At 43.6% G+C, this 72,089-nt stretch overlaps 1 protein-coding gene across 5 annotated transcripts; it reads left to right on the top strand.

Moving 5' to 3' along the window:
- The first annotated feature begins 29,065 nt into the window (after window positions 1-29,065).
- On the top strand, window positions 29,066-60,190 carry N4BP2L2 (NEDD4 binding protein 2 like 2). 5 transcript variants are annotated; one of them, XM_081083570.1, is made up of 6 exons: window positions 29,076-29,265; window positions 30,223-31,472; window positions 46,467-46,591; window positions 55,194-55,282; window positions 55,673-55,749; window positions 58,350-60,190. In XM_081083570.1, exons 2-6 carry the CDS (start codon window positions 30,223-30,225, stop codon window positions 58,549-58,551), a joined length of 1,743 nt encoding a protein of 580 aa, XP_080939696.1. In that variant the 5' UTR covers window positions 29,076-29,265; the 3' UTR covers window positions 58,552-60,190. The 5 variants fall into 5 exon arrangements, with proteins under 5 accessions (XP_080939698.1, XP_080939696.1, XP_080939697.1 ...); XM_081083571.1 differs by lacking the exon at window positions 29,076-29,265 and adding an exon at window positions 29,461-29,664; XM_081083569.1 differs by lacking the exon at window positions 29,076-29,265 and adding an exon at window positions 29,577-29,824.
- The last annotated feature ends 11,899 nt before the right edge of the window (window positions 60,191-72,089 follow it).

Genomic DNA, 72,089 nt, shown 5'->3' with positions numbered 1-72,089 from the left:
GGGGACAACGGCAGGGTCAGACTGATCTGGCGATGGGAGCCCTACCTGAGCATTTAGGCTCTGAACCTTCCCTGGGTCAGCCCTCAGGTGCTTTATTCTTCATCTAATTTCTAGGCATGTTGCCAGGGAGGGGACCTCCGTGGCTGACCACCTGCCATTGCAGTAGAAGGTACAATGTCCAGGAAACCTCTGTGGCCCTCCAGGGGCCCTGGCTATTGAGCATAAAGCTCCCTTCTCTAGGATGTGGCACTTGTTCACGCTGGTCACACTGGGGCCACCACCCCTGGGTTCACCTGTGGCCTATAGACCCGCCTGCTCAGGCCTCTCTGCTGGGACAGTGGAGATAGCTAAAGCCATCACACCTACAGCATATACCTTGGGGAAACTGAGTGGGGCCACAGCTAACTACATCCCAGGGCCCTAGGGCCACCACCCTGGGCACTGGTATCCTGATGAGTCACGTGCAGCCCCTTCCTGGCTGAATCCCGACATGCCTTTCCTTTGTACCTGGCCTGTTTCAGAGTCCCCACCCTCCACTCTGCTCAGTTGTCAAGGGCTACATGTGGATCATGACACTGATCATGACAACCATGCTTCTGGCTTAAGAATTCCTAAGATTGCCCTAACTGGTTTGGCTCAGTGGATAGAGCATCAGCCTGCGGACTCAAGGGTCCCAGGTTCGATTCTGGTCAAGGGCGTGTACCTTGGTTGCGGGCACATCCCCAGTGGGGAGTGTGCAGGAGACAGCTGATTGATGTTTCTCTCTCATCAATGTTTCTGGCTCTCTATCCTCTCCCTTCCTCTCTGTAAAAAATCAATAAAATATATTTAAAAAAACAAAGAACTCCTAAGATACACTCTGAAACCAAATCCAAATAAGTGCATATGGGAACACCAGGGTTCTTGTGTCACCCTCAGGAACCACCTCCTCAGGGTGGTTCCTCCCCTCTCTCTCTGAAAAGGTGGCACTGTTTCTGCAGAGGACCCAGCACCCCATGGGGGCCTTGTGCTCAGCCCCAGGGAGCTCACCTGTGCTGGAGGTTTCACAGTAGAATTCGGCAGGGCTGAGTTCACAGAACCCCTTTGCCTCCTGAGGCTAGAATGTTTCACTCTCACAGGCCCTTGGCTGCGAAGATCCTTCAGGACAGTAGAAGCCACAGGGGCACTGGAAAGATGTGGGGGTGGCTGAGGTCTAGCCAGGAAGACAGTAATAACCTGCTGTGCATGGCCCATCTGGGAAGCTTTTCCCAGCCCCTGTGCAGTGGGGTGGAGACAGTGAGCCTGGCTTTAAATGAGAAGGAACGGAGAAAGGGAGTGTGAAAGTGTCTCACACTGTGCCCAAGCTTGAAGGCACAGTGTGACATGGAGCTCAGGGCACAGGACTCTGGAGCCAGACTGGGTGTCCCCTCCTGACTCTCCAGCTCACTACCTATGCAGCTGTGTAGAAGGCCTTTCTGAACTCAAACTTTTCATCTATAAAAGAGTAGCCCTGTGGTGAGGATAAATGAATTAAAAGGCCTGTCTGGCCCTGGCTGGTTTGGCTCACGGACTGAAGGGTCATGGGTTTGATTCCAGCCCAGGGCACGCACCTCAGTTGCAGGTTTGTCCCGGCCCCTGCGGGAGGCAACCAATCGATGTGTCTCTCTCACAATTATGTTTCTCTCTGTTTCTATCCCTCCTCTCCTTCCTTCCCCCTCTGGCCCTGCTGGTGTGGCTCAGTGGTTGAGCGTTGACCCATGAACCAGGAGGTTGTGGTTTGATTCCCCGTTAGGGCACATGCCCAGGTTGTGAGCTTGATCCCCAGTAGGGGGCGTACAGGGGACAGCCAATGGATGTTTCTCTCTCATCAATGTTTCTATTTCTCTATCCCTCTCCTTTCCTCACTCTCTCTAAAATAATCAATAAAAACATTTATCCAAAGGCTTGTCTAGCACAACCCATGGATCATGCAGAGCCGAAGCAAAGCAGCATTGGTTTAAGAATCTAGAAATACAGGCCACACTGTGATAGTTGAGTCATGGGAGGCTCTGCTACCCTGGCTAGTGACTCACACCCCAAACTTATTCTGGTGTAATACACTGTGTTCCTTGGGGGCCTGGAGACCATTGGGGGAGTTCACACCTTCTTTCTTCTGCTCCCCAGCATCATGCACTGTCCACTTCCCGCCCAGGTGTATCTTGTTCTAGGTGATTTCTATAGATATGGACTAGACAACTAAAGCTGGCAAATGCACATCACACTCCCTCCCCTTCCTCACTCTGCATGGTCACTGCTGTGTTTACCCTCTTATCCTTCGGCTCTTTCCTGACAGGGTCCTCTGCAGTCCTGCCCTGGAAGCTCTAGACCAGCGGTTCTCAACCTGTGGGTTGCCACCCCTTTGGGGTCAAACGACTCTTTCACAGGGCCACCTAAGACCATTGAAAAACATATATAATTACATATTGTTTTTGTGATTAATCACTATGCTTTAATTATGTTCAATCTGTAACAATGAAATTGGGGGTCACCACAACATGAGGAACTGTATTAAAGGGTCGCGGCATTAGGAAGGTTGAGAACCACTGCTCTAGACAGAGCCCCTGCTTCCTGAACAAGGCTGGGTTCCTTTGAAGGCTGCAGCAAGTGCTCCAAGAAGCTTCCACCCCACTTCCTAGGCCAGCAGAATGCCCCTCACCCCCAATCTGCTGGAAATCAGAGTGTGCCTGGCTGGAGCCTTCATGGTCTGTCTTTTCACCCTCTTTCCCGCTGTGAACTCCTGGGGTTGGGGCCAGGTCATTTTTGTTGATGCTCACATGCCCATGCCTCAAGCAGTGTCCTCTATATGTGAGGGGACCTAGGATGTCCACCTGCAAAACAAACAAATCAGTTAAGGATCTTGCCAAATCCCAGAGAAGGCTATTGTCACCTGAGTCTGAGCAGACCTGTCCTGTGGGACAGGGCCAGCAATCCTCAGCACTGTGTGCACCAGGCTTCTCTCGGAAGGTGCCCCTGGGACACGGGTGCAGCGTGGGGGTCTGGGTACCCAAAGGGCAGTAGTAGCCAGCAGGACAGTCCACTGGCCAAATCGACCTGGCTCCTGGTCCCTGGATCCCGAAGGGACAGAACCTGTGGACATAGCCAGTGGTGGTCAGGAATGAGTCGCTGCCCCTACATCCCCAGGCTTTCCAGAAAGAGGCTCCACCAGACAAAGGAAGCTCCTGGGACATGGAGGATTTGAGCAGAAGCAACACCCTCACAGGACCATCTAAGGTGAGAGGAAATAGGTGCCAAGGTGAAGAGCAGCTTCTTGTCTCACTGAGTCTTGGGAATGATGCCCGCGGCCTCCCAACACCCCTGTGTTGGCATGAGAATGTTTGTTACACTGGACTCCGCAGGGCAGTGGGGGCCTGTAGTGCTACAGTTATTGATCCCTGCAACATGTCTGAACCCCTCTGGCTTCAGTGGGGGGACAACAAGAAAAGTCAGATGTGTGGTACATCTACACAATGGAATACTACACTGCTGTAAAAAAGAAGGAATTCTTACCATTTGCAACAGCATGGATGGAACTGGAGAGCATTATGCTAAGTGAAATAAGCCAGTCAATATAAGAAATATACCACATGATCTCACTCATTTATGGATAATAAAGACCATTATAAACAAAAATAGATACAGAGGCAGAGCAGCATCAAACAGACTGTCAAACTACAGCGGGAAGGACAGGGAGGGTTGGGGGGCGGGAGGGGGAGGGGGTAAGAGATCAACCGAAGGACTTGTATGCATGCATATAAGCATGACCAATGGACACAAGACACTGGGGGGTAGGGGAGGCCAGGGGAAGGTCAAGGGGAGAGAAAAAAAGAGACATATGTAATACCCTTTGTAATACTTTAAGCAATAAAACAAAATAATAAAAAAAATAATAAATAAAAGTCAGATGTCACCCAGATATAGGAAGCACTCAGTCCCAGTGACAGCTCCTCACTTTCCAGCTGGGCATGTCTTGCAGAGAATCTGTCCAGGTTCATCCTGATACTGCCCCAGAGGGCAGAGCTGGGGTTCCAGGCTGCCCTGGGGACAGGAGTGCCCAGTGGGGCAGAGAGTGCCTGGAAAAGCCAAGGACACAGTTGTTTCCTCCTGGGAGACTCTCCATCTCCTCTCAGCCAGAGCCCGGATGACCCCTTCTATCTCCCTCTGGTTAGTGTGGTTCATGGTGCCTGTGGTGGATCACACTCCTAGGTCATTGCGTTCTCAGTTTATAGTTGAGAAAATGAGGCCCCAGAAGACAGAATTATGGTGGTTCTGCTCAGGGGAGCTCAAATGCACCCTTGTCCTTGGAGTCTGACCTTTGGTGTTCTCACTCAAAGCTCACCCTTCATCCTTGGGCCCAGGTCTCACAGGAAGGGTAAGGACCCTTCCTGTGCCTCAGAGTGTGTGGCCTGAGAATACATTTATTCCCTCCCCCAAAGACCGGTTTATCCATCTTTGTCTGGCTTTTCAAATATTTCTTTTTCTTCCCTTCCTCTCACCTTGTCCCAAGCATGTCTGTCTCCCTTTCTGAACTCTTGGCCCCAGAGGCACCTGCCTTGCTAACACATGGTATTTCTGTCCTTCCCACAGACAGTCCAGGTTACAAGGGGTATGTTTCCCTCCAGTCCAGCCCACTGGTAGTCCCACAGGAGGGCCCCCCTATGTGGACTGTGTCCTGAGACCAAGGCCCTGGGGCAGAACCAGCCTCCTTCACATACAGCCTCCAGAGTGCTCAGGCCGGCCCAGAAGCAGAACCAGCCAGCCAGGCAGGGCTGGCAGTCATCCAGCAATATGTCTCCAGGGATGGGCAGGAGAGAGCCTGCAGGTCCACACACTGTGGCCACCTCCAGAAGGCCTCCCAGATGTAGACCCATGGTACCCCATCTCGGATGGCAAAGCTGTGATCCTGCTCTGCCCACTCAGCCCCACACATCAGTGACTCTAAGGTTCCCTGGCCTCCTAGGCCATCCTGTCACCAGATGTGCTGGAGCCTAGACTCAGCTGACAGCTGAGGTACATGTCATTCCCCTTCTCTTCTGCCAGCATCACTCACTCCCCGCTGTGCCTCTGCCGTCTGTCCTCCCCCCGCCCCCGACACACACACACACTGTTACCACCCCCAGCCTCACACTATTAGGGTGTAGGGTGGACGCTGGGCATTTATTCTGAGTCCCCCTAGGACTCTCAAGTCTGGGCTTCCACTTCCCCTCTCAGGAGCCCAGAACAGAATCTGCACTGCTGGTGTTCACCAGTTGGTGACTCACCCGGGGGGCACGGAGTAGGCCTGGGGCTGGCCTGGGGACAGAAGTGGCCTGGAGGGCAGAGGTCTCCTGTGATCCCATCCATGGGATTTGAGTCACACGATCCCCAAGTGCAGTGGAACCCTGCACTGCAGGGCCCAGACACTGCTGCCAACCCAGGCAGTAGACAGTAGGAGCCTGCAGGGGAGAGGAAAAGGCAGGGTCTCTAGGGATTTTCAGGGGGGTGCAGGGATGGTGGCACCTCCCCCACCAGCAAATGTGGGCTAATCTGATTTGCACTGTGGGCTGTGGCTAAAGCACCCCCATCTGAGCCAGGCCAGAGTCCTGCCCTTGCTGGCCAGGGAGGGTAGGGCCTAATGTGGCTGGGGCAGGGGTGTGTCCCTGCCCCCTTACCTGGCTGGCGGCGGGTGCAGTCTGACTGCTGGACACACCCTCTCTGTGGCTTGTAGGTGCCCCTGGGACAAGGGAACTGAGAAGCAAAGGAGGTGGAGGTAGGGCAGTAGTGGCTGGCTGGACACTCATTCCCACCACAGAGGAGGTGTTCGCTGGGCAGAAGAAGCTGCAGGGAGATGCATAGAGAGGAGAGGACTCAGAGGAGTGGGGAGGAAATGGGTGCTAGGCTCACCCTTCATCTCTGGCCTCAGGATTAGTTCAGGCTGGGGACACAGCTCTGCTGCAGGTCAAGCACTAGTGAAGGGTGTGTTGAGGAGGCTAAAAGACTTAAATGGTAGCAAAAGAGATCGGGTTTGAAATTGGGTGTGACTCAGTGACACCCAACACAGAGGTTGAGAGACATAAAGAAGGACAGCTGGGGGAAGTTGTAGAAATTCTTCTGTGTCTTCTCAAAATCACAGAAAACTCAGATGGAAAGGAGTCTTAGTGAGCATCACCTGCAATAGCAGAAAAGCAAATGTGTGCCCAGTTGGACATGTGGTTCCAAAGGGCTCACGGCACTCACCCCTCAGGAAAAGCCTCACAGTGGCCTTGGACAGCCAGGTTGTTGTGGGTGCCTGCTGGGCAGGGCCTGGGGGTAACAGTGCCGGGGGCAAAAGTGTCCTGAAAGGGAAGAAAACCAGACAGATCAAGGCCACAAGATGCTCTACTTCCTGGCACTCTGAGTGGCCTCATGCTCAACCCAGTTCCTGCAGGGCCCAGGGGACCTCTGGAAACCTCCTATGGCCCTTGTCCAGGTGGCAGCCCTGGAGCTTGCTCATGCCCACCTCTTCAGGCTCCTCCTCAGATCAGCCCCCTGAGGTACCTGAAGGGCATGGGCCACCGGTCTGGTCTCCCAGTGAGCCACCAGGGACACGGGCCCCAACGAGGCAGAGGAAGCCCGGGCTGCAGAGCCCAGAAGGGCTGGTGAGGCCAAGGGAGCGGCAGTAGTGGCCTGGCAGGCATGGTGAGCCTGCAGTCTGTAGGAGAATCCCCATTAAGGTGCTGGCCCCAGCTCCCTCTAGGACAGGGATGCAGGGGCCACACAAGATGAACGAAAAGGACCCCAGGCCAGAGAAAATCTCACCCTAGCTCCTGCCCCTCCATCTACAACACCTCTGACAGGCCTCACTGAACCCTGCTTGCTCATTCTTCAGGGAGGGGGCACACACACTGCAACAGCGAATGGGCTCCTGGTAACCAGGATTTGACCCTCCAAACACTCCGAAACACATTGTTCGTCTTGCCTTCTTTTTTCTCTTTGCTTCCATGTCCGTCTGTAGTTTAACTGGCAACACTAGGGGATGCCTGTTACCCTGATCTGCCTCCAGACAAGGGTGTGGAGGACAGAGCACCCCAGTTTGGGGTTCCTGTGGCCCTCCACAAGCCAGGAGTTCGGGGACTATTTCTAGTAGGAGGAGCATTCAGAAGTGCAGTGCAAGCCATCATTTGGAGGAGCTTTGAACAGAACCAGATATTAAAGCTGCTTTTGGAACCTGGCAATTTCAATAGGATTTTGTGCATCCCATGGTGGCCTTTATAAATTATAGATGAATGTAAGTCACAGAAAATGAGGGGAATGAGTGTCTCATTACTTCTACTGCTCAGAATCCTCCTTTCACTCTCATCTCTCCCAGATAGAAGCACCGGGCACTGCAAAGCTGACTCCTAGCTCCCTCTGCCCCACCCACACCCACACCCTCCCTGTGCTCCCCACAGTCCCCAAGTGCACCCACTGCAAGGGGTTTGCTGCTCCCTCCAAGGCTCCAAATTTAGCTTGCACTAGTTATGCGAGTGTTCAGTAACACGTGCTGGGAGCCTGCTATGTGCCAGGCACCATTCTGACTTTAGAGAAGTGAGTAAAAAGACAAACTGCCTAGTTTTATGTGTTAGTGGGGAATACAGAAAATACCTAAGGCCAAGAAGTAAAGCACTTTGTTAAGCTGGGGCTAGGGAAGGCCTCCCTATGAAAGTAACTTTGAGTCAAGACCTGAAGGTACCCTGTTCTCCAATCCCTATGGCAACCTTTGGTTTTGGGGATTAATCTAAATAGGGCCCTCCCCACACCCAGCCTTATCCCTGGGCTGGAGTCTCCCTACCTCTGAGCCAAGCTTAATGTGTGCACTGAAGGTGCCACGTGGGCAGGGCTGGGGCATGGCTGAGCCCCTGGGGCAGTAGTGGCCCTGAGGACATGGGCCAGCTGCCTCTGAAACCAAGAGACAAATTACCCCTGCCTTTGGGAAGCCCAGGGTGAGGAGTGGGTGCTCAAGCAATCCCTTCTGTGCCCCTGGTACAAGCTCTGGGCACAGGGGAATTGGGCAGCTAGCTCCGGAGGCACACCTGTGAGGTGTCCCTATTGAGGCCACACCTTCTGCACCTACCCTCCACTGCAGCCCATGTTGCTGTCACCGAAGGGAAGAAGTCAGAGGGAGCTTCTCCTGACCTGGGCAGTGGCACCTGGAAGGAGTACCTGAGGAAGGCAAGGCTCCCATGGAAGGCGCAAACCCTGTAATCTAGGGGCAAGGGCTTGACCAGTGACCCCCCCCCCCTTCAGCTCTTGCCTCAGAGGCCTTTGGAGACCTCCCTGTGCTGTCTCAAGGACTAACGTTCTTCTGGTTTCTGGAGCTGCCTCGCTGTGTCTTCTCTCCTGTCCCCCACCACCCACATGGGCCCTGCCCCAAGTGGCTGGCCAACGGTGCTGTTTGGTCACGGAGGATGGGAGCTGGCTGGTTCTGGGCTATTGCTGAGCATATGCAACTGCTGGAGCTGGCGGTGAGGATCTGAGCACCCAGCCTGTCTGCTGACTATGTGTCTTTACACAAAGTGGGCCCTCTTCCCAAGCCTCAGTTTCCCTTCTGCCAGAGACAGGGGTTGGACTTGATCATTGGATTTTGTCCTTTGGTTTCTGGATTTCAAAGAGGACTTGACCCTCAGAAGATGAAAACCCTTGAATGATCCCTCAGCTACACCTGAAAATCACTTGGAGAGGTTAATATGTTGACCAAATCTGGGCTGGTTCCTACCCCAAATATTTTGATTTCATCGACTGGCCCTTCCCAAACCCCAGCATCAGTATGTACTAGGCAACTCGAATATGTGGTCTGGCCAAGGAGCACTTTACCATGACCCTTACCATGAGCTTCCTCGGGTCTGGCCTGGAATTTGCCCTCAGCCTGGGCAAATTCCAGGGCCCCTGGAGGTCCCACCCAGGATGGACAATGGGTGGAGTAGACAGAAGCCACTGCAATGTTAACTGCTGGGCCAAGGTGTTCTGACTGCCAAGTCCAAGAGCCCGAGAGCACGGTGACCGAGAACAGGTGCCCTAGGTGTCCCTGAGAAAACAGATTCATCTGTCTCTCTTGTTGACCAGTGAGTGGCTAGACTAGAGGGTCCTGACTGTTCTCCACCTCCCAGTCATGGGCTCAGGAAATGGGACCAGGATTCAGTATCCAACTGGAGTGTACCAGTACCTTCAATGCCATCCTCTAGAACAGAAAAAAACCCTCCCAGCACTGTCTGCCTGCCTCTGTAGCATTGGCCCAAGGGCAGAACTTGCCCCCATAACAGGCTTGACATCCAGTCAGGCTGCTCAGGCCAGGCACCTGCCATAGGTGCCTGGGGGGCAGGGCTTCACAGTAGAACCTGTGAAGGGGTGGGCAAGGCTAATATTAGAACCTAAGAGGCAGGGGAGGTGGGGGCAGAAGGAGGCCAGAGAAGGGAAGGTGCTGTGTGGTGGGCTAGGGTCTGGCATGGGGGCCTGGCCTCTTTATTGCAGGGGCTCCTGCGCAGAGAATGTAAACAGGGTTACTGACTGCAAATATAGGCCAGGCCTTTGTTTGAGGAAATGGGGGAGATCCACAGGTCTGTGACATTTTCTTGCATGGGTGCAGGAAGTGTAGAAGCCAGGAGGACATGGAGGGAGGTCAGCAATCCCAGACAATAGAAGTACCCAGGGGGGCAGGATGTCCCAAAGAGCCACTCCATGGGGGTGGCAGGGACAGTCCCCCCAGTGCAGGAAACACTGGAAAAATGTGGGTCAAACACAAGGGCCTCAGCTGCAAAGTGTTGATGAGGGGCACGCAGCTGTGGACAGTGGACGGACTCAAAGCTTAAGCCAGGGACCCTTCCTAGCCTCTCACTCCTGATTCCTCCCACCTCAGAGTCTCCCACCCTCCAGCCTCACCCCCAGGATGGTCAGCCTAGTCCTGCTCAGGGGTAGCATGGGAGGAGATAATGTTGTCAGGTCTGGACACTGATGTCCTTCCAGTGACTTTGTCTGCAAAGCAGTTAAGTCCTGGCATCCTGCACTCAGCATGGCCTGACCCTGCATGTCTGCCAGTGGCCTGAAGGTCAGTGGGGGGGGGGGCTCCACCGTGACAGGCAGGGCTCTGTCCCTCCCACCCCTCCTCTACCCCCACCCCTCGCTGCTGTCTGGTTCCAGACCCTGGAGTGGAGCCAGCTCCTCACTCTGTAGTCACTGTTCCCTGTACATCAGAAGAAACAAACTCTTTGCCCACCCAGGATGGCAGGGTACTGGCCAGATTGGTGGGTAGCTAACAGAGCAGAGCCACCTTCCAAGCAATCTTGACATCCTTCTGGGGTTCTGTTCCCTTCCCCAGACCAGGTGCCAGGTGGGCATAGGCTGGGACTGGAGCTCCTACAGAAGTCAGACATCCAGGCCAAACCCACGATTCCTGACTTTCTGGGATAGGGACACTGTGTTTCTGACATAAGGGCCTTACGTCAGAAGGCTGTGAAAACTCTGCCCTGGATTTTCTGACTCAGAGGCCAAGCCCATGCTGCTCTTCTCTCATCTCGACCAATCATTCAGGTCTGTATACTTTCTCCCTGAAGCATCTCTTCCTCAGCCTGGACTGGGACCCACCAGTCAAGCCTACCAGCTGCCTATGGCCTTGCCTGCCCTCCAAGACATACCTGTTGGTGCCTTGAGTCCTGCAAGTGCACAGAATTTCCCATCAGGGCACAGCTGGCATTCAGTGATGCTCCTCAGTTCCTTCTGAGGACCGTATCTGGCCTTTGGGCAGCTGTGCTGTGTGGCCATGGCTGTGCCCAGGGGGCAGTAATAGCCTTGAGGGCAAGGGTGCAGGCTGAAGTCCTGGATAGCCCTCACACTGGCATCACAGTAATAAAATGCCCAAGAGTGAGAAATGCCACAAGGACCCTCAATGGCCATCCCCAGGGCCCAGTGCCCAGAGAGCTGTGTTCCTTTGCCCACACCCCCATATCTTCACTGCCTCTCACCTGCTGGGCACTGTCCGCTGGGGGCCTAAAGACCAGTCTCCTTGCAGGAGAAGCCATGTGGGCAGGCCTGGCATGCAGAGGGCACAGTCTGCTTTGGGAGGCTGGAGAAGGTGCCAGTGGGACACAGAATGGGTCTGTGTGACGCCGAGGCTGAGGACACAGGGAGGCCACAGGTCTGGGGAGTGGGCTCTTCGTGGGCAGCAGGTTTGGACCCAGCCTCAGAGATGGATGGGGCCATAATGGCTCTGCCTATAGGGCCCACCTCTGCTCAACCTCCCTGAGGCCCGCCCCTTCAAAACATGCAACAGGTGAAGAGACCCCAGACCAGCCCTCCCTGTAACTGGAGGGGCTCATCAGGGCTCTTAACTCCAAGAGCTAATGAATCCCCAGAGCGACAAGGTCACTGCCATCATCTCTCAGCTGTCTACACCAAACAACTCAAACCACAGCAAGCACCCAGTGCATTTTGGTCCTGGCCCTAATGCAGCACCTCTCAGCCTGGCACCTGTGGCACCTCCTTCCCCTCTGGCTTCCTCCCAATCACCCCAGGGTCTCGATGCAAACCTATTCTAGAGGAATAGGGCTGTTCCTGGACCAGGATGGGAGGGCAAGGCAGACTGGGGGTGGAGCCTGAGGAGACTTATGGCAGAAGGTTCCTGGGGTTCAGGAGGCCCCTGTTAGCCTGTCCTCTGGAGTTGGGGATGTTGCTCTTTCTGCACAGAAGTAGCCGGCCTGACAGGGCCCACTGGGTGTGGAGAGACCTGAAGAGGATAGCAGAGCCAGATTGGGGTTGATCTGGGGCAGGGTAAGTTCATTTTGAGGAGAGTTGGTCCTTCGGGCAGGTGGGGTCACATAGTGCCAGATCTCTGAGGATGCCAGGCCTCAGGTGGACTGGGCCTCTCCTCCTCCCAACCTGTGACATATGAGAGGACCACTCCCATCTCAGAGCTAGTCAGCAGGTGGCAGAGCTGAGATCTGAGCACAAGTTCAGCTGACTTGGCTGGGGTCTGACCTCACTGCACTCTGCAGTCAGAAAGGGGGTCTAGAGTGTCTCAGGGACAGGAAGAGTCTAGTTCATGTCTGGGTGGGTCACAGGGAGTGTCCGGCCACATCGGTGCTCAGGTCACTTAGACATGGGGGCAGTGAGAGAGGATGAGCTAAGAGTCACTGAGCCCTTCCCTCCTTAGAGAGATCTTTCTTGCTCCCTGAGTTAATCTGTGGTGACTCACCTGTGCTTCCATTCAACCATGAAGGCAACAGTGGCTGTTTACATAGCACAGCGCTGCCAGCTGCCAGTCAGTGAGCAAGCACACCCTCCCCCGCTTCAAGCAGGTACAGACATCAATTCTCACTTTACAGAGGAAATGGTGGCTGTAAGCCTGCAGTCACTCAGCTTGTGAGGGCAGGATGGGGCTCATACCAGTTCTCTCACTGAGGTTCACAGTACAGTGGCTGGATGCCGGGAGCCGGTCCATGCTTGCTGTTTCAAGGGACCTGGCATATATGGCATACTGTTCTTAATATGTTTGCTCACCTTCTTGGCACTATGTGTTTTAACCAAGGTCTCTGAGAAAGGTTGTTTCCCCAGGTAGGGATTTTCCCCTGAAGTTAGGGAGGGAATAAAACCTCTTAACTAAGTGCCAGGCGGGTAAGTAATCACTTTAACTATGAACAATCATGCTTAAGCTACATAATCTTTACTCCCTGGAATGGAGATAAGAAACGCCCTAACCTTTGTAATAGAGATTGATAGGATTGAATCAACTGGTATAAATACAGATGTAACAAGACAGCAAGAGACAGAGAGACAGAACCTAGGCACAGAACCTACACAGAACATTCTCTAGAGACAGAAAAACTTCGCTGGAGAGAACATGGCAAAAGATCCTGGACAGAAACTGGCCTCAGAACCTAGAGACAGAACCTAGCGAGAGAACATGGCAAAAGATCCTGGACTGAACCTGACTACAGAAATTGGCAAGAGAACCTGACTAGAACCTGGTGACTGAACCTGGCTGGAGAACCTAGCGAGGGAACATGGCTACAGAACCTGGCTGGAGAACCTAGCGAGGGAACATGGCTACAGAACCTGGCTGGAGAACCTGGAGAACCTGGCTGGAGAACCTAGCAAGAGACCATGGACACAGAACCTGGCTGGAGATCCTAAACAGAACTTCGCTGCAGATCCAGACCAGAACTTGGCTGGAGATCCTGGCTAGGCTGCTGATCAACTGAACGCTGTCTCCGTGTCACTCCTTCTTCGCCAACTCCGTCTACGCCTTTGGGAACCCCTGGACCCGCTGGGGTTGGACCCCGGCAGCTGGAGAGGGCTTAGAGTCCTTACCAGAGGTGGCACAGAAAAAGCCTGGTGGGCAGGGTGTGGGCTCTGGGCTACCTTCCAGGCAGGAGGAGCCAGCTGGGCACTTCCCTCTTATGGCCATAGGTGGACACAGGTGCTGGTGTAGTTGTCCAGGTCAAAGGAGCAGGGAGTCCATGCTGCTGACATGCAGAACCAGACTGGGGTGGACACCAGCAAGTAGGGCTGGCTGGGATGGCTGGCTAGGTGATGGGGAAAGAGCAGGCAGTGATGCTGGGGTCAAAGGCAGAGGTCAGCCAGGACTCAGGCCCATTTCTCCCAGGAGACGGCCCAGGTCACCCATGTTTGGGGGCAGGGGTGGGTGACGGCATCTTAATGCACTTTGGGAAATGCACCTGCAGCACAGGACACACAGGCCTGAGTCAGATTCTCCTGCTGCAGTAGTGGCCTGGGGAGCAGGGCAGGCTGCCATCCAGACTCTGGGTCAGTGGGTCTGGGTTGTAGTAGCCCCGAGGGCCGGGGAACTGGGTGGTGTACTTGGCACCTGAGAAACAAAGTCCAAAGATGGGCACTCAGCCTGTTGTAGTCCAGCTGGGCCCAAATCTGGGGCAGGACACAGCCCAGCTGGTCACTCTGGCGCCCTCTGGCAGGGCCTGTGCTGGCAAACTCCTGACCTCAGCCACAAGAACTACCACCTCACCAATGGCTTACACAGGACTTCCCAGCCTGAATGGCCCTGGGCCTGGTGTCCATAAAGCCGCAGAATAGGCAAAACTCACTTCCTGGTGGTCAACTTTACTGAAAGGCATCAAGCCCCAAATGTGCAATGTAATTTAAAATCTTTACTTTTCAGCCAATGTGAATATGCTAGAATAGCAAGTGAAATTCTCATAAATTTTGAAGATAAAACAAGAATTGTATGAAATTTGGTGCTCACAACAGGCTGTTTGGGCTCGGCCCCGGTGAAGGTCACTTACTATGGAGTGAGTGGTGGGAGAGCCTCAGAAGAAAAGGACACCATGTGCTTCACAGTTGTCATGACAGTTTGTAAAGCAGCCCTGCCACTGAATGAGCAAGCACCAAGCCCCCAGCTGAGCCTGGAGTACCCATGCCACCCCCCCCCCCCCCCCATTGCCAGCCTCAGCCCTGGGAGCTGCAGCCCAGGCACTCACCTCTGGGCCAATAGAAGCAAGAGGGGTGTGGGTGCCCACTGTAGGTGGTGACAGTTTCAGGGCAGTAGTAGCCAGCAGGGCAGGTGAAACAGGAGGCTTGGCCAGTCCGGTTACTGTAGGAGCCAGCAGGGCAAGGCTGGGGGAGGCTGGTGCCCCTGGGACAGAAGTGACCTTAGGGGCAGGGCCCCCCCGACCTCCCCTGCTCCAAGTGGTCTGAGGAGAGAAAGGAAGCTGAGGGGTGCAGGTCCTGTCATAGCAGTGCATGCTGGAATCTGGGGAGACTTGTGTGGTGCCACAAAGACCAAATGTGGATTTCAGTTTGGGTCAGGGATTCGAGGGTTTTAGAAATTATGCCAATAACTAACGTTTGTATAGCAGCATCCAGATTTAAAAAACAACAACAACAAAACACTTTGCTTTACACATGTGTTATTTTATTCAAACCTCAGAAATAATGATCCAGTGTTACTGGGGATGACATCCTGAAACAGTACCTGACATGCCTGTCCAGCATCTCTCTGTGCTTTCCCTGATTCAAAGCCTGGTTATCTGACATTTCCTCATTGCTTGTTCAAAAATATAACTCTTGTTCAAGGATAAAACAGATTTAGATTCATTGCTTTCATGTGTGGCTGTATTGAACCAAGACAGGCTAGTTCTGCTTTTGGTGGCTTGATCTGACTGAGTAGCTCCTCTGTCCCCTCCTTCTTCTCATCCTGCACTGGGGATGTGGCTCTCCACCCACCGCCCTGGAACTTAGTCTTCCATTTGAGAACTGGACTGTTGTCTCGGATGTCTTCTGGACAAATGAAAGTATTTGAGAAGAGGAGTTTTAAGGGCCCTGACTGAAGCTGCAGCAGAGCTCCTAGGACAAGGCCAGTGGTCACTAGAGGGAGCCAGGACCCTGACACGTCTCTGCACTTTGCTGCGAGTGTAGAGGGTCTGCCCTGTCAGCCTGGCCATGCACCCTACCTCTCCAGTCCCCTGGAAAATAAGGGCCACACTCAGCTCACCTTTGGGTGGCCCTTAGGGTACCATTTGGGACCCACGGGCTAGTTTCCAGAAACCATGGTCCTCCCTGCCCACCTCCCTGAAAATCTATCATGTTCCCATCTTTAGGCCGGTGGGGATCTGATTCTGGAGGTTGGGTGGGACTGGGGAGGGTTTGGAGCTGCAGGTGTGACAAGAGCCAATGACCACAGTACAGAGGACAGTGAGCCACACTGAGAAGAGCTGTATGAGGATGAGAGGCCAGCTGTCCAGGAACAGCAGTCAGGTTCCTACACACTCTGGCTAAGGACCATCTCCAAAACCCCGTTGCTCACACACTTCCCCTCTGTCCTCAAAATGCCCCACAGCTGGTAACCTCCCATCATTACAATGTCCACCTACCTCTGACATCTGGCCAGTTCAGGGGCACTTCTGTCCTGAGGCCCATTACCTGTTGGGGTTGGGGAGGTGACTCCTGCCAGACAGAAGTAGCCAGGGGAGCAGGGTCCAGAGGCGGCAGCAAGGCCAGATACACCACAGAAATGGCCAGAGGGGCAGGCCAGGCACTCAGGAGAAACATCCTGGGGAGATAGAGAGAAAGCTGGGGGTAGGTGGGACCAGGAGTCTCTTAGGGTGGAGGGGACATGCTTTCTGGGACTGCCTTTCCTATAAAATTTATACTTTAAATGAATATGTGAAAGATGGAAATATCTATTTATATAAAAACCCTGGGTGTAACACTCATCACGACCAACCAAGGCTCAACCAACCGGAAGGAAGTCAGTCCTGCAGCTGTCGCCTTGGCAATGACTGTGCCCTCCCCGAGCTGTTTCCAGCGAGGGCAAGGTTTGACGCAGGAACCCGCCCTCAGAGCGTAGAGGCACTGAGTCCTGGGTCACTGCGGCAACAGCTGCGCCCTCCCCAAGCTGTTTCCCGCGAAGCCTGAGGGAGAACCCACCCTCAGAGCTCCAGGAGTGCCCAGCAGCAGTCAGTCCTGGGTTGCCACAGTGTGATAGAACTCTGGGTCTGGCCCAACAGGGGGCATGGCGGGCCTTCAAACCAGACCCTGACAGGAGGGAGGAGGGAGCCCCATTCCTCACAGAATCTGCTATTGGATAGCTTGCTGTCAGTGGCCTGCCAGCCAGGTACCCCATTCATCTGTACCCCGGACCCTGACAGGAGGGCGGAGGGAGCCCCATTGCTCATGGAATCGACAGGTGGCCAGTTTGCTGTCAGGGGTCTGCCAGCTAGGAATCCTATTCACCTGCATATCTGTATAAAGTTTTAATACATTATATTAGAGGTCGTGGTGGTACTGTTTTACCCACAGTGTCTACAGGAATTGCTGCAAATTTACTTCTCAGTGGAAGCACCTTTCATTCCCAATATAAATTACCAATTCCATTAAGTGAAACTTCAATTTCTAGACTCGATATAAACAGTGAAGTTGCTAAAACTATTAAAAAGGCCCAACTTCTCATTATTGATGAATGCACCATGGCATCCAGTCATGCTATAAAACGCCATAGACAGATTACTAAGAGAACTTATGAATTTGAATATTGTATTTGGTGGGAAAGTTCTCTTTCTTGTAGGAGATTTTCGACAGTGTCTCAGTATTGTACCGCATGCTATGCGACCGGCCATAGTACAAATGAGTTTAAAGTACTGCAATGTTTGGGGATGTTTCAGAAAGTTGTCTCTTACAACAAATATGAGATTAGAGGATTCTGCTTATAGTGGATGGTTAGTAAAACTTGGAGATGGCAAACGATAGCAGTTTTCATTTAGGATGGTTATTATTGAAATCCCCTGTGAAAAGATTTGTAATGGATCTATTATTGAAGCTACCTTTGGAAATACTATATCTATAGATAATATTAAAATATATCTAAACATGCAATTCTTTGTCCAAAAAATGAGCACGTTCAAAAATTAAATGAAAAAATTTTGGATATACTCGATGGAGATTTTCACACATATTTGAGTGATGATTCCATTGATTCCACATATGATGCTGAAAAGGAAAAATTTCCCATCGAATTTCTTAATAGTATTACTCCTTCAGGAATGCCATGTCATAAATTAAAATTGAAAGTGGGTGCAATCATCATGCTATTGAGAAATCTTAATAGTAAATGGGGTCTTTGTAATGGTACTAGACTTATTATCAAAAGATTATGACCTAACATTGAAGCTGAAGTATTAACAGGATGTGCAGAGGGAGAGGTTGTTTTGATTCCAAGAATTAATTTGTCCCCATCTGACACTGACCTCCCATTTAAATTAATTCGATGACAGTTCCCCGTGATGCCAGCATTTGTGATGACTATTAATAAATCACAAGGACAAACTCTAGACAGAGTAGGCATATTCCTACCTGACCCCGTTTTCGCACATGGTCAGTTATATGTTGCTTTCTCTCGAGTTCGAAGAGCATGTGAGGTTAAAGTTCTAAATACTTCATCACAAGAGAAATTACTCAAGCACTCTGAAAGTGTTTTCACTTTTAATGTGGTGTACAGGGAGATATTAGAATAAGTTTAATCACTTTACCTGTCATTGTTTACATCACTGTTGTTTTTATATCATGTTTTTGTTGTTTTTATATCATGCCTCTGTTGTTGTTATATCCTTTTGTTATTGTTTATTAATAAATTTATATATTATTTTTATATACATTTTACTAATTTCCTTTCATCTCTCACACTTCTATTTAGAGAAAGGGCAAATAGCAATATTAAAATACTCGAAGCCTGTTGCATGAAGATTCGCGCAATAAGCCTTCCTTCCCTTGGCTGCTGGCACAGGTTTTCCTCTGGCACCCGGGACCCAGGCCTTTGGTCCGGCCGCAGCGGAGAAGCCAAGCCTCTTCAGTCTTCAGTCTTCAGTCTTCACTCTGGCCTGAACCTTCAGTCTTCGCCCTGTGCCTGTGTATGCAAATTAACCACCATCTTTGTTGTGTTGATTTGCATAATTGTTCTGATTGGCTGGTGGGCGTAGCGGAGTGACAACAATTTGCATATTTCTCTTTTATTAGTGTAGATTTCCTCTAATTAATTCCCTTTTAATGTGCACAAATTTCATGCACCAGGCCACTAGTGTGTGTGTGTATCTTTCACCTGATACAGCTAACTGCCAGTGCTTGTTTCACATGAGGCCAAGAGGCAGACAAATCACCAAGAAAATCGACAGCTATTAGGGCCTACTGGACCACTCAGGTTTTCATGTGATTCCAGGGCGAGAAAGAAGGTACAGGACGAGGGGATCACAGACAATGTGTGGGTCCTGAGAACCTGGATAGGGGAAGGCTATGTGCAAAAGGTGGCCTCACGTGGGTGGTGGAGAGAGTGGGGCCTGCAGATGAGGGAGCACGAGAAACTCAGAAGAGGGAGGCCAGTGGTGTGTTCCTCCTCCTAGCCTTCCTTCAGAGCGCTGCCCCACCAGTGATGAAGGCCAAGGACTGGGCGCATACCAGGACATAACATTTACTGACAACTTGCTCTTGATCAAATGATTGATCCTCTCTGAGCCCCAGTATCCTTATCTGAAAACTTTTAACTGTATGTGTGCAGAGGTCTAATGGGTAGGGGCAATGGATCCCAGCATACAGCATGCACCCCGATATCATAATCGCTATTTCACTGATCTTGTTGTTGACTCACCTGTGTTGAGGACAGCCAGCAGAGGGGCCAGGGTCACCCAGAGCCCAGGGTCACTGATACAGGAGCAGTGAACAGGAAAGGCTGGGCCAGAGAATATGCTGAATCCTTGGCCTGTCCAGGCTGGAGCATGTAATTCACACTGCTGTAACTGGACACTGCAGCTGCCTTGGACCACCCCCACCAAGTTCCCCTGGAAAGCATGGCCTACCTGAAAGTAACAGATGAAGACAGGTGAGACATGTTCTTTGTCCAACTCTCCTGCATCTCTATTTCTAGGTGGTAGTGAAAAGAGCCAAATTTTCAGGCTCTGGTGCCCTTGTGAGACGTACCAGCTCTGGGATTCTGGAACGTATTCTTTTTCTGTCTCAATTTCCCTTTCTGTAAAATGGAGGGAACAATAGTACCTACCCCCCAAGATTGCAGTAGGGCTGAGGAGTCTCAGGGCATCCTCAGAGCAGTGCCTGTACACATGCTCAGCATTATCACTAATTCCTTTCCATTTCCTGAGCATTTGTTGAGCACTCACTGTTCCCCAGCAGCATACAAGGGGCAGAGAAGTGTAAGTCCTGACTCGTCACCAGGGCTTCACTTAAAGGTTATGAGACTAGCTCACAGGAAGCAATCACAATCATCATAAACCAGTTAGCATAATGTGGCCCTACTGTGAGCCAGGTTCACTTTCCTCAGGAACCCTGCCAGTAAGTGGAATATTTATGGCTGCAGTGGGAACAGTGACTTGCTTGAGGCAGCCCATTCCAGAAGTATGTACTGTGCACAGTGACTTCCTTCCAAGGAGTGTAGTAGGAAAAGGGGTAAAAAGAGTACTTACAGCCGAACCGGTTTGGCTCAGTGGACAGAGCATCGGCCTGCGGACTGAAGGGTCCTAGGTTCGATTCTGGTCAAGGGCATGTATCTTGGTTGTGGGCACATCCCCACTGGGGAGCGTGCAGGAGGCAACTGATCAATCTCTCTCATCGATGTTTCTAACTCTATATCCCTCTCCCTTCTTCTCTGTGAAAAAAATCAATAAAATATATTTTTAAAAAACAGGCAATATTTAAAAAAAAAAAAAGAGTACTTACAGTGGAGAAACCTGGCAACAAAAACTTTAGTGGGTGATCAAGTTCAATATAAACAATGACAAATTATGTTGGTAGTATGTACTCTTGTAGTAATGAGAAAATGACACTTGTCTCTGTGGTCTTCCTCTCAAAAACCATAACAACAGTCTAATCATGAGAAAAGCATCACATAAATTCTAATAGGATGGTATCCTACAAGATACCTGAGCAGTTTTCCTCAAAATTGTCAAGGTCGCCCTGGCCAGTCTGGCTCAGGGATTACAGCATCAGTCTGCACACTGAAGGGTCACAGGTTTGATTCCCAGTACCTGGGTTGCAGGTTCAATCCCTGGCCTGTTGGGGCACGTGTGGGAGGGGCACGTGTGGGAGGGGCACGTGTGGGAGGCAATCAACTGATGAGTATCTCTCACATCAATGTTTCTCTCTCTCCCCCTCCCTCTCACTCTCTAAATTATAAAAAATAAAATCACCAAGATCATCAAAAAAAAGTAGAGTCTGAGAAAAACTGTCACAGCCAAGAGGAGCCTTAGGAGAAATAACTAGCTGTAATTTGGGATCCTGGAACAGACAGGATATTAGGAAAAAATAAGAAAATCTGGTGAGAGAACCAAGATGGTGGCGTAGGTAAACACCTTTACTCACAGCCTCTCACAATTACATCAAAATTACAACTAAAATATAGAACAACCATTATTCAGACCCTCCTGAAAGCTGGCTGAGTGGAAGTCCTGCAACTAGAGAAGAAAAGAAGAAAGCACATTGAGACTGGTAGGAGGGGAAGAAGCGCAGAATGATTTAGTCTGATACCCATGTGTGCCTTTTTATTAATCAGGAGGGAGATCGTCTCTGCAGAGGCCACCTGTGAGGAGCAAGGGGTCCCAAGCGCACACCACATCCCCAGCCCAGGATTCCAGAGCTGGGAAAAGAAATCCCCATAACTACAGGCTGTAAAAACCAGCATGGGATAGTGGCTGAGTGACACTGATGGAGGCTGCTAGAGACCCCAGAGTTCCTTTTAAAAGGCAAGTACACGAACTTGCTCTGACTTAATCCCTCTGAGCTCCAGCACTTTGGGCGGCTTTGGGGAACCCAGACACATACAGGGAGGAACTGGATTGTCTAGCATAGGAGACAGGAACTCAGGGGTGGCTTTCTCCCAGACAGGGGGTGCTCCAAGGGATCACTGTTCCTGTGTTGGGACCTCCTCTGTCACAGGGCTGACTGGCAGCCATATCCAAGTCTCCATCAGCCTCGCTCACATTGTTTGCTCTGCCCTGGTGATTTCTTAAGACCCTGCCCCATCCAATTTGCAGACCCATCCAAACTGTTTGCAGCAGCTTTTCCATATGAATGGCTTGTCCTGGCTCAGGCTTCAGACTTTGCTAAAATCTCTCAAACAAGCTGCAGTTGGTGTCAGCATGCCCCAAACCTATCAATAAAAGGCCCAAGACCTGGCACTAGCACCAGCCTGCCTTGCTTCACAGCTGGGCCTTGACTGAGAACCTCTAAGCCAGTGGTTCTCAACCTTGGCTGCACATTAGAATCACCTGAGAATCTTTTTAAAATCCTGATTTCTGGACCTCATCCTCTGGAAATTCTGTTTCTTTGTTATGGGGTGGGGCCACAACATTAGTAACAAAGAAACAGAATTTCCAGAGGATGAGGCCCAGAAATCAGGATTTTAAAAAGATTCCCAGGTGATTCTAATGTGCAGCCAAGGTTGAGAACCACTGTGAGTCTAAGCCCAATACAAATAGCAGCCATCAGCAGATGGCTCTGTAGCTCCTGCTGGGTGGCCCCACGAAGTGGCTGACTTTGCACTTCCCTGGAGGCCCCAGAGCCAGTGCACCCAGTGGACAGCTTCAGACCATACCAGATTACAACTCTACACATCCACAAGCAACACACTCAAGAGGCAGACTCAGTGAGCACCGAAGCCCCACTGAAGCAAGTCCTGCTCCAGAGGGGTGTCTCCTGCATAGTAGCTCTTCTGCTGTAGTTGCAGCTGGCCCTCACAGCCAATTGGCCTGGAGGTCAACAGCAATCAAGTCTCAACTACAACAAGACTGTGCTCACAGCCCACACAGGGGCACACCTCGAGGACCCAGCTCAGGTAATTGGAGGGTCTGAGCCACCGGGCCCTATAGGACACCTACTACACTAAGCCACTCTACCAATTCCAGGAGACATAGCAGGTCTACCTAATACATAGAAACAAACACAGGGAAGCAGCCAAAATGTAGAGACAAAGAAACATGTCACAAATGAAAGAAATGGAAGCAAGCAAACTACTGGATACAGAGTTCAAAACCATAGTTAAAAATAAAAACAAACAAACAAAAGCAACAACAACCATGGTTATAAGGTTACTCAAGGATCTTAATGAGAACTTCAAGGGACTCAAAGAGAGCTTCAAGACTTAGAGTAAAACTTTAGACAAAAAAAAAAGACTTAGTGACACTTTTAAGTATCTTAGTGAGAATGTCAAAGACATGAAAAAGAACCAGTCAGAAATTAAGCATACATTAACTGAAATAAAGAAAAATTTACAGGAATTCAACAGTAGAGTGGAGGATTCCGAGAATCAAATCAATGATTTTGAATATGAGGAAGCAATAAACACCCAATCAGAAGAGCAAAAAGAAAAAAGAATTAAAAAAAAAATATGAAGATAGTGTAAGGAGCCTCTGGGACAACTTCAAGCATACCAACATTCACATTATGGGAGGTGCCGGTCCAAAGACCGATACTCTATCCACCAAGCCAAACCAGTTAGGGCCAACACCCTTTCTTGATAAAAACTCTCAGCAAGGGGGAAATAGAAGGATCATATCTCAACATAATAAAAGCCATATTATGACAAACCTACAGCCAACATCATACTCAATTGGCAAAAACTAAAACCATTTCCCCTAAGAACAGGAACAAGACAGAGATGCCCACTCTCAACACTCCTGTTCGACAGAGTACTGGAAGTACTAGCTATTGTGATAAGACAAGAAGAAGAAATAAAAGGCATCCAAATTGGAAAAGAAGAAGTAAAATTGTCCTTATTCGCAGATGACGTGATACTGTACATAGAAAACCCTAAAGACTCCATCAAAAAATTATTAGACCTGCCGAAACCGGTTTAGCTCAGTGGATAGAGTGTTGGCCTGAGGACTGAAGGGTCCTGGGTTCGATTCCAATCGGGGGCATGTGCCTGGGTTGCGGGTACATCCCCAGTGGGAGATGTGCAGGAGGCAGCTGATCAATGTTTCTCTCTCATCGATGTTTCTAGCTCTCTGTCTCTCTCCCTTCCTCTCTGTAAAAAATCAATAAACTATATTAAAAAAAATTATTAGACCTAACAAATGAATTTGTCAATGTAGCAGGATACAAAATTAACGCCAAGAAATCTATGGCATTTCTATACACCAATAATGAACTTACAGAGAGAGAAATTTTAAAAAAAATCCCATTTACCATTGCACCAAAAAAATTAAGATACCTAGGAATAAACTTAACTAAGGAGGTAAAAGACGTCTATCCAGAAAACTACAGGGCATTGAAAAAAAAAAAGAGAGGAAGACATAAACAGATGGAAGAACATACCATGTTCTTGGATTTGTAGAATCAACATCATCAAAATGTCCATACTACCCAAAGCAATCTATAGATTCAATGCACTCCCCATTAAAATACCAACAGCATATTTCACAGATATAGAAAGAACTCTCTAAAAATTCATCTGGAATAAAAAATAAAAAAATAACAACAAAAAAAAACAACAACGAATAGCTGCTGCGATCCTGAGAAAGAAGAACAAAGTAGGAGGGATCTCAATACCAGATATCAAGCTGTTATTACAAAGCCACTGTTCTCAAAACTGCCTGGTACTGGCACAAGAACAGACATATAGACCAATGGAATAGAATAGAGAACCCAGAAATTGACCCAAATCACTATGCTCAATTAATATTTGACAAAGGAGGCAAGAACATACAATGGAGTCACGACAGTCTCTTCAATAAATGGTGCTGGGAAATTTGGTCAGACACATGCAAAAAAATGAAACTAGACCACCAATTTACACTATATACAAAAATAAACTCAAAATGGATAAAGGACGCAAAGGTAAGACAGGAAACCATAAAAATATTAGAGGAATCCAAAGGTAGCAAAATCTCAGATATATGCCGAAGGAATTTCTTCACTGACACAGCTCCTAGGGCAATGGAAACTAAAGGGAAAATAAACAAATTGGGACTATATCAAAATAAAAAGCTTCTGCACAGCAAAAGAAACCATCAACAAAACGACAAGAAAACCCACTGCATGGGAGAACATATTTGCCAATGATATCTCTGATAAAGGTTTAATCTCCAACATTTATAGGGAACTCATACAACTTAACAAAAGGAAGATAAACAACCCAATCAAAAAATGGGCAATGGACCTAAATAGAGATTTTTTGAAAGAGGACATACATAAGGCTGAGAGACATATGAAAACATGCTCAGAGTCACTAATCATCCAAGAGATGCAAATCAAAACGACAATGAGGTATCATCTCATACCTGTCAGAATGGCTATCATCAACAAATCAACAAATGACAAATGCTGGCGAGGACGTGAAGAAAAAGGAACCCTCGTTCACTGCTGGTGGGAATGCAAACTGGTGCAGCCATTGTGGAGAACAGTATGGAGTTTCCTCAAAAAACTAAAAATGGAACTTCCATTGACCCAGTGATCCCACTTCTAGGAATATATCCCAAGAAACCAGAAACACCAATCAGAAAGAATATATGCATCCCTATGTTCATAGCAGCACAATTTACAATAGCTAAGATTTGGAATCAGCCTAAGTGCCCATCAGCAGATGAATGGATTAAAAAACTTTGGCACATCTACACAATGGAATACTATGCTGCTGTAAAAAGGAAGGAACTCCTACCATTTGCAACAGCATGGATGGAGCTGGAGAGCATTATGCTAAGTGAAATAAGTCAGAGAAAGATAAATATCACATGCTCTCACTCATTTGTGGATTATAATGAACAACATAAACCGATGAACAAAAACAGATGTAGAGACAGAGAAGCATCGATCAGATGCTCAAAACTCAGAGGGAAGGTAGGGGAGGGTGGGGGTAAGGGGGAGAGATCAACCAAAGGACTTGTATGCATGCATATAAGCATAAGCGATGGATGTGGACAACAGGGGTTGAGGGTGAGGGTGAGGGCAGGATTGGGGGGATGAGGGGACATTGGGGAGATAAGGACACATTTGTAATATCTTAATCAATAAAGGGAAAAAAATTTTAAAAAGATAATGAAAACCTATTTTAAGAAATAATAACAGAAAACTTCCCCTACCTCATGAAAGAAATAGACTTACAAGTCTAGGAAGTACAGAGACTCCCAAAATAGAGGAACCCAAAGAGGCCCACCAAGACACATCATAATTAAAATGCCACAGGTTAAAGACAAAGAGAATCTTAAAAGCTGCAAGAGAAAAGCAGTTAAGTTACCTACAAGGGAGTGCCCATATGACTGTCAGCTGATTTCTCAACAGAAATTTTGCAGGTAAGAAGGGAATGGCAAGAAATATTCAAAGTGATGAATAGCAAGGAGCTATAATCAAGATTACTCTACCCAGCAAAGCTCTCATTTAGAATTGAAGGTTAGGGCTTCACAAACAAGAAAAAGCTAAAGGAGTCCATCACCACCAAACCAGTATTACATGAAATGTTGAAGGTTATTCTAGAAGAAGAAGGAGAAAAAGAAGAAGGAGGAGGAGGAGGAGGCGGAATAAGGGGAGGAGGAGGAGGAGGAGGAGGAGGAAAAACAAAGGAGAAGGAAGAGGAAGGGGAAAAGATAAATAATATGAACAATAAAATGGCAATAAATACATACCTATCAACAATTGAATCTAAAAATTAAAATAAATGAACAAGGAATCTAATGAACAAAATAAAGTGGTGAATAAAATAGAATCAGAGGCATGAATACATGGAATAGATTGACAAATCTCAGAGGGGAGTGGGAGGGTGGGAAGAGATTAACCAAAGATCTTACCTATGGACACAGACAGTAGGGTGGGGAAGGCCTGGGGTGGGGCAGGAACCAGGTGGAGGTGAGCAATGGGAGAAGAGGCACATCAGTAATACTCTTAACAATAAAGATTTAAAATTTTTAAAAATCTGAAAAAAAACTAAGGAAATCTGAATAACTAGGGACTGTCGTTGATATTAATGTATTAATATTGGTTCATTAATTGTAACAGTATATCATAATAATTTAAGAGGTTATTAATAGGGGAAACTGTGATGTGTACGCATGTTTGGAGGGGGGTTATGTTGGAACTCTCTGTATTATCTACTCAATTTTTCTGTGAATCAAAAACTGTCCTAAAATGAGTTTAAAAATAAATACAGATAGCAATGGATTATAACATTTTAAGAGATACATGAATTCATAATGATAGTAAAGAAACAAATAAGAAGGATTCGTATACAGGGTGGCCCATAAATTGCTTTACAACTTAAAATTTAATAATTTTTTTGTTCGTTTTTTCTACTTTTAAAATAATATAAAGTACAGAAAATGGGAATTTTTAAAACTATGTATGAAAAATTATGTCACATAAATGACCTCCATCTTTTGCTTTGCTAGCATGGGCTCTATGGTATTTTCCATGAGGGCTCTTAACATGTCAGGCTCCAACACTTGAATTTCTTCCTGAATGTTGTCCTTAAGCTGCTGGATAGTCCTAGACTTTAATTCATGTACCAATTGTACCTTGCATGGGTACATGTGTAAATTTGTTTGCATGCACTGCAACAAAGTCCATAAGGTTCCAAGTTCTCAAGAATCTTCCAGGGGACATTCCTGGTTCTTCCTGAATGCTCTGCTACACACGCTCAATATTTTCCTGCGCACGTACTGAATGTGACCTCCTGGCGTGGCAAGTCACTAATAGACACTTGTTGCTGGAAATGTTGAACTAAGCAACGTATTGCTGGTTTTGTGGATGGATTCCTGACATGGAAATAGCTCATGTATTATGCTCTCTGTGTTAGAACAATGGGGTGTTAATTTTCAAAATAAAAATTCAATGATTTTTACGCATTGCTCCGTCATGAATTTTTCCACAATAAATTTCCAGGGAACAAATTTTCAAAATTTGAAACAAACAAAATTAGTCACCCTGGCAAGTTTGGCTCAGTGAATAGAGTGGCTGCCCAAGGACTGAAAGGTTCCAGGTTTGATTCCAGTCAAGGGCACATACCTCAGTTGCAGGCTCAATCCTGGGCAGGTATAAGTGACTTATGGGCCACCCTGTAGCATTAGGACCAATAAATGTGAAGGATTTGAATGAGTTAGAAAAAAAATCAATATTTTGTAACCTTCCTGGTAAATATTGGTTGCAGCAAGAATCATCAATGGAGGCTGAACCATAAGGTAGAGTTTGAGTAGGAGCAAGATATTTGCTTGGTCTCAAAGTATCTCCTCACAGATTACTGATTAGTTCCAAGGAGGAAAACATACAGTGGAGAAACTGGATAACACCTTGATCAAGTGATAGAGATTATTATCACCTTACAACGGATAGACAGACATCCTGTGCCTCTGGATGTAATATCCAAAGAATGACCCACTTCATTTATGTGGCTGTTTCGAGGGATGATGCATAACTGGATTCTACTCAGGAGGAAATGTCAAATGACTGTCAATGTGGAAACTTGTTTTTTGAGGAAGAGTCTTTCTTTGTAAGGGAATGCAATGCTTTGCTGAGCCCTCTTGTTCATAAGGCTGTTAAATAATCAAATGCAAGCATTCCGTACTGTGATTTTTTTTTTTATTGTTTAAAGTTTTACATATGTGTCCTTTTCCCCAATCTGTACTGTGATTTTAAATATTATATTTATAAATTAAAACACTATGACAACTAAGATTTATTTAACTATGAAGAGATTAGCAGTTACCCTGGCAGGAATAGGAAAGAATGCTGGGCAGGGTGGGGGTCTAGGGAGAGGGGACCCTGCGCTGAACATTACCAGTTGTTCAGTTCGTATCTTTTTTTTTAACTATTACTTTTTATTGATTGATTTGAGAGAGAGGGAGGGAAGTGGCGGGGGGGGGGGGGGGGGGGGCTACAATTTGTTGTTCCACTTATGTATGCACTCGTTGGTCGCTTCTTATATGTGCCCTGCCGCAGGTGGGGCGGGTGTGATCTAACCTGTAACCCTGGCACACCGGGAGGACGCTTTAAGCAAGGCCGGTATTTATTTCTAATTTAATAAACACATAGCCTTTCTTTTTACCAGGCGCTGTTCTAAGCGCCTTTCCCCATATTGTATTGACTTTTAAATGGGAAAGCTCAGTAATTGGTCATTATCTCCCAAAACAAAACAGATATATGACACTACATGATTTTATCATAAGCGTTTTTATCAGTTGTCAAGGCTCTGCTGCAGCGATGTTCTCCTTCGGTGGAAGAACAGACTACAATTACTGAATGGTTTTCGTGGAAACAAGGGCAGCTCTACTTTGCGATACCAAACGCTGAGTTTTATTTGAAAAACCTGATTCTTTTTAAAAAGCCTTAAAAGCAGAGAGGGCCGCTTACGTATATTTTTGGGGTGCAGACACTCACGTTCTCCATTCCTTTAAGGGTGAATCCCACAGCACGACACCATCTTTTTTGGCTAAAGTTGGAGTTTTAAGTACAGTAACTTCCCCACTCTAGGAACCAGTTCCGGGTTAAGTTTGTTGCAAAATCAACGGGTTCATGGCGCAATGGAGTCTGGGAGACCAGTCGTCCGCAGAGACGCGCAGCCCGGTGTGACGCTGGACTTCAATTCCAACAATGCCCTGCGCGAGCCCGCGATTTCTTCTGGGTCACTGTGAGGTGGCCGCCATTTGTGCGCTGCTGTGTGTGGCTCGTAGTTCTGGGCTGGGCTTTCAGTCTTCCAGGCCTTTGCTTTAGGGCCGTGTTCCCGCGTTTCTTTAGCGTCCGAGAAGCCCCTGTCTTTCCAGAATACGGTTTCATTGGGAGGCGAAGGTCAATGCGGAGCTGTCCGGGAAGGTGAGTAAACAGCCAATTTCAAGTGTGTGTGTATGGGGGGGGAGGGGGCGGGGGGGTGACTTTTTCAGTTTCTTCCTTCTGACGTCGGCGACGTGGGTTCCCGGCCGGCACTTGGTCAGGCCCTTCCGTTAGCGGTACTGTACACGGATTCTCGGCAGAACCCGAACTTGTTTCCGTTGGGACCGAGAAAGCAGTGACGCACTTTTGCCCGGCCTCCCGGGGAGGCTGTGGGGCGCAGGTTGTGTGCAAGGCTGCGCTCCGTTACCACCACCCCCATCTCTTCCTGGGACTCTTCTGACCTTTCTAATGAGGAAACAGGAAGCCGAGAGGTGGCCGAATTAGGGCTGTGGAGTTCGGCGTTCTTTACAGTTGTGTCTTTCTCGAGCCTCAGTCTTCTGGGTACTGTTCTCTGTTCGCCTTTTTGCCTTTTTCTTCGTATTGGGGTCCCCTCAGAAATGTCAAGGGAAGCAGTTTATCTTCGAGATGGACCAACCATCCAGAAAAGAGGAGCGCTTTGATGTGGGGAGTTGCCAGAACTTCTTCGCTAAACAAAAATGAAGTTTGTATTTGCCTCATTTTCAGTGCAGCTAAAGTAGTTTTTTTTCTTTTAAATGATATCATATCATCAAAATGTATATTGTTTATTCAACTTTCCAAACTTACAAAGTTTTTTAAGTTCTCTAAGTTCAGAAATGTGTCATTTAGACTAAAGGAGAGGTATTTCTTTTTTTAAACGACATTCACTTACCTTCAATCAGACACCTCTCAAATTATAACAATACTTAAACAGTAACTGACTATAAAATTACAAACTTATAATTTTTGTATTTTGGGAAAGTGTTACCATTTATTATCACAAACTTAAGTGCCTTTTTCTATTTTCTTGTTTCCAAAGAAACTTTTGTTTAGAATTTTTTAAATATTAGCTATTAATTGTATGATTTATGTGCTCCTCAGATGCCTTATGGTGAAATTGAAGCTAAATCCTTGGGATATGGGGAAGATCTAACAAGTGAACCATGCCATAAAAAATTGAAGTTAACCCAAGAGTCTTTTGTTTTCCCCCATCATGGTAGTTCTGATTTTCACAGAGTCCAAGATAAAGTTGGAAAAGATTGGATCCCTTTGACCATTATTGATGTCAGAGGTCATAGTTCTCCTCAGGAGGACAATGCCAAAACTACAGATTTGCTGAAACCTGTGCATAATGAGAGGCCTGCTGATAGACCAGCTGTTGAATCCATTGATTCACAAGTTTTACAGGCTGCAAGTCCTCCATTGGTATCCACAGATGATGAGATATATAGCACAAGTAAAGCATTTATAGGACCCATTTACAAACCCACTCAGGAAAAGAAATGTAAGGAAAGGAAGAATCAAGCAGACACTATCAATGGAATAGATGGCAAAGGAGGACAAGAAGAGAAACAGAAATTTAACTGCAAAAAATCAGAGATTGATAATGAGTTATTCCAGTTTTACAAAGAAATTGAAGAGCTTGAAAATGAAAAAGATGATTTGGAAGGCAGTTGTAAGGAACCTGAACCCTCTGAGGAACAATATATTTCATATTACCAAGGCCATGATAATGGTCTGATCAAATATGAAGAAGAAAAGAAAAGAGATTTTACTAATGCTCTTCAGTCACATTGTGGTTATCAACAGTACATGGGGAATGAGCCAGGCAAATATTCTTGTCGTGGACAAGAAATACCTACATTTTGTGATGTGTCCTTTACTTCCTTCAGGCCTGAATGGCAATCAGTGCATTCTTTTATAGTACCCCGAGGTCCTCCTCTTCCCAGTTTTAACTATTTAAATATTCAAAGATTCAATGCTCCACCAAGTCTATCAAATATTTTCCATGCCCAAGATGGTCCCCAGATTCGAAATGGATGTTATGTAAATAATTGTCACATTAATTGGAATTGTTTGACTTTTGATCAAAACAATGAATATACTGACTATAGTGAGAATGTCATTAGTGATCTTCCCTATGGAAATGGCTACACTGTACAAGATGGGTATGTGAATAATGGTTTCTGTGAAACCAGTGAAGGATGCTGGAAAGATCCTTTGATGGGCAAGCATAATAGAACAGACAGGTTTATGAACCAGCAGTTTCAAGAGGAAAAGTTAAATAAATTACAGAAGTTACTTATTCTTTTAAGAGGCTTGCCTGGTTCTGGGAAAACAACATTATCTCGGTAAGTAAAGGATACCAACTGAATACTTGGCAGTTCATTACTTTAAAATCATAAATGATAGTAGTGATAATTACTGACAAATGGTTTTGTTTCTAATAGAAAATTTTTGTTATTCATGAAAGTGGCATCTGACAGTGTAAATATTTTTAAAAGATATTTTCTGATAGAGGAAGGACGAATTGGCATATCTATATTAATTTGCAAAGGTCTTTAATAATAAATACACCATTATATTTTAATAATAACGAAAAATCCATGTCTAATTATGACAGTGGTGAAAGCAAATGCTATTTGAGAACTGTGCTGGCCTTTACTTTTAAGTCCGCTATTTAAAAAGAGTTGGGCTTTGACTCAGCTGTTTCACTTTATGACCATGGACAGGTTTTGCTGTCTGTTAATAGGATGAGTGATACTTGAGAAGCAAATGAGATGACCCAAGGAAAGTAATTTTGAGCATGTTTCAAGCACTGTGCTCTGTTCATACCATTGACTGGCAGAGAGAACCCTTTTTTTTGTTCGTTTCTTTGGATTTAAGGAGTTTGAAGTGAGCAATATACAGGATTGGGCAAAGAAGGTTTACAATTGTTTGTATGGAAAAATAATACAACAATTAATAAATAATAATACAAGAATAAACTTTCTCATACAGCTGTAAATCTACTTTTGCCCACCCCTGTCTGAATTAATGGAGTTAGAACTGGTGATGTTTTATCTGACAAAAAAATATTTCAAATTCATGTTTTTGTGTACATTTTTTAAAAAGAATATTGTTGCACACAAATACATTTTTGCAGTTGTGAAAAATAACACAAAGAAATACAATACAAATTCTTTACAATACAAGATGATGGAATGTTTATGCCAGAGAAGGAGAAAAAGTTTATGTGGTATCTTCGGGGGAAGATAAAGAATTCCAAGAAACCATTTTGTAAATATTTTATATTTACTTGAAAGACAAACCTGAGCAGTCTAAACAAAAGTTTCTTTAGAAGCAAGAAATTAGAATAAGATTAAATTTATGATATAGACATTTCAAACTAGATTGTAAGCTGTGATCATTGTAAGTAAATTTTAAGTTTATTTTAGGTCTTTTACTTTTTGATTCCTCTTTAGTGAAGATTTTGTGAAGATGAAATTACAGTTCTTTGGAAAGGATAGAAATTAGAAGTGAAGTCACAAATATGGGCACTTTTCTAGATTTAGAATATAATAGAAAAAAGTACTCGTTGAAATTTGGAAATTTGATCAAGGGATCTTCTAGCTAGGGACAGCTGACTAAGATTTAGAATAAACATAAGAAAGATTAGGTTTGGGACAACATATTGGAGTATGTTGAAACTGAAGATGAGTAAAATAGTGGTAATTCATTATAATTTCAGGGAGATGGTTGTAGTGGGAGGTGATAAAATTGATAATATTTTAGTATGTATATTTTTAAGGGATTAGGTACGTATGTTATAAGAATGGAAGTTATAATAGAAATTACCATTTGTGTCACAATTTACAATTTGCAGAGTACTTTCATATATAAAAATCTTGAGATGGGTTGTATTCTTTTCATTTTATAGAATAAGCAGAGGCTAAAGAGAATAAATTCAACTTAAGGGACTTGGGAGAATTTCCTAAAACTGGTAAAAGAACAAGCTAGGGATATCAATGATAGTGTTTCTTCCCTACTCCTTTAGTATCTGATGCCTGAATAGCCCTGTGTGTGACTCCTGACTTGGAGGAGCTTGGTTAAAGAACCAGGAATATCTCTTTAGGTCAACAATCTATACCAGCCATGGGCAAACTACGGCCCGCGGGCGGGATCCGGCCTGTTTGAAATGAATAAAACTAAAAAAAAAAAAAAGACCGTACCCTTTTATGTAATGATGTTTACTTTGAATTTATATTAGTTCACACAAACACTCCATCCATGCTTTTGTTCCAGCCCTCCGGTCGAGTTTAAGAACCCATTGTGGCCCTCGAGTCAAAAAGTTTGCCCACCCCTGATCTATACTAATAAAAGGGTAATATGCTAATTAGATTGGGTCAACCAGCCATCTTCTGGACGTCTGACTTCCTTCCGGACAAAGCCATGGTATTGAGGGCAGTAGCAGAGGCAGTTAGGGGCGATCAGGCCAGCAGGGGAGGGCAGTTGGGGGCGAGATCAGGCCAGGAGGGGAAGGCAGTTGGGGGTGAGATCAGACCAGCAGGGGAGGGCCATTGGGGGCAAGATCAGGCCAGCAGGGGAGGGCAGTTAGGGGTGATCAGGCAGGCAGAGGCAGTTAGAGGCAATAAGGCTGCAGGGGAGAGCAGTTGGGGTCAAGATCAGACTGGCAGGGGCCGGCAGTTGGGGGCGATCAGACTGGCAGGGGCGGACAGTTGGGGGCGATCAGGCAGGCAGAGGCAGTTAGGGGCGATCAGGCAGGCAGGCAGAGGGGTTAGGGGCATTCAGGCAGGCAGGCAAAGGCAGGTAGGGGCAATCAGGCAGACAGGCAGGTGAGCGGTAAGGAGCCAGTGAACCCATATTGCTAGAGGGGTGTCCAGCAATCAGACATCCCCCAAGGGGTCCCCGATTGGAGAGGCTGCAGGCTGGGCTGAGGGGAACCTTTCCTCCCCACTTCTCCAACCCCATGCACAAATTTCGTGCACCGGGCCACTAGTTTTTTAATAAAGCAGGATTGTTTGTTTGGTATTGGATATAAAGTCACATACTCTCTGGTGAGGAACCTATTCTATATATATAAAAGTCTAAGTGACTGAACGCCTGAATGACCAGTCAACTGGTCTCTGTGACATGCACTGGCCACCAGAGGGCAGACACAACGCAGATGCTGCCCCCTGGTGGTCAGTGCACTCCCGCAGCGGGAGCGCCACTCAGCTGACCTATGGGCGCCAGAGACAGGGCTCACAGCTGGCCGCTGCAGCCTGGAGACCACAGCGGAGCCCCAGCGAGCCTACCGAGCGGCGACAGGTGGCGTTGGACTGCCGGTTTCAGTCCAGTCCCCACAGGCTACACCAAGGGACCACACCAGTGCACGAATCTGTGCACCAGGCTTCTAGTGGCTTTATAAACGAGTTAGCTTTCAAAATGAGTATTGAAGAAAGAAAGGTCCCTTGATCAATTTGGTAGATCAGAGTTGAGTTGATTTGGAGCATTAAATTAAAAGAGTAGTGTTTCATATTGATATGTGGTAATTAGTGTAGGTAGATAAAATTCAAATTCTTTGGGGAATTATTCAAGCTCCTTCTTTAATTTAGTCTTTACCCACTTCTCCATCTTCATATCTATTTGCATTGAACTGATACCTGCCCTCCATTGCAAGAGACATAATACTTCTCCATTCATTGTTCTCAGGACTTTCATTATTCAAAGGTTCTCTTTAAATGTTCACTTTTTGAAGTTTTGGCTTAGCTCAGCCCTCAGTAATTTTTTTTCTGAACTCAGTATTTGCCATTACCACTCTTTGCATTTAACATAAGCTGCACAATACCTTTCTATTTGTTGATAATTGACCTAAGCCACTTGGTTAAAAGTGGCTGAGGCTTAGTTGTTTGTTTATCCACAACTTTACTAATACATTTTAATGAAATCAGTCTTGGGTTAAATTCTGACACAAGTACAGACTTTAAATATTTATGAGTAAGCTAAAGTGCCAGCTCTTTGTCCATTTAGGCAAACAACACTTTGATGAAAGGTTCATTTGAGGCAATTTCAACAATATTCTAGAGGTATAATTTTATTACTACTGTAGTTGGCAACAGCCAAAATAGAATCCTAACTAAGTGGATGACAAAGGACGGTTTAGGGATCAAACATTGAGTGCTATTCCCGTAGTGTTGGCTATAGATTTTGCAAGCTTCTTATACCCTGTTCATGCAAGGAGGAGGGGTAAATCTAAAATATTTTAGCTAACCCACATTTTCTTAAAAAATTTTTTTATTGATTTTTAGAGAGAGAAGAAGGGGGAGTGATAGAGATATAGGAACATCAATGATGCGGGAGAATCATTTGATTGGCTGCCTCCTGCACACCCTCCTGTTGGGGATGGAGCCTGCAACCTGGTTATGTACCCTGACCAGGAATTGAACCAGTGACCTCTTGGTTCATGGGTCAACACTCAACCACTGAGCCACACCAGCTGGGCTAATCTTTACCCACTTTTACACTCTACTGATTTCACCAATGAGAAAGTGTATTTTCATAAATAGGCCATTTCATTATTAGCAAAATGTCTGGAGTTGATCAGATATAAAAGATAATTGACGTACTTGGGAGGAGAGAAGATGCTACACTGCTGGCTTTGAAGATGAAAGAAGGGACTGTGATCCAAGATACTTAGGTGTTCTTTAGAAGCTGGGTAGGGCAAGGAGACAGATTCTCTTTTAGGGCCTCAAGGAGGAACACCAGCCTGCCACCCCTTTATTTTAGCCAGGGAAAGTGATTTTAGACTTTGGACCTTCAGAACTGTAAGATAAGAATAAATCTGTATTGTTTTAAGCCACTAAGTATGTGGTGTTTTGTTACAGCAGCATGGGAAACTACTATATCGTAGTTTAAAGAGAGATGGGAGGATGTTCCTCCCCCCCCCCCCCCCCCACCCCACCCCCTGCTTTTGAGGGAGAGCTTGGTTTAAACTCCAGAGGAAAGATTTACCTTTCCTTATGTAGGTTTCTATTCTTAATTCAAGGAGTGTGCAGAGAGTGAACTGCCCAAGTAAAGTTGTCTTGGGCTATGGGTATGCAAGGCCACTCAGTACATAAGGAGGTAAAAGGTTCATGAAGTGTCAGTTTTTACTCAGATTTTTCTGGAAAGTCACTTATAGTTTTAAATGCACATGGATGTATTTAAGAAAATAATATACAGTTCTTAGAAATTTCATAACTAAACCATGAAAATTAGGTATCCTAGTAGACCATTTGGGGAATAAGGTTCCCAAAACAGAGTTTAAGGAACAGCATTGTTTCTTAAATGAAAAAGTATAAGCACATAGTGCATTAGTTATCCATGGCTGTGTAACAAATTACCCTAAAACTGAGTTGTTAAAGCAACAAACATGTATTGTCTCTCAGTTTCTGAAGGACAGGAATCTGTGTGCAATTATCTGGGTGCCTCTGGTTCAAGGTCTCTAACATCCTGTGATCAAGATGTTGGCTAGGGCTGTGTTCTGATCTGAAGGCTTTGTCTTGGGGAGGATCTGCTTGGAAGGTTTCTCACGGGGTTGTTGACAACACTTGGTTTTTCTTGAGCTTTTGGATTGAGGACCTAAGTTGCTGGCGGTAGACCACAGACTCCCTCAGTTCTTTGCTACTTAGACCGATTCACAACTTGTTGAGGGAAACTGAGCCATCCCTGAGCCCAAGACAGAAGCTACTTTTTTCCAGTAACCTAAACTCAGAAGCAAAATTTCATCACCTCTGCCATATTTTTTTAATTAAATCTTTATTGTTGAAAGTATTACATATGTCCCCCTTCTTCCCCTAGTAACACCTTCTATCCTGCCCTCATCCCCCCCCCCAGGCCTTCAGCAACCTATTGTCTGTGTCCATGGATTATGCATATATGCATACAAGTTTTTTGTTTGATCTCTTCCTACCCACCCATCCCCACCCCATCTTCCCTCTGAGATTCCACAGTCTGTTCAATGCTTCTATGTCTCTAAATCTATTTTGTTCATCAGTTTATTTTGTTCATTAGATTACACATATAAGTGAGATTATGTGATACTGGTCTTTTTCTGACTGGCTTATTTCGCTTAGCATAATACTCTCCAGGTCCCTCCATGCTGTCTCAAAGGGTAAGAGAACCTTTTTTATGACTGCATAGTATTCCATGGTGTAAATGTACCACAGCTTTTTTATCAACCCTTCTACTGATGGGCACTTGGGCTGTTTGCAGATCTTAGCTATTGTAAATTGTTCTTCTATGAACATAGGAGTGCATACATTCTTTCTGATTGGTGTTTCGAGTCCCTTATGATGTATTCCTAGAAGTGGGATCACTGGGTGAAATGGCAGTTCCATATTTAATTTTTTGAGGAAACTCCATACTGTTTTCCATAATGACTGTACCAGTCTGTATTCCCCCCAGCCATGTACTAGGGTTCCCTTTTCTCCACATCCTTGACGGCACTTGTCATTTGTTGATTTGTTGATGGCAGTCATTCTGACAGGTGTGAGGTGATACTTGTCATTTTAATTTGCATCTCTCTGATCAGTGACTGAGCATTTTTTCATATGTCTCTTGGCCATCTTTGGAGAAGTGTCTATTTAGGTCCTTTGCCCATTTTTTATTTTGGGTTGTCTCCTTTTGTTAAGTTGTACGAGTTCCTTATATATTTTGGATGTTAACCCTTTATCAGATGTATCATTGCCAAATATGTTCTCCCATACAGTGGGCTCCCTTTTCATTTTGTTGATGGTTTCTTTTGCTGTGCAGTGGCTTTTTATTTTTATGTAGTCCCATTTGTTTATTTTCTCCTTAATTTCCTTTGCCCTAGACTAGTGATGGCGAACCTTTGACACACGTGTCAGGTGACACGCGAACTCATTTTTTTGATTGATTTTTCTTTGTTAAATGGCATTTAAATATATTAAATAAATATCAAAAATATAAATCTTTGTTTTACTATGGTTGCAAATATCAAAAAATTTCTATATGTGACACAGCACCAGAGTTAAGTTAGGGTTTTTAAAAATGCTGACACGTCGAGCTCAAAAAGTTTGCCATCACTGCTCTAGGCAGTGGTCGGCAAACTGTGGCTTGGCAAACCGCGGCTCTTTGGCCCCTTGAGTGTGGCTCTTCCACAAAATACCATGTGCGGGCGCGCACGTACAATGCGATTGAAACTTCGTGGCCCATGCGCAGAAGTCGGTATTTTGTGGAAGAGCCACACTCAAGGGGCCAGAGCGCCGCATGCCCTGGTTTGCTGACCACGGCCCTAGGATGTGTATCTGTAAACATATTGCTACGCGAGATGTCTGAGATTTTGCTGCCTATGGTTTCTTCTAGGATTTTTATGGTTTCGTGCCTAATATTTAAGTCTTAATATACATTGTGAGTTTATTCTTGTGTATGGTGTAAGTTGGTGGTCTAGTTTCTTTTCTTTTTTTTTTTTTGCGTGTATCTGTCCAATGTTCCCAACACCATTTATTGAAGAGACTGTCTCTGCTCCAATGTGTGTTCTTGCCTCCTTTGTCAAATATTAATTGAGCGTAATGGCTTGGGTCGATTTCTGGGTTCTCTGTTCTGTTCCATTGATCTATATGCCTGTTCTTGTGCCAGTACCAGGCTGTTTTGAGTACAGTGGTTTTGTAGTATAATTTGATATCTGGTATTGTGATCCCTCTAAGTTTGTTCTTTCTCAAGATTGCTGCAGTTATTCGAGGTCTATTTTGGTTCAGTATACATTTTTGGAGTATTGGTTCTAGATCTGTGAAATATGCTGTTGCTATTTTAATAGGGATTGCATTGAGTCTGTAGATTACCTAGGATAGTTTGGATATTTTAATTATGTTAATTCTCCCAATCCATGAACACGGTATATTCTTCCACTTGTTTATATCTTCCTCTGTCTCTTTTCTCAATATCCTGTAGTTTTCTGAGTACAAATCTTTTACCTCTTTGGTGAAAGTCTATTCCTAAGTATCTTAATTTTTTGTTGAAATGGTAATTGGGGTTGTTTACCTTCTCTTTCAGAGAATTAATTATTGGTATATAAAAAAGTCATTGATTTTTGGATATTGATTTGTTACCCATCTACATTATCAAGTTCATTTATTAAATCTAGTAGTTTTTTAGTGGAGTCTTTAGGGATTTTCTATGTACAGTATGATGTCATCTGCGAATAGTGAGAGTTTTACTTCCTCCTTTCCAATTTGGATGCCTTTTATTTCTTCTTCTTTTTTGTTCGCTGTGGCTAGGACTCCCAGTACTATGTTGAATAAGCGTGACGAAAGCGGACATCCCTTTCTTGTTCCTGTTCTTTGGGGAAATGGTGTTAGTTTTTGCCCATTGAGTATGATGTTCCCTGTAGGTTGTCATATATGGCCTTTATGATGTTGAGATATGATCCCTCTATTCCACTTTGCTGAGAGTTTCTAAAAAGAGGTGTTGGAATTTGTCGAATGCTTTTTCTGCATCTATTTATAAGATCATGAATTTTTGTCTTTTAATTTGTTTATGTGCTGTATCACATTTATTGATTTGTGAATATTGTACCAGCCTTGTATCCCTGGAATAACGTCCACTTATTCATGGTGTATGATCTTTTTAATATATTGCTGGATCTGATTTGCTAATATTTTGTTGAGTATTTTAGCCTCTATGTTCATCAGGGATATTAGCCTGTAATTTTCTTTCTTTATAGTGTCTTATCTAGTTTTGGAATTAGGGTAATGCTGGCCTCATTAAAGCAGGTTGGAAATGTTCCTTTCTTTTGTGTTTTTGGAATACTTTGAGGAGGATATATGTTAATTGTTCTTTGAAGGTATGGTAAAAGCTCCCTGTGAATTCTTCCAGACCTGGGCTTTTGTTTGATTGGATTTTTTTTTTTTTAATTACTACTTCTATTTCATCAGCTGTTACTGACCTATTCTGGTTTTCTGATTCTTCCTGATTCAGTTTTAGGAGATTGTATTTTTCTAGGAATTTTTCCATTTCATCCACATTGTCCAGCTTGTTGTCATATAATTGTTCATAGTATTTTCTTACAACTCTTTGTACTTCTGGGTTGTCAGTTGTTACTTCACGGTTTTGTCTCCGATTTTATTTATTTGGGTCCTCTTTGTTTCTTGATGCGTCTGTCTAACGGGTCATCAATCTTATTTATATTTTTAAAGAACCAGCTCTTGGTTTCATTGATTTTTTTTTTTTTTTTGGTATTGTTCTTTTAGTCTCTATGTCATTTATTTCTGCTCTAATCTTTATTATTTCCTTCCTTTTACTTACTCTGGGCTTTTCTTGTTCTTTGTCTAATTCTTTAAGTTGTAGGGTTAAGTAGTTTATTACTTGTTTTTTGTTGTTTTTTTGTTTGTTTGTTTTTTTCAGAAGTGAAGGTGCTTCAGATCTTCCACTCTTCTTTTTGGCACGCCTCAGTCCTGCCAGGCATTCAGGGGAGTGTTGAACTTCCCTGCGATACACTGTCCCTCCGTGCAGTAAACCACAGACCTGATTTTAAGGCAGGTTGTATTTTTTTACCAGACTGCCTTTATTTGTGATCGCAAAAGAGACAGTTCGTGGCTCTGCCTCTGGGTGGCAGTGTGTCTGGATTTACCTCCGAGGCTCTAAGTCCTCTCTATCAGTAGGGTTTTGTCCTCTATGGTATTTGGAACTGATTCGGGAAAGACCACTGCCCAGAGCTGGTTCCTTGCCACTGTCCGCTGTTTCCCAGGCTCCCCAAAAAGAACTTTCCCCTACAGGCTCTGCGAATGACCCCAACTGGGGAATCCCATGCGCTGGGTTTAATAATCAAATGCACGGATCTAAGGGGAACTGTAACAAGGGCCTGATAGTTGTGCGAATTCGCAAGCCTCCATCTTCCAGGTCTGTGCACAGTCTCCGCGAGCAGTCTCCGCGCGCCCACTCGCCCCTGGCACCAAGCAGCCAGCAGATTGGCAAAGTCCAAGGCTACTCCTTTACATCCAGTCCAGCTATGGGCTCATTTTTCGCGTTCCCTTCTGCCAGCAGCCCTGTGGGGCCCCTTCCCCACTCGCGGGTCACACTGGTCCCAACGGCTGCGGACTCTGTGGGGCGCAGATTCCACCCTGTGCGCACGAGCTCGGTCCTCCCTCCAACCCGAACTGCAAACCGCACCTTTAGGGGATGTCCAACCTTTCCGTGAGAAGAAGCAGTGCTCGTCTGAGTTCACGCAGTCACGCTGCTTGAGATCCCTTGTTTCCAGGTTAGTAGCTGGTCTCTGGATGCCGGCAACAACCACCCAAGATGGCGCAGTCTCCGCTGCTTAGCTGGCGCACCAGGAGAGGCTTCAGCCGCAGTCTCCAACCTTCCTTTTTTTTCCCTGGGGGGTTCTCAGTCTTTCCTAGCTGCAGACAATCTCTCAGCTGAAAATCCTCTACCTATTCGGGCTGAATGTTACCCGTTTCAGCTGCTCACCCTTATCTGCTCCAGGACAAGGCACAGGACACGTCCGCTTATACCTCCGCCATTTTCCGAGCTTCTTGTTTGTTTTTTTGAGGTAGGCCTATAGTGCTACAAACTTCCCTCTCAGTACTCCTTTTGCTGTGCCCCTTAGGTTTTGGGTAGTTGCGTGTTTATTTTCATTTGTTTACAGGAAGTTTTTTTATTTCTTTCTTGATCTCATTGGTAACCCATTCATTGTTTAATAACATGCTGTTTAGCCTCCATGTGTTTGAATGTTTTTTAGTGTTTTTACTGTAGTTGATTTCTAATTCCATTTTGATCTGAGAAGATGCTTGATATGATTTCAATTTTTGAACTTGTAGAGACATATTTTTTTCTAACATGTGGTCTATCTTTGAGAATGACCCATGTGCACTTGAAAAGGATGTATAACCTGCAGCTTTGGGGTGAAATGTTCTATAAATGACAATTAAATCCATCTGATTCAGTGTGTCCTTTAGAGGTACTGTTTCTTTGTTAATTTTATGTCTGGAAGATCTATCCAGTGAAGTCAGCAGGGTGTTAAAGTCCCCTACTATGATTGTATTGCTGTCAATATCTCCCTTAAAGTCCTGTAGAGCAGAGGCCGCCAACCTTTCGGACCTCACAGACCACCAGTGGTCTGCGGACCACCGTTTGGTGACCACTGCTGTAGAGGTTTTTTTAATATATTTACTAGAGGCCCAGTGCACAAAATTCATACACTGGAGTGGGAGTTCCTCAGCCCAGCCTGCACCCTCTCGCAGTACGGGACCCCTTGGGGAATGTAGCAGTGTGCCAAGCGGCAGGCAGCCAGGGAGGAACCTGAATCGGGGCCGGGTACCACTCACACTAATCCCGGTCCGCTGCGCCTGCTGCTGTGGAGTTGGGAGTGGCTCCCGCCATGGCAGCTGTGCTCACCAGCCGTGAACCTAGCTTCTGGCTGAGCAGCGCTCCCCCTGTGGTAGCTCACTGACCACTAGGGGGCAGCTCCTGTGTTGAGTGGTCAGTGCTGGTCAATGCATGTTATAGTGACCGGTCGACTTTCTGCCCCCTGGTGGTCAGTGCATATCATAGTGACTGGTCGACCAGTTGACTTTCTGCCCTTGGTGGTCAGTGTACTTTATAGCGAGCAGTTGAATGGCCTTAGAATATCATTAGCATATTACATTTTGATTGGTTGAACGGACAACTAGACCAGACACTTAGCATATTAGGCTTTTATTATATAGGATGTGCTCTTATATTGGGTGCATATATGTTTACCAGGATTATATTCTCTTCTTGGATCAATCCCTCTAGTATTATATAGTGACCTTTTATCTCTTGTTATGGCCTTCATTATGAAGTCTATTTTGTCAGATAATGAGTATTGCTAACCCGCGTGTATGTGTGTGTGTGTGTGGTTTTTGTTTTCATTTTCATCATGAAACTTTTTCCCCATTCCTTCACTGTCATCCTGTGTGAGTTTTTGTTCTGAGGTGGGTCTCTTGTAGACAACATATTTATTTGGGTCATGTTTTTGTGTCTAGGCAGCTACCCTATGTCTTTTGATTGGAGCATTTAACCTATTTATGTTTACAGTTATTGTTGATAGGTACTTATTTATTACCATTTTAATTTTTATGCCTATTTTTATCTCTCTTTTTTCTTATTACAGCAGTCCCTTTAGCATATCTTGCAGTGCTGGTGTGGTGGTGAAAAACTCCTTAGGCTTTTTATTTGTCTGGGAAGCTCTTTTTTTTAACTATCTATTTTGAATGGTAGCATTGCTGGATATAGTAATCTTGGTTTCAGATCTTTGCTTTCCATTACCTTGAGTACTTCATGCCATTCCCTTCTGGCCTATAGTTTTTGATGAGAAATCAGGTGTCAGCCTTATGAGAGCTCCTTTGTAGGTAACAGTTTGCTTTTCTCTTGCTTTAAGCTTCTCTCTTTGTCTTGAAATTTTGGCATTTTAATTATGATGTGTCTGGGAGTGGGCATGTTTGGGTTCTTCTTGCTTGGGACTTTCCTTCATCAGGTTAGGGAAATTTTCTGCCATTATTTCTTCAAACATATTTTCTATCTTTTGCTCACTTTCTTCTCCTTCTGGCACTCCTATTTTGTAAATATTGTTTCATATCAAGTTGTCCCACATTTCCCTTAATCTGTCCTCTTGTTTTTTAATTGTTTTTTTCTTTTTGGTTCTCTGATTTATTTTTTTCTACCATGTCTTCTAATTCACTGATCCAATCCTCAGCTTCCCCTAATCTGCTGTGTATTCCTTCCACCGTGTTCTTTATTAGTGCTGTACTATTCTTCATAATTACTGTATCTTTTCTCATGCTGTAGAGCATCTTTGCTATCATTATTCTGAACTCTGTCTAATAAATTTATTCATTTCATTTAGCTTTTCTTTTGGAGAATTCTCTTGTTCTTTTGTTTCAGGTGTTTTTGTTTATTTCCCCATTTGGGCTGTCTGTTTGTGTTCATGTCTGTGTATTAGGTAGATATGATATTACTTCCAATCGCTAATGCAGAACAATGTCAGACACTGAGACTGTTCTTGAGTACCATTTGGAACAGCAATCCACAGCTTGTGGCTCCCTCTGCTGTGGCTGGGTGCCTTTAGAAAGGACCAAGATGTGCACCACTGCCTGCTTTTCCTAGCCCTGGGCCCAGAAGGAGATCAGGTAAAGACTCAAAGCCTCTAGAGATTCTTCTCTGCCAGCAGTCTGATTGTTATCAGCCTTGATTAGCCTGAGGCTATCAACCAGTGGGAGGGGTGAGAGGTCTTCCAACGGTCTGGGATAACTGCCTTCCTTCCCAGTAAAAATCATCTGGATTGCAAATGTCCCTTGGAGAAATACGTCCTCCGCAACATGAGGGCATGACTCAGCACAAGAAACCTGGGTGGCTGCCTTCAGAGCTCCAACCCCAAAGCCCCCAACCCTGGACTCTACTGACACAGCTCCAGTCCACTCTGTCCTCTCTCAACCATAGTCCAAGGTGCGTGGCTCCACACAGAATTTTGTGCGTTGACCCTTTAAGAGGTTGTCTGCATTTACAGCTCTCTCTCTCCCTGGCTGACATCAACCCTGTTGCTTTTCATAGCCAGATGTTACGTGGGCACCTTCCTCAGTTCTTGTGCTCTGGGCTGGGGAGCCCAGCTTGGGGTTTAGACCCCAGAGTTCTCAGTGGGGTCTATCCCTCCAGAACTTCAGCTGCTGCCTGTGGGAGCCCAGCCAGCCCTTTTGCACCTCCGCACTTCCTACCAGTCTCTATGCAGCCTCCACCTTCCATGCTTGGTTATCAGGGTTCTCTCCAGCTAGTCCTCAGTTGATTTTTCAGGTTGGTTCTTCTGTATTTTAGTTGTATTTCCAGTTTGGTCATGGGAGAGTGTCAGTGGAGCTTCCACTTACTCTGCCATTTTGGAATCACCTCTGCCATATTCCATTAGAAACTCTAGTCCCTGACTGCAACCTATATTGGAGGAGGGGATTATACAAGGGTATGACTATCAGGAGCCAGAGATCATTGTGGGCCAAATGGTTTTGGCGCTTCCACCTCTATTTATGTAACTCTGGTGGCCTGATTTCTGAAATTATTTTTGTTTCTGATTTGTTTAATATAAAATCACCAAGGCTGTTGTGAGAATTAGGTAAGATCATATATTCATATATATATATAATGCTTGGTCCATAATAGATTCTCAAAACAATAGCTGTTTAGAAAATATACATATCAGGTGGCCAGCAGGCCTGTGTCTGAGTTTTTTTAAATTTTATTGGATACTTGATTTTTCAGAGTTCTAAATGTTGACACTCTGAGAATTCATTTTAGTATCTGACTTAACTTGTAAGATTTCTCATGGAATCTGACTATAAGAATTTTGAAAATACTCATATTCTTAAATAATTTATTTTTGTTAAAGTGTTTGGTATGACATCAGGTATATTTGAATTGATACAGACATTGTAATATATATATGTATATATATATATATATATATATATATATATATATATATGCACACACACACACACACACGTGTATATATATATTTATGATTTCAGAGAGGAAGAGAGAGGGTGAGAGCTATAGAAACATCAATGATGAGGGAGAATCATTGATTGGCTGCCTCCTGCATGTCGCCTACTGGGGATCAAGCCCACAGCCCGGGCATGTGACCTCCAGTTGAATAGGCCAGTGCTCAAACCACTGCACCACACTGGCTGGGCCTCTCTGACACTCTTGAATGCTTATTAATCTCGCTACTTGAAAATTTAACATAATCATATTGTGAGAATAAAGCTTGGTTGCCTTGTTCTGAGTGTATTCTTTTATTTAGTGTTATTTCATTTAGTAATTTAATGTCTTAAAAAACTGAAGTTTGATTATACTGTGGAGGATCACTGGTTGTTTCACAACATTAAGCCTCAAGCTATTTCTGAATCCTACTTGTTGGTTTTACATTTGTGCTTCATGGAAATAAATTTATCAGAGCTATCCTGGTTTAAATACAGTTTTCCACAAGTGAATTGCTTGCTTAGGCTTACTTGCCCTTTAGTTTATGTGCTGCACTATATTTAGGCAATTTTAGACACCAAATACACATTCACTAAAGTAAAAATATGGACAGTAGTTGACATAATTTTGGGATTGGTTGAAAGACTATTTTTAAAAAGTTTTAATATAAATGCTGCTTTAAAAAGTTTTTGGAACTGGATATGACTGTACATTTAAGTGTGAAATGATATTTGAAATCTGCAAGGTTTTGAAGGTTCAGCTCCTGTGCTATTCTGTTTGCAATATACTTACAGGTATGTACCTAAAATTCATTTACTAAGCTTTGCTCATGGCTATAGATTTTATAAATGGCACTTTATGATTTCTTTTATTAACAGAATTCTGCTTGGGCAGAGTCGTGATGGCATTGTGTTCAGCACTGATGACTATTTTCACAATCAAGATGGGTACAGGTATAATGTTAACCAACTTGATGATGCCCATGACTGGAACCAGAACAGAGGTTTGTTTGGGCCCAAGTCTCCTGTGATAGAATATTTGACTAGGAGTCAGAGGACCTGGATTTTTTTAAAAAATATATTTTTATTGATTTCAGAGAGGAAAGGAGAGGGAGAGATATAGAAACATTAATGATGAGAGAGAATTATTGATTGGCTGCTTCCTGCATCCCCCCTACTGGGGATCAAGCCCACAACCCGGACATGTGCCCTTGACCAGAATCGAACCCAGGACCCTTCAGTCCGCAGGCTGACGCTCTATCCACTGAGCCAAAAACAGCCGGAGCTGCATTTATATATTCCTGACTTGACTTCTGCCAGCTGAATGACTTTCATAAGCCATTTGAACATCTTGAGACCCAATTTTTTCATCTACTAGAAGCAGTGATACTTGAAAGGTTGTTGTGAAAATCAGAGACTTTAGGTAAAATATTTTGTAAACTAAATAGTGTACCAATATAAACTGGTAAAATAAAGGGTGGGATATTTTGGTAGGCTTTATTTTATATCTCTTAAATAAATTCAGAGAACTGATACTATAGTTATGTATTTCAAAAAGTTATTTCCCTAAGAGTAATGTTATTTTTTAAGGCTTAATATAATGCTGTGAATATTAGAAGTTTTTTTCATTGATATTACTCCATGAAAAATCTATTTAATACATTTTTTAGAAACACATGGGTCAATTTCTTTTCACCATGGAATAATGGTTCTTAATCTTGGCTGCACATTTTAATTACTTTGGGACCTTTTTAAAAAAATCTATGTCTGACCCAGATCAGGTCGCTCAGTTGGTTAGAGTGTCATCTTGTACACCAGAAAGTTGCAGGTTCGATTCCTGATCAGGGCCATGTACCTAGGTTGTGGGTTAGATCCCCTGTCCAGTTTTATGTTTTAATTGTTAATGATTGGTCTCTCTCTCTCTCTTTCATTTCTCCCTCTTTCCCCCCTCCCCACCCCCCACCCCTCATGAAAAAAAACAAAACACCTATGCCTGAGTTAGCCCCAGAGATTCTGGTTTAGTTGGTCTAGAGTGGATATAAGCATTGGTATTTTTTTGAAAGTTACTCAGGCATTCTATGTTGCAGTCAGATTGAAAACTTGGTCTAGAACCTTGTAAATAAATGCATATAGTATAAGTTAATTTATTTTTTAATAGATGAAGAATGCATTGATAATTAAACAAATTCATTTTATTAAGAGAAAATGTAAACCTAGAGTCAGGAGACTACAATGAATCCCATATACTCATCACTCAGAATTATCAGTTACCATATCAGTTGCTATATTGACTTTATTTTTGTTTTCACTCCTCACCTTTTCTAATTACTAAAGCATTTTGAAATAATTCTAGACATTATACTTTATGCATTTCAAATTAACCACCTTCTTACTTAATGTTATTTAAATATGGTACCATCATCACACCTAAAAAAACCCCATACAATTCCTTGACATCATGTAATATCCAGTCTGTAATCCAATTTCCCCTATTGTCTTAACAACTGTTTGTACTTACAGTTGTTTTGTGTGAATCAGGATCCAAACAAGGTCCTTGCAGTACATTTGGTTTTGTTTGTTTTAATTGTTAATGTGTAGCATTTTCTCCTCTTTTAACCCTTATACCATTAATTTGTTGATGACATTTGGTTGTTTGTCCTTTAGAATATTCCATATCCTGTAGGTGTCTATTTGCTTCCTTCTGTCGATGTAAGAAATGTCCAAACTTGTAAGAATTTTTATGTTTATTTGAGCCAAACTGACTACAATTGCCAGGAAGCAAAATCTCAACTTTGAGAAAATGCTCCAGAAAAATAGCATATTTACTACTTATTTTATACATCACCATCAAAGGGGAAGATGTATGGGGTTACATGAAATCCACTGCTCATAGATTAGGGAGTTGGGATAAAGCGAAGTGGGGAAATCTCTGAGATTGGGTAAACAGTAAAACAGACATCACACTTCTTTTACATTGGTGGGTATAGGATGGTTAACAATTAACATTTACAGCACATAGAGATGGTATGTGGGAAAATAATATAACAAAGGGGTTCTGTGATCTGGTGCTCTGGTGGGAGATTATGCCCTGAGGGTTCTGGGAGAGGGGGGATTATTCTGACTTTCCAAAGGCATGTTATTGTAGGTGCAAAGAGACAATAAACTGGCTCAATTAAGGTAAAGATTGACCTTTGTCAAGGAAGATACCATCCTAGGATATGACTGCCTACCATGACTTGCTTTTAGTTAGGAAGTTTTAATTTCAGACCATCCTATATGGTTGCTTTAGGTCTCTTGAGTTTGTAAGGCTGCTATGCAGGCCTCCCCTGAACTTGTCAGGTTTCGTTTGTGGCCCCTTTTTCGTCCACACATATGGTAACTATTTAACTTGTTTCTCTTTCCTCTATATTGCTTCAAATAGAAGTTAAGTGTGTGCAGGATGCAATTGATCGATGTGTCTCTCTCACATAGGTGTTTCTCTCTCTCTGTTTCTCCCCCTCCCTTCCACCCTCTAAAAATCAATTGGAAAATATCCTTGGGTGAGGATTAACAAAACACAAAAAAGAGGATTACTTATATTCAACTTTTTTTGCAGGGGGTAAGCAAAGTCTGGTTATCTCATTTTTAGTGATGCTAAGAATGATCAGTGTTAACGTTTTGGCAGGTGGTGATGTGAAAGAATTCACTACTAAAAGAAGAGATAGATGCAGAAAGTTTATTTACTTACCCGGAAGGGAAAGGGCCAGTGCATTGCTAACCAATACAAGGGCAGGTAAACAGCTGCCATTACTCTTATAAAGAGTAATGGCTCTTGTTGCTAGGTGACAAGGAAGGGAGGAGGATTTAGGGCTGAGACAGTCGGCAGATGGACTAGGGTGGTGTCTTTTCAGTATTTTTCCTAAGCCTGTAAAACATGCTTAGAGTAAAAGTTATGAAGATTCAAAAGAGGCTTGTTTGAAGAGGAGGGGGAAGGGAACTTTCTACTAACTAAAGAATTCTCAGTGCAAATTATCCTTGAGTTGCAAAAATATCAGGGAAGAGGGGTATGCAAGAATGTAGCCTTGAAAGTAACTTGTCTTGCAGTTTGTACAGAGGGTCTAGTTGAATCAGAGGAGCTAACAATCTTGGGGTTTAACAGGTGCTTCTCATAAATTGTGGAAGGCTACAACAAGGAAAAAGAAAGGCTTTTTTTCTGTTTTTACAAGTAGCTTCAAAGGGACAACCTGTTCCCTCCATTACCAAGTTCTCTGTCAAACTTATATCTAATGGGTTATCCAACAATGAAATGTTTTCTGAATTAGTTCTTTCATTAGGGTTGCAAAATGGTGGTTTTTCTAGGTCTAGTGTTCCTTCCGTGTTTAGTAGCTAGAATTCTTATGTAATGGAAGCTTCCTCTCAACTGGAACTAGCAACTAGGGCAGCCGTGGGCAAACTACAGCCCGCGGGCTGGATCCGGCCAGTTTGAAATGAATAAAACTATTGAAAAAAAAGACCGTACCCTTTTATGTAATGATGTTTACTTTGTATTTATATTAGTTCACACAAACACTCCATCCATGCTTTTGTTCCGGCCCTCTGGTCCAGTTTAAGAACCCATTGTGGCCCTCAAGTCAAAAAGTTTGCCCACCCCTGAACTAGGGTCACCCTAAAGTACAGTATGTACAGGAAAGCAGGATAAATGCTATTACTATTATTATTATTATTATTATTATTATTATTATTATTGATTTCAGAGAGGAAGGGAGAGGGAGAGAGAGATGAGATAGAAGCATCACTGATGAGAGAGAAGCATTGATCAGCTACCTCCTGCACACCTTCTGGGATCAAACCTGCAACCCAGGCATGTACCCTTGACTGGAATCAAACCCAAGATCCTTCAGACCGCAGACTGACACTCTATCCACTGAGCAAAACCAGCTAGGGCAGGATAAATGTTTTTTTTTCTTAATTTTCAAAATAAGAAATTTCAGGGCGGATTTTTTTTTTTAATATAGTTTTTATTGATTTTCCACATAGAAGAAGGGAGAGAGACAGAGAGCTAGAAACATCAATGAGAGAGAAACATCGATCAGCTGCCTCCTGCACATCTCCCACTGGGGATGTGCCCGCAACCAAGGTACATGCCCTTGACCTGAATCGAACCTGGGGCCCTTCAGTCCGCAGGCCGACGCTCTATCCACTGAGCCAAACCGGTTTCGGCAGGGAGGATATTTTTTATTAAAATGTTTCACTCTGTTGCAGTCCATGGTTTCATAGGGAAATTTATTAGTAAATGTCAGAGAAGTTTGATTTTTAAGACTATTTCCTACTATTGGTTTTATGACATTGTAGGATATTTCCAAATATATTAGTGGCATAAAAATCTCAAAAAAAATAATATTTTTTAATTTCTAAAAAATTGCCATAGGATATTATTGCCCAAATAAAATAATGTTGATATTGCAATTCCCCAAAATGTGTGGTGTTATTGGCCTAAAGTTAGGGGAATGAGAATAGTTGGTAAGTAGAATGAATATAGGCAGTGGGCAGAGCTGTATACCTTTGGTAGACTGGGAAGTTTGTTTGTGTGGGACATTTTTTCTGTTTGCAGAACTAGTCTAAAATTTTCATTATAAGGTTCATGCCACATGAATTATACTGCTGAACAAAACAGTGATTTCCAGATAATCTACTGGTTTTGTTAGTATAATAAATACTGACTTTTTAAAAGTAATTTCTACCTTTTTTAGGTAGAAAATTGAGAACTAGCAATTAGACATTTTGAAATTAAAGCAGGACTTATTTTATTTAGGGTAGAATTTCTCTTTTCAACAAATATTTATTGCATCCTTTAAAGGCTAGGCCATATTCTGAGAATGTCTGTCTGTCTCATCTTCATTAGAAGAATCTAAATTCATCTTACACTGCTTATAAATTGAAAACATCTCCAAGGTATCAATATTCTCTTTCTTAGAATATGATAGTTAATTTGTTTAAGAAAATGACACTTATTATTTAGGTATTCATACATTGTTTCTTTAGGAGCTCTATTTTCCTGAAGTGCAGTGGCCCTGCAATGTGGTATTGGATGATGATGATTTAGGAAAGAGGATGATCTTCCCATTAATTTGTTGATAAACTCTTCTTCTGGAACTTAACACCTTGGAAGAGTAGGCCTAACAATCAGACATTAAGAGAGTTACTTTAATTTTTTGTTTGTTTTTTGTTTTTCATCTAATTCACCTCCCTTGCTTTGCAGAGCCTAGAGAGCGGTGTGACCAACTAGGGCACCAGCAGCTCATTTGAAGCACATCTTAGATTTATCATCACAGATTATTCTCCCTGCAGAGGATCTTAGAGTCCATGTAGCTCAGAAATTTAATTTCATGGATTGTGGATTGAGGCCCATGGTTTTTTTGGGTGTTATTTTTTGTTTTGTTTTTAATGAAAGATTTGGTCACTTTATGATTGGGGATAGAGCAGTGGGTAGGTGGGTAGCATCTTGGTGTCCTATTTAATATGACCCAAATTCTAAATTTCTATTGGTATTTAGAGATATCTTCTTCCAAATATGTACTCAACCATAGTCATTACTACTTAACTAACTAACCTTTAGAATTCTGCCTGCCCTAGACCTCTGTATAAATGTTTTCATTATGTAGAACTTACTAACTCCCAAGAAAACTTCTCTATCTTTACATTTTGCCTCAGCCTTTTAAATTTTATTATGAGTTCTTAATTATATTTCTTGTCTGTTTACACTTATGAGTTATATACTTCTGTCATAACAGTGGTTCACTGTGGCAGTGATTTTCACCTCATAGTAGAAGAGATGGTGTAGGGATAGGGAGACATACTATTTTTTTTTTAATTTATTGCTTAAAATATTACAAAGGGTATTACATATGTGTCCATTTTATCCCCCCGGCCTAAACAGTCCCCTAGCCTCCCCTATCCCCCAGTGTCTTATGTCCATTGGTTATGCTTATATGCATGCATACAAGTCCTTTAGTTGATCTCTTACCCCCCTACCTCCTGCCCCCCAACCCTCCCCGGCCTTCCCGCTGCAGTTTGACAATCTGTTTGAGGCAGCTCTGCCTCTGTATCTATTATTATTCAAAAGTTTATAATGGTCTCTATTATCCATGAATGAGTGAGATTATGTGGTATTTTTCCTTCATTGACTGGCTTATTTCACTTAGCATAATGCTCTCCAGTTCCATCCATGACGTTGCAAATGGTAAGAGTTCCTTCCTTTTTAGAGCAGCATAGTATTCCATCGTGTAGATGTACCACAGTTTTCTAATCCATTCATCTACTGATGGGCACTTAGGCTGTTTCCAGATCTTAGCTATGGTGAATTGTGCTGCTATGAACATAGGGGTGCATATTTCCTTTCTGATTGGTGTTTCTGGTTCCTTGGGATATATTCCTAGAAGTGGGATCACAGGGTCAAATGGGAGTTCCATTTTCAGTTTTTTAAGGAAACTCCATACTGTCTTCCATAGTGGCTGCACCAGTCTGCAATCCCACCAGCAGTGCACAAGTGTTCCTTTTGGGAGACATACTTTTTAAAAGACATAAATTTTAAAATTTCAGCTCCCAGTTTGAATCATAGTCCTAAGAAATATTAACCAGTTTTGCTGGGTAGAATAATCTTGGTTGTAGGTCCTTTTATTACTGTGAAAATTTCTTGCCACTCCCTTCTGACCTGCAAAGTTTCTGTTGAGAAATCAACTGACAATCTTATGGGAACTCCCTTGTAGTTAACTAACTGCTTTTCTCTTGCTGCTTTTAAGATTCTCACTTTGTCTTTTGCCTTTTGCATTTTAATTATGATGTGTCTTGGTGTGTGCCTCTTTTTTTGTTTCTTTTGTTCTGTGTGCCTCTTTGGGTTCATCTTGTTTGGGACTTTGTGCGCTTCCTGGACTTGACTCAAAAAAAGAAGAATAATAATAATAAACAAACAAGCAGAACAGAAATTGAACATTTTGAATGGTTGCCAGATGGGAAGGATTTAGGGATAGGTGAAAAAGGTCAAGGTAAGAAGTACAAATTGGTTGTTAGAGAATAGTCATGGGGGTGTAAAGTACAGCATGGAGATTATAGTAAACTAGAGGCCCAGTGCACAAAAATTTGTGCACTCGGGGAGTGGGGGTCCCCCTCAGTCCATTTGCAGTCCAGGACCCCTTGGAGGATGTCCACCTGTCAACTTAGGCCCACTCCCCGGGGGATCAGGCCTAAGCTTGCAGTCAGACATCCTTCTGGCAGCCAGGGAGCCCTCGGGGGATGTCCGACTAAAGGCTTAGGCCCCCCAGGGAGCTGTGATGAGGAAGCTGGGGTGACAGAGGAGCCATGCTGTCCCGCCCTGCTGCCCTGGGTCAGGTTGCACACGGGACGCCCAGGCGGGCCGGCGGATCACTGCTGCCCCGCCTGGCCACCCTGGGTTGGGTCGCACACAGGACGCCTGGGCGGGCCGGCTAATTGCTGCTGCACCACCCAGCTGCCCCGGGTCGGGTCGCACATGGGACGCCCGCCGCCCTGGGTCACAGATAGCAGGCCTGGATGGCAGCAGGGCAGGCCGGATGGCGCTGACCCGCCCTGCCTGTGGTATGCAAATTAGCCGCCATCTTTGTTGGCAGTTAATTTGCATATTTTGCTGATTGGCCGATGGGAGGCGTAGCAAAGGTACGGTCAATTACCATGTTTGTCTATTTGATGGGATATTATAATAACTATGTCTAGTGTCAGATGGATACAAGATTTATCGAGGTGATCACTTAGTAAGTTCTGTAATGTCTATTTCTAATCACTGGGGTATATACATGAACTAATATTGTATGTCAACTGTAATTGAAAAGTAAAAATAATAATTTAAAAAAATAACCACAAGGTCCATTGAACTGTTAGTATATATACCAACTGGTTAGTTGGTATATAAAGTTTTGCTGCTAAGGAATAATAAATCCATAGCATTTTTTTAAAAGCATTATTTGTACCCTGGCTGGATAGCTCAGTTAGTTAGAATGTCATCCCGATACTCCAAAAGCATTATTTATAATTGTAAAACATTGGAAAATACAGATAAGCATAAAATGGCAAATATTCTTACAACCTATAGAATGCTACTTTTGATATCCTAGCAACTCTTCTCAGATCTTTATATGTTGACCAAAGTAAGATCATACTTGCATATTAACTTGCAACTTGCCATTTCCAGTTAACAAATCTCCATCTTTCCATGTCAATAAATGTTCACCTCTTTCCATATTCAGACCATATTCAAATGTAACTTATTCTTGTATTTCCTATAAATGAAAGTTAGTTCTAGACTAAACTCTTCACTAGGTATAAGCACAAAGTATTTTCCCAAAAATGTCCTTTACAGTTAGTCAAAACCAATATCTGGTCTGGAGAATACACAGGGCATGTGATTGTGTCTCGTAATTCCTTTTAATCTAGCAGAGTCCTTTTTTCCATGGCACTAAAGAGATTGCATAGGTTTGTTTTTCAGTATAGAGATGTAGAAAATTTCTTAGTAATGAAAGTTTAAGTTTTATTTGTGTATTTTAACCCTAATAGTTCTTTGTTTTTATTTTTGTTTTTTAAATTCATTTTTTATTTCAGCTAAACAAGCTATCAATCAGGGGAGATCTCCAGTTATAATAGACAACACTAATACACAGGCTTGGGAAATGAAACCATATGTGGAAATGGTAAATATGAAATATGAGAGCATTTTTATATTTTATTCTTATTAATTTTTTTTATATTCTGAAATTTTGGTTACTTTGATCTTTATTATTAAAACATTGTCCTTGTTTTCTAAAGAAATATGAATGTTTACTTAATTTTAAAAATGTGGGAATGGTGCTTATTAAGGAATATAATTATCTTGTTAGTTTTGCCTGGACTTGAAGATAGTAATTGGAATTTTACCAGTTAAGTGGTCTTAAAATTTTTGTAAACCATATTATTTTAAAAGTAAAATTTTTCTTGGTGGAGCAAATTTAGAAGTATTATCTAAATGAAATTTGTATCTGCCTTCTTTTTACCTTATAAGAAGTATTCTCTGGGTTTGTGTTTTCTTCCTTTCCTCTGTGTAGGCCATAGGAAAAGGATACAGAGTAGAGTTTCATGAACCTGAAACTTGGTGGAAATTTGATCCTGAAGAATTAGAAAAGTAAGACACTCATTTATTTTGAATATTTTTCTTTTTTCTTTCTTTTCTCCTTTACATGATCAGTGTCCACTAGCTTTGCTTGTCATGTCTTTACTGCTTATGATTAGGAACCACTACTTACTTTCTGTTAAGAGCAACATTGACTTTAATTCAGTGTTTTTAAGACACCTTGCTTGTTAAATTTTATTAACTTTTTGTTGTAGTTGTTAAGTATGTTTGAGGAAAAAATTAGAACTTTCTCTCTGGTTTTGAGCTAGGCCACTTCTCTGCATATTCCTTCCAACTTCGTTGCCTTCCCATTTTAGGTCCCATAACATTTTTATCTGGTACTTTCATCTTGCTCCCTCTTTTCATCTTTACTACTACAGCTCTATAATCCCATAACCAAGATTCTTGGAATCAATGTGTTTTGGAAATCAGACTTGGGGGTAGTGGGGTGTTAGAAAGGTAATATAGATAGTGATGTCAAAACACCTAGTCAAAACACCCCCTAGCAGAGTTTGGGCAGTTCGTCATAATCCAGTATCTTACTATATCTATGGCAAATCATGACCAAGCAGTCTAAATAGTTAAGAAACACTACATAATCTATTGTCAGTTCAAGAAGATCGTGCTGCCAAATGAGTACAGGTCTGGTTATGTTTTGCTGCTATGAGTCAACAAAACCCTGAGTTTTCAGAGCATTTTATGTTTCAGAATTTGTGTTGAGGAATTGTGGACTTGTATTACTTTCAACCCTGCTCTTCTGTTTGTGTTGACCTTTTATCCCTTTCTCCTCACAGTACTGATTTTCCTGACTGTGACTTTTTTCCTTCACTTTCACACCCCTCCCTCCCTTTTGATAACAACTTTGAGATAACATTCACATAGATTACAATTTACCCATTAAAAGTGTACAGTTTAGTAGTTTTCAGTATATTCAGAGTTGTGCAACCATCACCTCCCTTTTTTTTAAAATCATTTTTATTTGTCACACCTCAGTTTGCCCTCTTCCAGCTTTAAGTGCTATTCTGTGTGGTATCCAACTAATTTAATTATTTCCCCCTTGTCTTTCATTCCTTTGATTACCTTATTTTCCCTTTCTGACCTATATGCCATGTGTTTATATATAAATAAATAAACAGATAGATTTACTAATATATGGTATTATTTACTTGCTCTGTGTGTATTGCACCTCAGGTAAAAGAGAAGTTTAAATAATAAAGACATCTGGGTTATGATGAACAAATGAGTTGATGAAATACAATTAGACTTTTTTTTCATTTAAGGGACTGTTGAAATTTATTATAATTCTTAATATAAATTGAATTTACAAACTAAAATCAGTTTAACTGATGTCTGGTATAGTTTGCTTTTTTGTATAAAATTGATTGAATCATCAAATTTGTTATCTTGCTGCCCTAACCGGTTTGGCTCAGTGGATAGAGCGTCGGCCTGCAAACTGAAAGGTCCCAGGTTTGATTTCGGTCAAGGACATGTATCTTGGTTGCAGGCACATCCCCAGTAGGAGATGTGCAGGAAGCAGCTGATCAATGTTTCTCTCTCTCATCGATGTTTCTAGCTCTCTATCCCTCTCCCTTCCTCTCTGTCAAAAATCAATAAAATATATTTTTAAAAAATTGGTTATCTTGCCAATTTCCAACCTGAGGTCTCTTTTTAGTCTTCTCTCTTCTCTTTCTTTTGCTTGTCTTCTTATCTTTAACATAAGCACCACTATTTTTGAAAATAAACATTCCTTCTGTGTCCTTTTTCTGGGAAAAGTGAATTAGTAAATCTAGAACTATAGCATTAAATGTGTAATACATTTCTGTGTGTTTTGCCATGTCCAAGTCAAGTTATAGAAAACTACGAGGATAAATTATAAAAAGTTCTTTGAGGGTCAAGAATAATTTTTAAACTGCTTCTTGTTTTCATAAGTAAATTCACAGAAAAGTACATAAAATACAAACATAGGACATGTCCTAAAATAAGTTTTAAAAAGTGATAAATATTTGATGTGGATTTTTGTAAGTCCTACAGATCCACTCAATTCTATAATTCTCAAAACTGACTCTCTCGCCTGGCAGGTGTTGCTCATTGGTTGAGTGTCAACCTATGAGCCAGGAGGTCACGGTTCAATTCCCAGTTGGGGCACATGCCCAATTTGTGGGCTTGATCCCCAGTGTGGGGCGTGCAGGAGGCAGCCAGTGAATAGTTCTGTCTCATTGTTGATATTTCTCTCTCTCTCCCTCTCCTTTCCTCTCTGAAATCAATTAAAAATATATATCAAAAAGAAAACTGACTTTCATAATATTTTATTTTATTTTTTTAAAAGAAGGGAGATTAATTCAGTGGTTAGTGAATCAGTAGTTCTGTGTCATGAAGGTATAACTAACATTTTGCTCTGATTTATGGTATCTTTAAACCTTTTAAAAATACTGTTGAAGTTTTTGAGAGAACCAATATAAATTTTTTGGTATAAAATGCAGGTAAATGAGATGTATCTTCTAATATTTATTTGCTAAATAAAATTTAGAGTTGGTACTCTTACTCTAAAGCAACTTACTCTCTAAGCCTATAAATTCTTTAAAAAGAATTAAAATCTTTTTCTTTTTTGTTAGGAGGAATAAACACGGTGTGTCTCGAAAGAAGATTGCTCAGATGTTGGATCGTTACGAATATCAAATGTCTATCTCTATTGTAATGAATTCAGTGGAACCGGTGCACAAAAGCACACAAAGACTTCCTCCCTCAGAGGAGAAACAGAGGTGGGGAGGCTCTCTAGGCTCACACAATCAAGTATGTGTCACATACAATCAATAAGGTGGCTATTTTCAGCTAATACATTTGTTGCTTGCCCTTAAAAAACATTAATGAACTTTTCTTGAAGTTTAAAGTTTAGATTAAAAAAAAAAAAAAGACTACATTGCCCCACAGAAGATGTTCCCAGCAGTTGTTTAAATTCTAAAGTGTAAATAAAAATTATGTAAAATTGTATTTTAAACGTTTTTATAATCTTTTGTTGTGATACCTTCGGTTATAATGAAGACACATGCATGAATAGGAACTAGAATGTTTTCTACATTTAAATTTTAAACAAATTTTATCTATTCTGTAAATAGTGTTGAACAATTTTATAGTTCATACTCAAAACTGACTTTTCATAAAACTTTAGTATTTTTCCTTAAGCACCTTAAATATATAAGAAATACTTCCCTAACTTGTTTGGCTCAGTGGATAGAACATTGGCCTGCAGACTAAAGGGTCCCGGGTTTGATTCTGGTCAGGGGCACGTACCTTGGTTGCAGGCTCGACCCTTGGCCCTGGTCAGGGTGCATGTAGGAGGCAACCGTTTCATGTGTCTCTCTCCCATTGATGTTTTTTCTCTCTCTCCCTCTCCCTTCCACTCTCTAAAAATCAGTGGAAAAATATCTTCAGGTGAGGATTAACAACAAAAAATAAAATAAAAAGAAATACTTGTGTTTTTTTCTTACTCATAGTATATTCTGACCTTTTATTTTTATTATTTATTTATTTTTGTTTTGTTTTATTAATCCTCACTCGAAGATATTTTTTCCATTGATTTTTTTTTCCCCTCCATTGATTTTTAGAGAGCATGGAAGGGATGGAGGGGTAGAGAGACAATATTTGGAATATAAGGAAGCAGAAAACACCCAATTAGAACAGAAAAAAATGATAGTATAAGGAGCCCCTGGGACAACTTCGAGTGTACCAACACTCGCATCATGGAAGTGCCAGAAGAAGACAGAAATTGAAAACCTTTAAAAAAAGAAAATAAGAGAAACTTCCCCAACCTGGTGAAAGAAAGAAATATACAACTCCAGTAAATGCAGAGTATCCCAAACAAGATGAACCCAAAGAGGCCTACACCAGACATGTCATAAATAAAATGCCAAAGGTTAACCCCAGCTGATGTGACTCAGTTGGTCATTGTCCTGTGCACCAGAAGATTTGCCAGTTTGATTCCCGTTCAAGGGCACATGCCCAGGTTGCAGGCTCAATCTTTGGTGGGGGAATGTAGGAGGCACCCCATATATGTTCCACTCTCACATTGATACTGTTCTCTCCCTCTCCTCTCTAAAAGTCAAACTATTCTTTTTAAAAAATGCCAAAGGTTAAATATAAAGAAACTCAAAAAATGGGACATCTATAATACTTTCAACAATAAAGATAAATTTTAAAAAGAGGGAGAATCTCTAAAGCAGCAAGAGAAAAGCAGTTAGTAACCTACTTAGGAAGCTCCCAGAAGACTGTCAGCTGATTTCTTAACAGAAACTTTGCATGCTAGAAGGGATTGGCAGGAAGTATTCAAAGTGATAAAAAGCAAGAACCTACAATCAAGATTATCCAGAAAAGCTATCATTTAGAATAGAAGAACTGATAAAGAGCTTCCTAGACAAGAAAAAGCTACAGGAGTTCATTGCCACCAAACCAAAGTTACAAGAAATGTTAAAGGGTCTTTAAGAAGTAGAAGAAAATTATTCAAAAATATGAATAATAAAGTCATTAAAAAAATGAAGTCTTACCGTTTGTGACAACATTGATGAAGCTAGAAGGTATTGCGCTAAGTGAAATAAGTCATTCAGAGAAATAAATACCATTTAATTTCACTTATATGTGGATCTAAAGGACAATATAAATGAACAAACAAAACAGACTCCTAGATACAGGAAAAAGATTAAGGATTGGCAGAGGGGAGGAGTGTTGGGACTGAGTGGAAAGTGTGAAGGAATTGAGAAGTACACATTGGTAGTTAAAAAATTTATGGGAATGTAAAGTACACTGTAGAAAATATACTGGAATAACTATGGTGCCACTTGATACTGGAAATATCAAGGGAACACTTTGTAAAGTATGTGATTATCTAACAACTATGCTGTATTACTGATACTAACAAAATGATATTGAATGTAAACTGTAATTGAAAAAGATTTTAAAAAATAAGTTAAAAAAATATACTGTAGGAATTCACTAAATACTAGCTGAAGGATTTTATACTCACTCTGTTAACATTATTGACCCCAAGTGTATTTTCTTCTTAGACCTGTCCTCTGAACTCCACTCTTTATAATTTAATTGACCACCTGCCATTTCTACTTTCAAGCCTGAAAAATTGAACTGTGATCTTCTGTCTTATTCCTGGATCTCCAGGATTTTCTTGCACAGCAAGTGGATCTACCATCCATCTGTTCATTTTTATTTTACTTTAAATCTTTACTGTTGAAAGTAATATGTCCCCTTTTTTCCCCACATTGACTCCCTCCAGCCAACCCCCAGCTCCACACCAGGCCCTCACCACTCCACTGTCTGTGTCCATGGGCTTATGCATATATGCATGCAAGGTCTTTGGTTGATTACCTCCCACCCTCCCCGCCTTCCCTTAGAGATTCCGCTCTCTGTTGCATGCTTCCATGTCTCTGGATCCACTCTGTTCATCAGTTTTATTTTGTTAATTAGATTCCATATATGAGTGAGATCATGTGATACCTGTCTTTTGACTAACTTACTTTAATTAGCATGATGCTCTCCAGGTCCCTCTGTGCTCTCTGAAAGAGTAAGAGATCCTTCTTTTTTATAGAGGCCTGGTGCATGAATTCAGCCTGGTCTGCAGGATCAGGCCGAAACCGGCTCTCAAACATCTCCTAAGAGGTCCCGGATTGCGAGAGGGCACAGGCCAGGCCAAGGGACCCCACCAGTGCATGATTGGGGCTGGGAAGGGATGCGGTAGGTTGGCCAGCTGAGGAGGGACCAGATGAGGGCTCCAGGACGTGTCCGGCCCATCTAGCTCAGTCCCAATCGGCCAGACTCCAGTAGTAAGCTAACCTACTGGTCAGAGCATCTGTCCCCTGGTGGATCAATGCATGTCATAGCAACTGGTCAAACGGTCAAATATCTGCCCCCTGGTGGTCAGTGCACATCATAGCAAGTGGATGAACAGCCTTAGCATAATATGCTTTGGTTAAATGGCTGACCAGACACTTAGCATATCAGGCTTTTATTATATAGGACTAGAGGCCCAGTGCACAAAATTCATGCACAGGGGCGGGGTGTCCCTCATCCCAGCCTGCACCCTCTCCAATATGGGATCCCTCGGGAGATGTCTGACTGCCCAAACCGGCAGTCAGACATCCCTCTCACAATCCGGGACCACTGGCTCCTAGCTGCTTGCCTGCCTAACTACTTCTGCCTGCCACCCTGATTGCCCCCTAACCACTCCCCTGCTGGCCTGATTGACACCTAACTGCTCCTCTGCCAGCCCAGTCACCCCAACTTCCCTCCCCTTTCAGCCTGATCACCCCCAACTGCTCTCCCCTGCCAGCCCGATTGCCCACAACTGCCCTCCCCTGCCAGCCTGATCACCCACAACTGTCCTCCCCTGCTGTGACCCACTTCCTCCACGCTGTGCAGAGCCATGGGACCCCCCAGGCTTCACTGCATGGAGCAGCTGCTGGGCACCACCTCTTTGGTGCGTGCAGCCATCTCGTGGTGGCCATCTTGTGACGATGTCACGCACGAGGGCACAAAGATCGCCTAGGCTTTTGTTAGTATAGATCAGTGATGGCGAACCTTTTGAGCTCGGCGTGTCAGCATTTTGAAAAACCCTAACTTAACTCTGGTGCCGTCTCACATAAAGAAATTTTTTGATATTTGCAACCATAATAAAACACTTATATTTTTGATATTTATTTTAAATAGTTAAATGCCATTTAACAAAGAAAAATCAACCAAAAAAATGAGTGCGCATGTCACCTCTGACACACATGTCATAGGTTCGCCATCATTGGTATAGACAGTATTCCATGGTATACATGTCCCATAGCTTTTTTATCCACTCCTCTACTGATGGGCACTTGGGCTGTTTGCAGATCTTAGCTATTGTAAATTAGGCTGCTATGAACACGGGTGCATACATTCTTTCTGATTGGTGTTTTGGGTTTCTTAGGATATATTCCTAGAAGTGGGATCACTAGATCAAATGGCAGTTCCATACTTAATTTTTTGAGGAAGCTACATATTGTTTTCCATAATGGCTGCACCAGTCTGCATTCTCACCAGCAGTGTACTGGGATTCCTTTTCTCTACATCCTTAATAGCACTGTCATTTGTTGATAATAGCCATTCTGACAGGTGTGAGGTGACACCTCATCATTTTAACTTGCATCTCTCTGATGAGCAGTGACTTTGAGCATTTTTTCATATGTCTCTTTGCCATCTTTGGAAAATGTCTAAGTCCTTTGCCCATTTTTTATTTGGGTTGTCTTCCTTTTGTTAAGTTGTATATATTTTGGATGTTAACCCTTTAACAGATGTATCATTGCCAAATATGTTCTACCATACAGTGGGCTCCGTTTTCATTTTGTTGGTTTCTTTTGCTGTGCAGAAGCTTTTTATTTTTATGTAGTCCCATTTGTTTATTTTCTTCTTAATTTCCTTTGCCCTAGGAGATGTATCTGTAAACATATTGCTATGCAAGATGTCTGAGATTTTGCTGCCCATCGTTTCTTTTAGGATTTTTATGGTTTCACACCTTACATTTAAGTCTTTTATCTATTACTAGTGTCTCAGTACACAAAATTTGTGCACATTAAAAGGGAATTAATTAGAGGAAATATTTTAATATTGCTATTTGCCCTTTCTCTACAATAGAAGTGTCAGAGATGAAAGAAAATTAGTAAAATGTATATGAAAATCTATCTTCTGTCAGAGTCTGGGGTGGGCCGTGGGATCCAGAGTCAAGTCTCCGCTCACCAGCACACACTTCAAAATTGCAGGAGACTCAGACCCAGCTAGCCCCACCCCCACTGGGCAAGACCCAGAACCGGCCGGGCCCCGTCAAGCCCCTCCAGGCAGGGGCGCATAGCCTCAGGTCCCCCGCCCAGCACCAGATAGGGGGTGCAGTCTCAGGTCCCCCGTAAAGCCTCTCAGGGCGGGGGGTGCAGCCTCAGGTCCCTCAGCCCAGCACCAGGCAGGGGGCACAGCCTAAGGACCCCCGGCCCTGCGCTGGGTGGGGGGCATAGTCCTGGTCCCCCGTCAAGCCCTGCCGGGCGAGGGGCACAGCCTCAGGACCCCTGGCCGTTGCAAGGGCAGTGGGAGCAGCCTGAGGTCCCCTGTCAAGCCCTGCCAAGTGGGGGGCACGGCCTGAGGTCCCCCGTCAAATCCCATCGTGCGGGGGGCACAGCCTGTGTTCCCCGGCCCAGCGCTGGGGCAGGGGGCATGGCCTGAGGTCCCTGTCAAGCCCCACCCGGCAGTGGTGCAGCCTCAGGTCCTCTGCCCTGGCCAGGTGCCATGCAGCCTCAGGTCCCTGCTGTTCGGTCATTACGTGACAGCATCCTGAAAAATTTGCATATTATCCTATTATTAGATAGATGAGTATATTTTTGTGTGTGGTGTAAGTTGGTCTAGTTTCTTTTTTTTTTTTTTTTTTTTTGCGTGTATCTGTCCAATGTTCCAAACACCATTTATTGTAGAGACGGTCTCTGCTCCAATGTATGCTTTTGCCTCCTTTGTGAAATATTAATTGAGCGTAATGGCTTGGGTCGATTTTTGTGTTCTCTGTTCTGTTCCATTGATCTATATGCCTGTTCTTGTACCAGTACCAGTCTGTTTTGAGTACAGTGGTTTTATATTATAATTTGGTATCTGGTATTGTGATCCCTCCAACTTTGTTCTTCTTTCTCAAGATTGCTGCAGCTATTTGGGGGTCTTTTTTTTGGTTCCCTATACATTTTTGGAGTATTGGTTCTAGATCTGTGAAACAGCTGTCAAGTTTTAGATGTTGATTTTGTATCCTGCTACATTGCCAAATTCATTTCTTAAATATAGTAGTTTTTTGGTGGACTCTAGGGTTTTCTATGTATAATATGTCATCTGCAAATAATGAGAACTTTACTTCCTCCTTCTCAATTTGGATGCCTTTTATTTCTTCTTGTCAGATCGCTGTGGCTAGGACTTACAGTACTATCCTATCTAATAAAAGAGAAACATGGTAATTAGCGTACGACTGCTACCCTTCCCATTGGCTAATCAGCGAGATATGCAAATTAACTGCCAGCCAAAATGGCGGCCGGCAGCCAGGCAGCTTGAAACTAACATGAGGCTTGCTTGCTTCAGTGACAGAGGACTCCAACATTCCCCGCCTGCCGCTGCCGGCCTCTGAGCTACAACTCTAAGCAACTATGTTACAAATATAGAAGCTAAACAAAACCCCAGAAACCTGCTTTAGTCCCCCGGGCTTCAGCCAGCAGGATCGCAACATTGTTTCAAATACAGAAGGTAAACAAAGGCCAGAAACCTGCTTTCAGCAGCGGAGGCCTAAGAGCTGGAGCCAAGCCTCAAAGCTAAAGCTGGCCCAGAATAAAAAAAAAAAGAAAAGAAAAAAAGGAGCGGTTGGGAGTTTCAGTCACCCGCCAGCCTGAAAACAGCCCTCAGCCCCTCAGCCAGACTGGCCAGGCACCCCAGTGGGGACCCCCACCCTGATCCAGGACACCCTTCAGGGCAAACCAGCCGGCACCCACCTGTGCACCAGGCCTCTATCCTATATAGTGAAAGGGTAATATGCCTCCCAGCACCAGGATCAGTGTAACAGGGGGCAGTGCCCAAACCCCCTGATTGCCCTGCGGCTCTGTGTGTGACAGGGTGCGGCGCCCCAACCCCCTGATCGGCCCTGCTCTGTGTGTGACGGGGCAGCGCCCCAACCCCCTGATCGGCCCTGCTCTGTGTGTGACGGGATAGAGCCATAACCTCCCCATCGGCCCTGCCCTGAGTGTGACAGTGGCGGCGCCCCAACCCCCTGATCCGCCCTGCTCTGTGTGTGACAGGGGGCGGTGCCCCAACTCCCCTATCGGCCCTACTCTGTGAGTGACGGGGGAGCTCCTCAACCCCCTGATGGGCCCTGCTCTGTGCGTGACAGGGTACGGAGCCCCAACCCTCCTGATGGGCCCTCCTCTGTGCGTGACAGGGTACGGAGCCCCAACCCCCCTGATGGGCCCTGCTCTGTGCGTGATGGGGTGGCGCCGCAACCTCCCCATCGACCCTGCCTTGAGTGTGACAGAGGGCGGTGCCCCAACACCCCAATCGGCCCTACCCTGAGCGTGACTGAGGGTGGCATCGCAACCTCCCAATCCGCCCTGCTCTGTGCATGACGGGGCGGCGCCCCAACTCCCCAATTGGCCCTGCTCTGAGCCTGAACAGGGGCTGCACCTAGGGATTGGGCCTGCTCTCTGCCACCCGGGAGCAGGCCTAAGCCAGCAGGTCGTTATCTCCCGAGGGGTCCCAGACTGCGAGAGGGCACAGGCTGGGCTGAGGGACCCCCCCTCCCTCCCGAGTGCACAAATTTTTGTGCACCGGGCCTCTAGTTTATATATATAAAAGGCTAAGCGACTGTCCGACCGGTAGCTATGATGTGCAATGACCACCAGGGGGCAGATGCTCAATGCAGGAGCTGCCAAGCTGCGGTGATTGACTTAGCAGCAGCGGTTCCCAGTGACACATCCTGGAACTAGAGAGGAGGGAGCCCGATTCTGGGGTGCGTCACCCAAGAACCTCCCTCTCACAATCTGGGACCCCTCGGGGGATGTCAGAGAGTTGGTTTTGGCCTAATCCCTGCAGGCCAGGCCAAGGGACCCCACCTGCTGGATGGACCCCACTCACTCTGCAGACGCCCTTCAAGTTGCAGTGCCGCCCCAGGTGCAGCTGGCCAGGGAGGACCACGGGAGATTGGCTCCAGGGTATGTACGGCCCATCTCACCCAGTCCCACCCCACCGGCCACCTTCTAATTAATTTCCTTTCAATGTGCACGAATCCGTGCACTGGGGCACTAGTGTTGAATAAGAGTGGTGAAAGTGGACATCCTTGTCTTGTTGCTGTTCTTAGGGGAAATGATTTTAGTTTTTACCCATTGAATATGATGTTCACTGTATGTTTGTCATATATGACCTTTATCATGTTGATATGTTTGCTCTATTCCCACTTTGCTGAGAGTTTTTATCAGAAATTGGTGTTGGATTTTGTTGAATGCTTTCTCTGCATCTACTGATATGATCATGTGATTTTTGTCTTTCAATTTGATTATGTGATGTATCCTGTTTATCGATTTGCAAATATTGTACCAGCCTTGCATTCCTGGAATAAATCCCACTTGGTCATGGTGTATGATCTTTTTAATATATTGCTGGATCTGATTTGCTAAAATTTTATTGAGGATATTAGCATCTATGTTCATCAGGGATATTGGCCTGTAATTCTCTTTGTAGTGACTTTATCTGGTTTTGGGTGTAGGGTAATGCTGGCCTCATAAAAAGAACTTGGAAGTGTTCCGTAATCTTGGATTTTTTGGAGTAGTTTGAGGAATGTAGGTATTAGTTCTTTGAATGTTTGGTAAAATTTCCCTATGAAGCCATCTAGACCCCGGCTTTTGTTTGCTGGGAGTTTTTTGATTACTGCTTCTATTTCATCCGTTGTTATTGACCTATTCAGGTTTTCTGATTCTTCCTGATTCAGTTTTGGGAGATTGTATTTTTCTAGGAATTTTTCCATTTCATCCACATTGTCCAGCTTGTTGGCATGTAGTTGTTCATAGTATTTTCTTACTATCCTTTGTATTTCTGTGTTGTCAGTTATTACCATGGCTTTCGTTTCTGATTTTATTTATTTGGGTCCTCTCTCTTTGTTTATTGATGAGTCTGTTTAACAGTTCATCAATTTTGTTTATCCTTTTAAAGAATCAACTTTTGGTTTCATTGATTTTTGTTTTGTTTTGTTTTGTTTTTAGTCTCTATGTCATTTATTTCTGCTCTAATCATTATTATCTCCTTCCTTCAACTTAATCTGGGTTTTGTTACTGTTCTCTTTATAGTTATTTAAGTTGTAGGGTTACATAGTGTATTATTAACTTTTCTTGTTTTTGAGGTAGTCCTGTAGTGCTATGAACTTCCCTCTCAGGACTGCTTTTTCTGTGTCCCAGATTTTGGGTTGTTGTGTGATCATTTTTATTTGTTTCCAGGAAGTTTTCTATTTCTTTCTTGATTTCTTTATTAAGCCCACTCATTGTTTATTTAATCTCTATGTGTTTGAATGTTTTGGGGTGTTTTTACTGTAGTTGATTTCTCATTTCATTCCACTGTGAACTGAGAAGATGCTTAATATGATTTCAATCTTCTTGAACTTGTAGAGACTTGTTTTGTGTCCTAACATGTGGTCTATCTTTGAGAATGATCTATGTGCACTTGAGAAGAATGTATATTCTGTTGCTTTGTGGTAAAATGTTGTATAAATGTCAATTAAATCCATCTGATCTAATATGTCCTCTAACTGTTAAATTTTTGTCTGGAAGATCTATCCAGTGAAGTCAGCAGGTGTTAAAGTCCCCTATTATGACCATATTGTTGTCAATCTCTCCATTAAAGTCCTGTAGAAGTTTTTTTTTATATATTTAGGTGCTCCTATATTGGGTGCATGTATGTTTACCAGGGTTATATCCTCTTGTTGCATGTATGTTTACCAGGGTTATATCCTCTTGTTGGATCAATCCCTTTAGTATTATGTAGTGACCTTTGTTGTCTCTTGTGACGGCCTTCATTTTGAAGTCTATTTTGTCAGGTAAGAGTATTGCTACTCGAGCTTTTTTTCTTTTCCATTTGCATGGAAAAATTTTTTCCAGCCCTTCACTTTCATCTTGTGTGAGTGTTTTGTTCTGAGGTGGGTCTCTTGTAGACAGCATATACTTGGGTCATGTTTTTGTATCCATTCAGCTGCCCTATGTCTTTGATTGGATCATTTAATCCATTTACATTTAAGGTTATTTTTTATAGGTACTTATATATTACCATTTTAAATCTGTATGCCTAAGTTTCTCTCTCTGTTTCTTCTTATATAGCAGTCCCTTTAATATTTCTTGTAATGCTGGCTTGGTGGTGATGTACTCCTTTAGTTTTGTGCGTGTGTGTGTGTGTGTGTGTGTGTGTGTGTGTGTGTTTTGTTTGGGAAGCTCTTTATTTGACCATCTATTTTGAATAATAGTCTTGCTGGATGTAGTAATCTTGGTTTCAGAGCCTTACTTTCCATTACCTTAAGTACTTCATCCCATCCCCTCTGGCCTGTAGAGTTTCTAATGAGAAATCAGGTGTCAGCCTTAGGGGAGCGCCTTTGTAGGTAATAGTTTGCTCTCCTCTTGCTGCCTTTAAGATTCTCTCTTTGTCTTTAATTTTTGGCATTTCAATTATGATGTGTCTGGGTGTGGGCCTGTTTGGGTTCTTCTTGCTTGGGGCTCTCTGTGCCTCCTGAGCTTGTGTAACTTTTTCCTTTATTAGGTTAAGGAATTTTTCTGCCATTATTTCTTCAAACACATACTCTATCCCAGTGGTTCTCAACCTTGGTTGCACATCAGAATCACCTGGGAATCTTTAAAATCCTAATCTTCCCAGGTGATTCTAATGTGCAGCCAAGGTTGAGAACCACTGCTCTATCCCTTTCTGCCTCTCCTGGCACACCTGCTATGCTAATATTGGTACGTTTCACAGCTGTCTTCCTGTTTTTTAATTGTATTTTTCTTTTTTGGTTCTCTGATAAGTGATTTTTTCAACCCTGTCTTCTAATTCATGTATTCCTTCCAGTGTGTTCTTCATTTGTGCTATGTCATTCTTTATTTCTTTTTTCGTAGTTACTATATCTTTTCTCATGAGGTTGAGCATCTTTACCATCATTATTCCTAACTCTATATCAGATAAATTTCTTAATTTCATTTATCTCTTCTTTTGGAGAATTCTTTTGTTCTTTCATTTGTGGGTCGTGTCTTTGTCTCCTTATTTTGGCTGCCTGTTTGGGTTTGTGACTGTGTACTAGGTAGATTTGCTATGCCTCTCAATCTCTAGTTCAGGTCAGTGCCAAGCGCTGTTACTGATTTACTAAATCAGGCAAAGAGTCAAAGCCTCCAGAGACTGTATCTGCCTACAAAGTGATAGGATTCTGTCTTGAATTGCCCTCAGGCAATCACCAACAGGTGTGGTGAAAGTGTTTCAACAGGGTGGTGCAATTGCTTCTCCCTGAAGCTAATTGTTATTCTCAGATACTCTGCACTATGTGGCAAGGTGTTTTCCAATATGGTGGTTCAGCTTTCTTCCTCCAGGCAAAACCGCCTAGATAGCAATTGCCTGCATGAGAAAGATGACCTCCACATTGGAGTGCCCTATCCTAACTTCTGCACAGCTCCAGTCCACTCTGCCCTCCCTCTGCTGAAGCACCAGGTTAGGGAAGTGAGTGGCACCACAGGAAATTTTGTGCATTGGCCTCTTAAGTGGGTGTCTGCATTTCCAGCCGTCTCTCTCGTAGATAGCAACCCTGCTCCTTTTCCCAGCCAGATGTTGTTTAGGTACCCTTTTCAGTTCTGGTGCTCTCTGCTGGGGTGCCAGCTTGGGGATTAGACCTCAGAGTTCTCAGTGGCAACCCCCCACAGCTGAGATATCTCTCCAGAATTTCAGTTGCTGTCTGTGGGAGCCCGGCCAGCTTTTTCACGCTTCTGCTCCTCCTACCAGTCTCTATGTGGTCTCTACTTTCCGTCCTCAGTTATCAGGGTTCTCTTTATCAAGTCTTCCATTGAATATTTAGGAAGTTTTTCTGTTTTAGTTGTGATTCCGGTTTGGTCCTGGGATCCTGTCTGTGCAGCATGCACTTACTCCACCACCATTTTCAGTCTCTCCCATCCATCTATTTCTGCAAGCCAGAATCTTGGGTGTCATCTTCGATGCCTCCTTTCTCCATTCATATTTAATCCATCAACTGGGGTCTGTTGATTTTTCTACTTAAATATCTTTTGAGTCTATCTCTGTTTTTGACTGCCATCTTTCTAGTTTGAATTATCTTTAACTGAGACTGGTGTTCCCACATCAGTACTAGTTCTGTTCTAGCCCTTTATCTCCACATTCTAACAAAACTGAGTATAAAGTACACATAGGAAAGTGCTTAAAGAGCGCAACAAATTTTTACAATGTGAACATATCTATGTAACCAGAACCCTGGTCAAGAACTAGAACATTATCAGCACCTTAGAAGCCCTTATTGCCTCCTCCATGCCTGAATAATCTTTGTAATCGTGCGAAAAACCTTCCACAAGCTTCCCATTGCTGTTTGGATAAAGAGCAAAAACCATAACATGATATTTAAGGCCCTGGTTGATGGTAGCTTCTATGTTTTGATTCAACCTCATGTTTATTACTGTTCTTACTTTCTGTATTCCAGCCCTAATGGGCACTTCTCATTCCTTGAATGTGCTATCTGTTTTCTCTTGCTGGAAAATTTAATGTGCACACATCCCTTCCATACTCATTCTTCAATTTCGAGCTCTTCAAGGAAGTCTTTTTGGACATACCTGGTTTGGTGAGGTCCAAATTACATGTTATGTGTGCTCATGTACTTTTCTGTTATTAATTTGTATAAAGGCATAAACCTCGTTTTATTGTGGTTTGCTTTATTGGTCTTTGCAGAAACTGTGTTGTTGTTTTTTTGTTTTTGTGCGTTTGTTTTACAAATTGAAGGTTTGTAGAAACCCTGCGTTGAACAAATTTACCAGTGCCTTTCCCAGCAGCATTTGCTGACCTGGTATCTTTGTGTCACATTTTAGTAAATTTTGCAATATTTCAAACTTTTTCATTATTTTTGTTATGATGATCTGTTATCACTGATCTCCAGTATTAATATTGTTATTGTTTGGGGCCACCACAAATCGCACCCATATAAGAACACAAACAATTGATAAATATGAGTCTTCTGACTGCCCCACCAACCAGCCATTCCTCTGTCTCTCTTCCTTTCTTTAGGCTTTCAACAGTATTGAAATTAGGCCAGTTGATAATCCTGTAATGGCCTTTAAGTCTTCAAGTGAAATTAACAGTTGGGTATCTCTAACTTTAAATCAAAAGCTATAAAGTGTTTAGCTTTGTGAGGAAGGCATGTTGAAAGCCAAGATAGTCTGAAAGGTAGGCCTTTTATACCAAACAGCCAAGTTGTAAATCAAAGAAAAAGTTCTTGAAATTAAAAAGTGCTACTCCAGTGAACACATGAATGATAAAGCAAAAAGGCCTTATTGCTGATACAGTGAAAGTTTTAGTGGTGTGGATAGAAGCTAGCCACACCATTCTCTTCAGACAAAACCCTAATACTTAAATTCTGAAAAGGTTGGGAGAGGTGAGGAAGCTGCAGAAAAAAAGCTTGAAGCCACCAGAGATTGGTTCATGAGGTTGCAGAAAGACACAGTCTCCATAACAGAAAAGTTCAAGATGAAGCAGCAGGTGCATATCCTAACTGTCCATAAGATGTAGTGAAGATAAGGAAGGTGGTTTACACTCAA

Source organism: Myotis nattereri (assembly GCF_964212035.1).
Source record: "Myotis nattereri genome assembly, chromosome: 2".
NCBI classification, from domain to species: domain Eukaryota; kingdom Metazoa; phylum Chordata; class Mammalia; order Chiroptera; family Vespertilionidae; genus Myotis; species Myotis nattereri.
Note: the sequence above shows the minus strand (reverse complement) of the source record. Positions and strands in the feature narration are given on the sequence as shown.

Excerpts from the sequence above, each read along its gene's own strand:
- N4BP2L2 (XM_081083569.1), top strand. The coding sequence starts at position 29,783 with ATGTGGGGAGTTGCCAGAACTTCTTCGCTAAACAAAAATGAA. Across the intron at positions 29,825-30,222 it reads CTTCGCTAAACAAAAATGAA|ATGCCTTATGGTGAAATTGA; the intron begins GTTTGTATTTGC and ends TGTGCTCCTCAG. Across the intron at positions 55,283-55,672 it reads TGAAACCATATGTGGAAATG|GCCATAGGAAAAGGATACAG; the intron begins GTAAATATGAAA and ends TCCTCTGTGTAG.